Source organism: Erinaceus europaeus, chromosome 21 (assembly GCF_950295315.1).
Source record: "Erinaceus europaeus chromosome 21, mEriEur2.1, whole genome shotgun sequence".
NCBI lineage: Eukaryota > Metazoa > Chordata > Mammalia > Eulipotyphla > Erinaceidae > Erinaceus > Erinaceus europaeus.
Window position 1 is genome coordinate 30,790,937 of NC_080182.1, and position 70,456 is coordinate 30,861,392.

At 51.2% G+C, this 70,456-nt stretch overlaps 1 protein-coding gene across 2 annotated transcripts; it reads right to left on the minus strand.

Annotated features, from left to right (window-relative positions):
* Nucleotides 1-14,582: 14,582 nt before the first annotated feature.
* On the minus strand, nucleotides 14,583-54,938 carry LMCD1 (LIM and cysteine rich domains 1). 2 transcript variants are annotated; one of them, XM_007522259.3, is made up of 6 exons: nucleotides 54,674-54,938; nucleotides 24,161-24,249; nucleotides 22,693-22,948; nucleotides 20,423-20,773; nucleotides 16,923-17,138; nucleotides 14,583-15,067 (listed from the first exon to the last, which is right to left on the minus strand). In XM_007522259.3, the coding sequence occupies exons 1-6, from the start codon at nucleotides 54,713-54,715 to the stop codon at nucleotides 14,909-14,911; spliced, it is 1,113 nt and encodes a 370-aa protein (XP_007522321.2). In that variant the 5' UTR covers nucleotides 54,716-54,938; the 3' UTR covers nucleotides 14,583-14,908. The 2 variants fall into 2 exon arrangements, with proteins under 2 accessions (XP_007522321.2, XP_007522322.1); XM_007522260.3 differs by lacking the exons at nucleotides 22,693-22,948; nucleotides 54,674-54,938 and having other exon boundaries at nucleotides 24,161-24,211.
* Between the last annotated feature and the right edge of the window lie 15,518 nt (nucleotides 54,939-70,456).

The window sequence follows — 70,456 nt, forward strand, 5'->3', positions numbered from 1 at the left end:
TACCAGCCCTCTCCAGAGCCCGACCCCACTAGGGAAAGACAGAAGCAGGCTGGGGGTGTGGATCTGTTGAGGTTGGAAATGACAGGAAATATCTGGGGGAACACAGACAGGGCTGCACCATAGCGTAACACATACTCCCCATGCATACCTGTGTGCCTGGGGGAAATGACAGGAAGTATCTGGGGGAACACAGACAGGGCTGCACCATAGCATTACACATACTCCCCATGCACACCTGTGTGCTGGGGGGAAATGACAGGAAGTATCTGGGGGAACACAGACAGGGCTGCACCATAGCATAACATGTTCTCCCAGTGCACACCAGTGTGCCTGGGGGAGGAGATGGCTGCACAGGAAATGGGAGTGGTGACAGGTGTAGGTGTGGCCTAGCAAGGAAAGGAAGGCGCCTTGGGTGTTTATGAGCTACACCTGTGGGCCTGGCTCTCTGTCTGCCCAAATGAGCCTATCAGCGTGTAAGGGCCCTGAGTCTCTCTCCCTTTCCCTCTCCTTCTTCCTCTCCCTCTCCCTCTCCCTCTCCCTTTCTGCCTGATGTTCTTAATTTTCCTGAATAAAATTTAAAAATTCTGCAAGTCATGTTTCTCCTCAATTCTTTGTTGAGATTATGTGTAACAAATCTTTAAATATATGGAGACAAACTCAGCCTTATTTCCCCCAGTACAGATCCACCTGCCAATGCCCATGTCCAGCAGAGAAGCAATTACAGAAGCCAGAACTCCCACCTTCTGCACCCCATAAGGAATATAGATAGGTCCCTACTCCCAGAAGGGGAGAAATGTTGGGGGAAGATGACCAGAGGGCTCTGAACCCCAATTCCATCAGGAACCTGGAGGGAGGAGAGGAACTAGAGAGGGATATTTGGAAGTAGCAATAGGTGTGACTTAGGAAGAGAAGGCAGGGCCAGAGAAAAAAATGCTCAGAAATATAGACAGACAGACAGTTGTAGAAATAATAGTCATCTCATATCTGTGACCTTGGGAGAACCACTGCAATTTCCAGTGGAGGGAATGGGGGTGAAGAACTCTGGTGATAGAAATAGTGTGGAATTATACCCAACCATATATATATGTGTTCCCCTCCTCCCAGCACACACAGGGCTTCCTCCTGCTGTCACCTGAGTGGCCTGGTCAGTGGCCTGAGAATCTACTTCTGCCCCAGAGTCTGCTGACCACCCAGACAAGGTGTCCTCTCTGCACACACAGAAGAGACCATTCCCTGTGCAGCTGTGCACTTATGGCTGTGAGGGACTGTGGGAAGGCGGTCACTGTGTAAAAGGCCCCGTCTCCTGTGGACATGAGTCTGGCTGGGTCTGCTGGTAACATAGACATGGCTTCCTGTATCCCAGCCTGGGGGGCGTGTCTTGGCTCTGTGCCTGAGAGTCCAGTAAGAAAAAGGGAGAGAGAGGGAGAGAGGGAGAGAGGGAGAGAGAGTGAGAGAGAGAGAGAGAGAGAGAGAGAGAGAGAGAGACCAGAGCTCAGTCATAAGTATCTGTGGGTACCAGGGACTAAACTTGGGGCCTCTGGCAACTCCAGTGTACACGACGGTAGGAATAGAGCAGATGAAAGTCAAGTATGGACCTTAGCGTGGAAGGAAGCTAGGAAGTTTATTGTAGGAATGTTCCTAGGAGCCTCTGTCTTAATAATCTTCACTTGAGCACGATAGCTGACATTGGGGTGGGCCAGAAATATTGTCTGGGAAGATGGTGTCAGAGTTGGGAGCAGAACTAGGAAGCAGGATTAGGGCAGAGAGTTGTCCAAAAGCTTGAAGAAGATATAAATGCAATTAACTGTGTACCACAATGATCTAACTTGTCCAGGCCAAGAGTTCTCCATTCTTTCTTAGCCCCTGGAGCCACAGCCCACACCCCCGACCTGCACCCCCACCCCCATTTAGTGACCACTCACCAGTGCTCCCTCCCCCACAGACAGGGAGGCCTTCTGCCTGGACACCTTCCCAGCTGCTCTCCTGTGGGTCTGTCCCACCCCCACTTTGCTGGCTACTTGTGTGGGGGAGGTGGAGCTGTGGCCAGAACCCCCTCCAGTGCCCTTGACTGTGTGTCCCCTTTCTCTAGAACGGCCCGGTCTGTGTCCCCAAGCTCAGCTCTGTTTCCATCACCTGCTCCTTTGGCTCCATGGCCCTCAGGCCCTCAGGGGGGAAAAAAGGCCAAAACTGGCAACAAGATTGGCAGCTTGAGGACAGCTGGGCCCAGGCCCCTGGCTCCTGGTGGCTGAGCTTAGGCTGGAATTCCTGGCCTGGGGGGTGGGGTGAAACCCCACAGCCTAATTCAGGAGTGGGCGTCAGTGGATTGGAAGCTGTGGGGGCCCCAGCATCCCCCCACTTGGCTCGAATCAGAGAGCCACAGAGCAGTCTCTCAGATCAGAGACACCTGGCTGGGCAGACAGCACCCCTACGCCTCTAGGTTGAAACTGGGCTCCGAGACACAGAAGTCACCCAGTCAGCCTGGCCAGATGACACCCCCAAAAGTTAGAGGTTTTCCTCTTTGTACATGGTTCTCCCCATGATGAGCTCAGTATTTGCAGACCCCAGTTTCCTGTGGGGTGACTCTGACCTGTCCCCCTCTGGGCATCTCTCCAGCCCCCAGGGCCACCCTCCCAGCACCCAAGTCTCACCAGGTGGGGAACCTGCTGGAATCCCTCCCCTAGGAGTCGGCTCTCAGATGGATGACAGTGGCTCTGTGTTGCCAAGCTCGTCCCCTGCTAAACATAGCTCCTTCCGACACTCATGTGACAGGCCTCCTTGTCCTCCTGCCACATGCTTTCAGCTGTCCTCCCCACAGGGGCCATGACAGCTCGGACCCGGGCCAGGGAGGTGGACGTGGCCTCAGCTCTGGCAGGCCCTGCTGCCCCCACCCCTGCCCTGAGCCCCCCAGGTTCCCTTCCCGGTGCTGGAGTCCCCAGCGGGTGGGTATGTGTGTCCTCACCTGCCTTTGGGGGAGGGTCATTTTGCCCATTCCATGTGGCACTGCACCACCCTCACCATGTGCTTGTGCTTGTGCCTGTGGAGGCCGGGCTTAGTTTGTCTACACCTCTCACCACACTGGGATCCGGGGAGCTGGGTGAGGGGACCCGGGGTGAGTCCCGGACCCCTGGATCTCAGCAGGCAGCATTCAGGACACACACTGGGCACCACCTGCCGTGTCTGGCTCAGGGAAGAGACTCTACATGGTGCCCTTGGGGGCAGCCCCAGAGGCCCCTGTACCCCAAATAACAGGAAGGGGAAGGCTGACAAGAACCAGACAAACAAAGGAAAAGGAGAAAACAAAAGAGGCCCTCAACCCCAGAGACTGATTTACCATCAGGGGAAAAAAGAAGGCAGAACCAGCAGGCTGAGGGTTTATTTTATTTTATTTAATTTGAGGGTTTATTTAATTTTCATTAGTGATTTAATATTGATTTACAAAATTAAAAGACAACAGGGGTTTAATTCCACACTGTCCTCACCATCAGAGTTCTGTGTCCCCATCCCCTCCATTGGAGACTGCAGTGGTTCTCCCAAGGTCACGGATATGGCTGACTAGTATTTCTAGAACTGTCTATATTGATATATATTTGTCCCTTTTCCTATGGTTCTGCCTTCTCCTCCTTTCTAAGTCCCACCTACACTTATTACTACTTCTGAGTATCCCTCTTTATTTCCTCTTTTCTGGGTCCTGATGGAATTGGGGTTCAGAACCCTCTGGTCTTCCTCCCCCAGCCATCCTCCCCCCTCTGGGAATATGGGCCAAAATTTTTATTTTTTATTTTCACCAGGGCACAGCTCAGCTCTGGTTTATGGTGGTGCGGGGGATTGAACCTGGGACTTCAGAGCCTCAGGCATGAGTCTCTTTGCATAACCATTATGCTATCTACCCCTGCCCTGGACCCAAATTTTTTATTGGGGTTCAAAAGGCTCTGGCTTCTGTGGTTTTTTTTTTTCTCAAGTTTTTTATTTTCTGAGTTCTTATAAAAGACACAAAGTGCATAAAAGCTGTGGGAAGGACAGAGTCCTGGTGTGGGCTAGAGGTTGGGCAGGAAGGAGTCCAGGCTGGGTCCCCTGAGCCTGCAGGGCAGATTCTCACTGCCCCAGGCTTGAGTGTGTTGGGTCCAAGCAGGGAGACGCAGGTGACCTGAGGAAAAAAAAAAAAAAAAAAAAAAATATATATATATATATATATATATATATATATATATACCACTTTACTCCTGTGAGGATGTCATACTCACAAATAATAGCAACAACAAATGCTGGAAAGGTTGTGAGAGCAAAGGAACCGTCCTGCACTGCTGGTGGGAATGTAAATTGGTCCAACCCCTGTGGAGAGCAGTCTGGAGAACTCTCAGGAGGCTAGACATGGACCAGCCCTATGACCCTGCTAAGGAACCAGACACACCCATCCAAAGTAAAGGACTCTGGGGGCGGGGTGTTGGGGGTTGCTTTCTTTCAGGTCCTGGTGCCTGATGGTGGAGGAGGATCTAGGCTGGAGGTGAGAGTGTTTTGCAGAAAACTGAGAAATATTACACATGGACCAACTGCTGTATTTACTGTAAACCATTAATCCCCCAATAAAAATACATACACGTGTGTGTGTGTATTATTATTATTATTATTATTATTATTATTATTATTATTATTTTTGCCTCCAGCATTATCACTGGAGCTTTTTGCTGGCACTATGAATCCACTGCTCCTGGCAGCCATTTTTTTTTCTTTTCCATTTTATTGGGTAGGACAGAGAAATTGAGAGGGGAGTGGGAGATAAGAGAGGTAGAGAGAAAGAGCGACACCTGCAGACCTGCTGCACTGCTTGTGAAGCTTCCCCCTGCAGGTGGGGAGCAAGAAGCTTGAACCTGGACCCTTATGTGTGCCCATGTACTTAGCACTATGGTGTGCCACCCCCTGGCTCCCTACTACACAGCTATACAGAGAGCCCTGTGTCGGGGTGGAGGTCAGGGAGGCTCCCGGAAGCCAGCTTTGTCCTCCTTCTCCTCCAAGACTGGCTTCCCCATAGGGTTCCTGGGCTCCATGGATGGAGGAGGGGAGGCTCCACATGGAACCCCATTTCCTGGTGGAAAGATGGGAAGAAATCTATCTTGCAGGGCTGGGGAGATGGTGTAATGATTTTGCAAAAGACTCTCCTGCCTGAGGCTCTGAGGTCTCAGGTTCAATCCCCAGCACCACCATCAACCAGAGCTGAACTGGATTCTGGACTTTTCCTCTGTATCACTCTGTCTGTATCTCTCATTAAAATAAATAAATAAATAAATGACTTAACTCTTTTTCTATTATCTTCATTTACTTATTGGATAGTCAGAAATTGAGAGAAAGGGGAAGATAGAGAGGGAGAGAGACAGAGAGACACCTGCAGCCCTGCTTCACTACTCAGGAAGCTTTCCCCCTTGCAGGTGGGTCCTTGTGCATTGTAACATGTGTGCTCAACCAGGTGCGCCACCACCCAGGCCCCAAATACCTTTTCACACTTCTTCAGGCTCCAGTCAGCACTTGACTCTTGAGCCAGGGTGAGGTATAGCTCAGCCTGCAGGATGCAGACCTTACCATATGCCGGGTCCTGGGTTTGAACTCCCTCACTACCTCGGAGCACTATGGATGGCATGAAGGGAGCAATAAGGGAGGTGGAGTGGGCTGTTCTCTGCCCCCCCCCTCACTAAATAGAAGACACGAAAAATAAGTGGCCCTGGGGCTGGTGCAGTATTTTCCCAAGCACGGGCTCCTGGGTTTGACTCCCAGAGAAGCTCTGCTTCTCTCCATCTCCCACAAATAAATAAACTTTTCTTTCTTTTTAAAGTTAGACCCATTGTCATACATGGGCAAAGTCTCAAATTCATTCCCTAATACCATGTTATTAAAAAATTATTTATTTATTACTATATAAAGACAGAAATTGAGAGAGATGGGAGAGATAGAGGAGAGAGACAGAGAGACACCTGCAGCCCTGCTTCACCACTCTCGAAGTTTCCCCCGTTCCACCCACTTACCAGCATGTGTTACCTTCTTCTTCCTCTTCCTCCTCTTCCTGCCCTTCTCCTCCTCCTCCTTCACTGGTATTATTTAAGTACTTGTTCAGTCAGAGGCACTGCAGACTGCGGCATGGCGTTCTCCTCCTGGGATGGCAGAGTAAACCCCAAACAGGCTACAGTTCACAGATGTTTACTGGATAACACAAAACCAGTCTCTGGAGGCTTCACAGAGTGCAGGAAGTGAGTAGACTCTGGAGAAGGTCCAAATCTAAAAGAAGAACCAACATGGAGTAGCTCCCAGTCTTTGTGACTTTGGCACGAAGAGAATCTTGATAAAATAAACAGTAGCAGAAATTCTAGTAGAAATCCTGCATATCATATTCTCCCGATGTTATATATTTCTTATGTCAATTGTCAGGTGGGTCTCCATAGCTATTGAAGGGTGACTAGATGGCCCTGGACAGGGAAGCTGGAGAATGGAACCCTTCTCCCCAATTCCTTACATTCTCGGATTGAAAGGCACAAGAGGGCAGGTGTTACCCAACTAAGGACTGGCAGCAAACAGTTAAAAAACAGAAGCTTTACACATTACAGTGCCATCAAAACTAGAAGGCTTTTTCCCTTCCTTTTTCTTTGGACAGAGAGAATTTGAGAAGGAAGAGGGAGACAGAGAAGGAGAAAGACAGAAACACACCAGCAGCGCTTGCCTCACTGCTCGTGAAGTTTCCCTTCCGCAGGTGGGGACTGGGGGCTTGAACCCAGGTCCTCACACTTGACAACACTTAACCAGGTGCACCACAACCCAGCCCCCTTGCCCCCGCCCCAATGAGGGGACTTTTACAGTGAAAACTACTTGTGAGAAAGGAAAGAAGACTTAAAGGAGTGACATACCATGTTCATGGATTGAGAGTCGTTACTAAGATAACATTTTCCCCCATGTCAATAGATCCCAGCTGGAACTTTGTAGAAATTGATGAGTTGCTTTTAGACTGTATGAAGAACTACAGATGACCTGGAATCAACCTTGCATCAATGATTTGGGGAAAAGAAAAGTTGGTAGACTTATACTCACTGGTCTCAAGACTTGTTATAAAAGCAGAGCATTCAAGGCAGTGCGGGATTGAAAAGGACAGACCCACAGATGAGCGGGAAACAGAACAGAAGATCAGAAAGACCTGTGTATATATGGCCAGTTGGTTTTCAGCAACAAAGCCAAAGCGATTAGTCTTTGTTTTTCTATTGGTTGTGGGTCAGCAAAGTCACACTGTAGGAGGCGTGAAGGGATGAAATCATTTTGAAGGTTGCTACCTGGGGCAACCTGGCTGAGCCTGTGGGACTACTCGCCAAACCTGTGTAGTGTTTAACTCAGAGGCCACCTGCTCTGAGAGGCCTTCCCAGATGGCTCTGCCTCCAGGGCTCCCACAGTTACTGTCCATACACTGCCCTGTTCAGTATCTTCATCACTCTTTCTCCATCTTATCTACTCGTTCATTTTGGCTGTTGATATAGTTTAAGATGATGAGATCCAGGGGGCAGGTCATGAAGGCTTAGAATGCCTTAGATTTTGTGAGAAACCACCCAGCTCTGGAGAGTCAGAAAATGGCTGGAATTTTGCAGGAGGAGTGGAACAGAGAATCCAGAGGAGTTCCACACCCCACAGTCCTCTTCCTTTCTGGGAGTTTCCAAGCAGAGATGGTGTTGCAATGTCTCCTAAGATCTTTGAAAGGACTGGGCTTGTCTTCACACTTTGAAATAGTAAGAAGTGTCTTACAGGGGAGAGAATCCCATCCCCAAGGTGTCATTGTCTCCATGGTTTTGTCGCTGCTATTGTTAAGCTGTATGATGGTATATATATATATATATTTTAATTTTTTAATATTTATTTATTTCCTTTTTGTTGCCCTTGCTTTTATTGTTATTGTAGTTATTATTGTTGTTGCTGTCATTGTTGTTGGATAGGACAGAGAGAAATGGAGAGAGGAGGGGAAGATAGAGAGGGAGAGAGAAAGATAGACACCTGCAGACCTGCTTCACCGCCTGTGAAGCGAACCCTCTACAAGTGGGGAGGAGGGGGCTGGAACCGGGATCCTTATACCGGTCCTTGTGCTTTGCGCCACGTGTGCTTAACCTGCTGCGCTGCCGCCCGACTCCCGATGTTATATATTTCTTATGTCAATTGTCAGGTGGGTGCTATGCAATTCAGCTTCTCCCAGTTACTGGGAGAAGGCTTGCCTGTTTATCCTCATGTAGTTTTCTCTCAATGTGTAGAAGCTTTTCGGTTTGGTGTAGACCCACTTATTTAACCTTATTTTAGTTTCTCAAGCCTATGGGGTTGAATCTTCAATCTCTGATGTTAAAGTTCAGAAGTGTTTCACTGAGGTTTTTTGCTTTATACTGTATAGTTTTATTAATTAATTTTTTACTAGAGCAATGATTAGCTCTGGCTTACGGTGGTGTGGGGAAGGGGGATTGAACCTGGAACTTTGGAGCTTCAGGCATGCGAGTCTTTTTGCATAATCATTATGCTACCTACCCTCCCCCCTATGGCATAGCTTTCAATCTAATATCTAGTTTTGATCTATTTTGAATTACAGATTTGAAGGCGTGGGTGGTGGTGGCACAGCTGGTTGAATGCACACATTCAACCTGAGGACCCAGGTTCAAGCCCCTGGTCCCTAGCTACAGGGGGGAAACTTCACAGGTGGTGAAGCAGTGCCACAGATGTCTCTCTTCAAGTCTCTCCCCCTACAATTTATCTGTCTCTATTCTCAATGAATAATAAATACAAATTTAAAAAGTATTAGATTTGGCATATGGTGCTACGGAGAACCTAACAGTCTTGTTCTACACGGGACCATCCATCTTCCCAGCATTTATTGGAGAGCTCTTCCTCCCATGTTGGATGGCTATGGCTCCTTGGGCATCTATTCAGTGCTGCTTCAGATTTTGAAAAATGGAACTCGAGGCCTTGGGGGATGGCTCAGTGGGTAGAACAAATGCCTTCCATGCTGGTGGCCCCGGATTCAATCCTCAGCACCCTATGAAGCACCAAAAACAGCAGGTGGAGCTCTGAGAGGGTGGTGGGGTGGTGTTTTTATTGCCAGAAGACCCAGCGGCCGGGGTCTGAGGAGGGTCTCCAAGGCCAGTATTCTCCCGAGAAGATTTGGTCATGGCATCCTTTGGAAAGGACCATAAGGGACTTTATCAGGTGTGCGAAATTTGAACTTGATCACAAAGATGAAGGGTAGAAGTTGTGCAAAGGTGATATTAGGACACAAAGACAGCTGGTGGGGAAGGATCCCTGCGGGGCCAAGGCAGGTGGCCTGACTGCATCTTCCCTTCTCTTAAATCCTTCATTTGTGTCACACCTGGGCTTGCTTACTGCTCATCACTGTGCTCACCTGTCTTTCTTATTGTATTAGTTTCCCAGGTGTTTACTTTCTGAAACTCCTCCCACAATGTTCAGAGGGTTTCTTTTGTGTTCTCCAAAAGCTGTCCCACTCTTTCCCTAGTGCTACCTTTAGATTCTTCCCCACCAATATGGGGGAACTTGTGATAGCATGAAACAGAGTGCCCATGCCCTAGCTATTTGGGGTTCCAAATAGCTCAGAACTTCCCCTAACACTTGGACACCTCAGAACTTTCCCTCAGAACTTCCCCTAACACTTTGACACCTCTCTCTTCCTTCCCCACTCCCTTTCTCAAGTAAAAAATGAAAGGGGGGGGGAGCAAAAATGGCCAACAGGAGCAGTGGGTTCATTGTGCAGGCACCGAGTGCCAGGGATTACCCTGGTGGCAATAAATAATAATAATATGCCCAGCAGTGGTACGCCCAATTGAGTGCACACATTGTTATGTGCAAGGACCCACCCAGGTTCCAGCCCCCATCTCTCCCATCTCCACCTGCAGAAGGAACGCTTCACACATGGGGGAGTAGGTCTGAAGGTGTCTCTGTCTCTGTCTATCTCCCTCTCTATCTCCCCCTCCTCTCTCAATTTCCTTCTATCCTGTCCTGTCAAATAAACAAAGGGAGATGAAAGGAAAGACATGAGTAGCTGTGTCCTCGAACCTGCTCCAGCCTGGCTGGAGATGATGTTGGTTTTTTACTCAGTTCCAGGTAGTGAACTGAAGGCCTCAGGCGTGCACAGTACTTCTGAGTCCCCAGCCCAGTTTTTCTTTCCTCTAAATACCGAGGGGGAGAAGCAAAGAGGAGAGGGAGAAAGACCACAGCACCATTGCACCATCCATGGAGCTCCCCTGGTGATCCTGAGTGGGGCTAAGGCTCAAGCCCAGGGCCTGCTGCGGGGCAAGGCGTTTGGTCTACCCACTGAGCTGTATGCAGGCCCCTTCTGTCTCCTGAGAAGCTTCCACGGTGTGCGTTCACTGGCAGTTCCCTGTCTTTGCTTCGTTACCATCTTGGTGGGATGGGCTGAGGACCTGACTGTCCCTGGCCTGTGTTGCTTCAGTACAGTGCTGGGCACAGAGTAGGGCCGTTTGTCCCAGTTGATGCTGGTCAGTGACCCCAGTCCCTGACTCAGCAGCATGGAGCATGCTGGGTAGGGGGTAGGTGCAGCTGGCTCCTGATTCAGCAGTGGCCCCCGGGCTTCCTTCTCCTGGGCCCACAGATTCCCTCGGAATGTGGAAGAGCTGCTTCCAATGTGTGGGGGGGGGCGGGAGAGGTCCAGGGGCACCTCAGGGTCTCACGTCTCAGAGCCCGCCGCCCACTTACCCAATGGCTGTTGGGGGGGGGCGGGGGAGAGATGCCACCTCCTCCAGTGACATCAGACCAGCTGGGAGAGAACCCCACTTGTAGCCCTGCTCCTTTTAAACGTGTACGTGGCTGAGGAGATGACCCCCCAAACACACACACTCCTGGGGTCCACAGCCTCACAGATGTCAGGCTTTGCTGGCTCTGGAGGAGGCTGCTGCATTCTTGAATGTGGCTTTGTGTGGCAGAGTTTGTATAAACAGAGAACAGGGCACTGGTCCAAACCCCAGGTCTGTGTAATCAGCTGAGGCAGGGCTGGGGGACCCCATGGCTGCCTGACTGTGGAAATAAAGCTTGATGGGCCCTCGGCCAGGCCTGGGGTTGATTACACCATCTGGGGGTGTGTTCCCATGACAGCTGCCCCCCACAATCCCCCCAGGAGCCCCTAACAGTCCCCCACTAGACTCTGTGGTGTAAGGCCACCTCCTCCCCCTCTCAGTTTTGCTGGCTGAGTTCTGCTGTGAGCTTTTGGGTCACCCCCCAGGTATGCTCTGCTCAGGAAGCAACCAGAGCCCTGCCCAGCTGCCTGTGACACTGCAGTCTCCTCAGGGATCACCGGGTGCAGAGGGTGGTGGCCGACATGGCCCTGGGGTTGGTCCTGTGCTTGGCTGGACTCCAGCTTGCTGTGTGCCTGTAGTCATCCCACTTCTGCTCCCACCCAGCCTGGGGTCCCAGACCTGCCTTTCCATGCCTCACCACCCCACCCCTCCCTTCTTCCTGTCTCCTTCCTTCTCTCCTTCTTTCTTCACTCCTTGCTTTCACCTTCCTCCATTTCTTCCTCCCTTCCTTCATCTTTCCTCCCTCCCTCTTGCCTCCCTTCTCCCTTCTTTCTTCCTCTCACTCCTTCTCTGCTTTTCTCCTTCCTTTCTTTCCTCCTTCCCTCTCTCCTTCTTCCTCCTTCCCTTCCTTCTTCCCTCCCTCCCTCCCTCCCTTCCTTCTTCATGCCAGAGCCTCACAGGGGCTTTGCCCAATCCCCCCATGGTTGGTGGACTCATCTCTGTTCTTGACAGAAGGTGAGAGACAGAGAGCAAAGACAAGGAGGAGAGACGTCATGGACAGCACCAGCCTAGTGCTCAGTGGCTCTCCTTGTGTGTGGTGCTCCCCAGGGCCTGGGGCTCAGCACGGGTCCTCCCTCTGGGCAAAGTGTACGCCCTGCGGGGCCCAGGGCTGAGCTGCTCTTCTCAGGAAGGAATCATCTCCAGCTGGTCCTTCCAGATCTGCCCATGCCCTCCCCACTGAGCTCCCACCCCAGGAGATAAATCAGCAGGGAGCCTGTACACCTTACTAGGTGTGAGGCTCTGGGTTTGAGCCCTAGCCGCTCACAGGAGCTCCTGTGATAGTGGAGTGGTTCTCTCTCTCTCTCATAAACAAAGAAAAAGCCATCCTGGGAGTTTTCCCTTGCTGGGGAAAGAGGAGTCTGAGGAAACTCACTCACACAGCTAGAAGTCTCCCCTTCCTTCCGTGGGTGCAATGGGATCCCCCAAGTGCTCAGAGGGTGTGGGGGCTTTGGGTGGGAGCTAGTGTCTGCCCCCACATGCTGTGTGGGGTCTCGGGATCATGGCAGTCTGTCCAGGGGATGTCCAGGGCATAATGTGTCCCCAGGAAGGAGGGGACAAGGCACAGGAGAGAAAGGGGTGGTGGGGTGACCCTCCAGGAGGGTGCAGTGCTGGAGGACCCTGAATTTAGGTACAAGGTTGGGGTGATGTGATTCATGGGCAGGGACCACATGAAGACATCACTGCCACCCCCGTAGTATGGACAGAGCCAGGAGGCCCAGCCCCCTCAGAGGGGACCCCAAATTCGAGGTTGTGTCTCTGCATCACCACAAACTCTCATGGGCTCTTCCTGCCTCCTGGGACAGACTCTGGGCTCTAACCTTACCCCCAAAATGGGGACAGGCTCCTGTCCTTTTTCCCTGCTGTCCCCCAGTCACTGTCACCACAACAGTGGAGGTAGGGGGTGGAACCCGCACTGCAGCAACCACAGGACCTTTGCACCTGCCGTCTTCGCCTTCACAGCTGGCTTCAGCAGGTGTCACCCACCTCCTGGCCCTTCAGTGCCCAGCCAGCCTGTCCACTGCAGCGGCATCTCTATTCCAGGAGGGGGACCTCACCCCATGTTTCTCCAGCCAGGTTCACATCTCATCTAGAAACTTCCCTTCTCAGGCTGGGGGCACGGATCCACCTGCCAATACCCGTGTCCAGTGGAGAAGCAATTATACAAGCCAGACCTCCCACCTTCTGTACCCCCAAAATAATTTTGATCCACAGAGGACTCTGAACTCCATCAGGACCCGCAGAGAGAAGAGGGAAAAAAGGACGGACATTTGGATGTAGCAGTAATAGGTGTAGGTGTGACTCGGAAAGGAAGAGAAAATGGGATCACAGGGGAAAAAAAAAGAGGCAAATGTTTCCAAATATAGACAGATAGTTGTAGAAATAATAGTTAACTCAGGAGAACTGCTGTAGCTTCCAGTTGAGGGACTGGGGTGGTGGGAACGGAGCGGAATTGTATCCCTGTTATACTGTAGTTTTGCAAATCAATAGTAAATCACTGAAAGAAACTCCCCTCCCTCTTAGGGCATCTGTGGTAGATGCCGCTGGCATAACTGGAGTGAGGGGCTCTGACACTCCCCCGGTGCTCCGTCCTCAGTGTGGGAACCGGAGTTCTGGCCTCAGCAAGTATTTGTGGAATGAATGCGGGAAGGAAGGAATGAGTGAGGATTCCACAGACCTTTCTGGGGAGGCGCAGGCTGATTCCTGGGCAGGAGGGGGGGTTCTGTGAGCCAGTAGGCAGAGCTCAGAAACAGGCAGAGCCAGAGCAGGGCCTGGGGGCCTCAAACAAGGGGGCTGAGTGTTTAGGGCAAGGAACCAGGAGGAATTGGAGACATTCGGGGCCCTGGAGCCAGAGGGACAAGGAAGGCATGCTTTGTTGGAGCACATGGAGGGGTGTGTGGGGAGAGGACCACCATAGCTGCTCCCCGAGAGGGAACATGTTGGGGACAGGCAGGGAGGATGAGAGACTGGAGGCAGAGAAGCAGCACAGGGTGGTGTCCTCTTTACTCGAACAGGCCAGGAATAGGGTGTCCTGGGAGAGAGGGGAACCTGGGGACAGTGGGGGAACAGAGGAGCCTTGGTGACAGGGATCCAATCCTCTGAAGCCCACGTCTTTGTCCTGAGATTCCCAGCACCACAAGGGGACTCCATGGAGGGTGGGCAGGGCTGTGGGGTCTCTCCTCTCTCAGCACCATGCACAGCATCCAGGGAGCCCCATGGAGGGTGGGCAGGGCTGTGGGGTCTCTCCTCTCTCAGCACCATGCACAGCATCCAGGGAGCCCCATGGAGGGTGGGGCAGGGCTGTGGAGTCTCTCCTTTCTCAGCACCATGCACAGCACCCAGGGAGCCCCATGGAGTGTGGGCAGGGCTGTGGAGTCTCTCCTCTCTCAGCACCATGCACAGCACCCAGGGAGCCCCATGGAGGGTGGGCAGGGCTGTGGGGTCTCTCCTCTCTCAGCACCATGCACAGCACCCAGGGAGCCCCATGGAGGGTGGGGCAGGGCTGTGAAGTCTCTCCTCTCCTCAGCACCATGCACAGCACCCAGGGAGCCCCATGGAGGTGGGCAGGGCTGTGAGGTCTCTCCTCTCTCATCACCATGCACAGCACCCAGGGAGCCCCATGGAGGGTGGGCAAGGTGGGTTTCTCATCTTTCTGTCTTCTCTCCCACTTTTCTCTCTTGAAAAGATGTAAAGAATGGGTCCCAGGGGCTGCTCAGGAGGGGGTCACAGAAGGCCCCGGGGTTCTCTGAAGAATAGGGCCGAGGCTGGGCTTCTCGAGACTTTATTGCTATGCTTCTCGCATCATGGGGGGATTTCTATGGAGACCTGTATTGGCAGAAGAGGCGCTGACCCCACCGCGGGCTATGGGGTGGCAGGAGCTGGTGTCTGGGACCCCAGCGGGGAACAGTGAACTCAGTGGGTGAGCACCCAGAGGTCCTGGAAGCAGGACAGCAGGAGGACTCCGTCCCGGGGCTCAGACTCGCCTGTGGGCAGGAGGGGTGTCCAGTCGCCCAGGGAGCCTGGCTGCCTCCTGGCTGAGGGACCCATGTCTGCTCCTCCTGGTGGCTCTGGGACCCTGTCCAGGGCTGCCCTCAGGACCGGCCCGTCTTGCTGCAGGTAGGACACAGGAGGTGGCCCTTGGTGACGATGTAGGCCCGGCCGCTCAGTGCCTGCTCACAGCCCTCGCACACGAAGTGTCTGCGGTGCCAGGCCAGCTCGTCCACGCGCTGGAAGTCCTCTGCGAAGATGATCTGGAGGGGCGACGGGTGCAAGGCTCAGGAGCTGCCAGGCCCCGTGCTTCCCTCCTTTCCCTCACTGTGGTAAACTGAGGCATGGGGCAAAGTCTGTTTCCCTCCACTACACGCTGGTCCACATCTGACTGGAAAAGAACACTTAAAAGAAAACAGGACTGGGGGCAGGGCAGTAGCGCACTGGGTTAAGCACACATACTACAAAGCACAAGGACCCACACAAGGATCCCGGTTTGAGCCCCCAGCTCCCTACCTGCAGGTGGGCATCATTTCATAAACGGTGAAGAAGGTCTGCAGGGGTCTATTTTTCTCTCTCCCTCTCTATCTTTTCCTCCTCTCTCAATTTCTCTCTGCCCTATCCTATAAAAAAAATGGAAAAAATGTCCACAGGATCAGTGGATTCATAGTGACAGCCCCGAGCCCCAGTGATAACCCTGGAGGCAAAAAATAAAAAAAAAACAAAGAAAACGGGGCTCAACCTCACTGGGGAAAGACAGAAACAGGCTGGGGTGTGGATCCACCTGCCAACACCCGTGTCCAGTGGAGAAGCAATTACAGAAGCCAGAACTCCCATCTTCTGCACCGCATAAAGAATATTGGTCCATCCTCCCAGAGGGGGAGAGGTGTTAGGGGAAGATGACCAGAGGGCTCTGAACTCCGACTCCATCAAGACCGGGAGAGAGAAAAGAAATAAAGGAAAGACACTCAGAAGTAGTGATAGGCACAGCTGTGAGTTAGAAAGGAAGAGAATATATAACCATAGAAAAATGGGAAAATATCTATATCTATATCTATATATCATCATCACTATAGAAATAATAGGGCCAGGCAGTGGCACACCTGGTTGAGTGCACACGTTATATTCTGAAGGCACCCGGGTTCAAGCCCTTGGTTTTTACCTGCATTGGGAAAGCTTCACAAGTGGTGAAGCAGGGCTGCATGTGTCTCTCTGTCTCTTTCCCTCTCTATGTCCCCCTCTCCTCTCAATTTCTCTCTGTCTCTATCTAATAATAAAAAGAAAAGAAAAAGAAAAAAAAGGAAAGACTTCAAATTAAAATTAAAAAAAAGAAATAATAGTCAGTTGTTATGTGTGACCTTGGGAGAAACAGTGCAGTTTCTAGTGGAGGGAATGGGGACACAGAACTCTGGTGGTTGGAATGATGTGATACCTTGTAATTTTGCAAATCACGATTAGATCAATAATAAAAATACAATTAAAAAACGGGGTAGGGAGTCGGGTGGTAGTGCAGTGGGTTAAGCTCATGTGGCACAAAGCACAAGGACCGGCATAAGGATCTTGGTTTGAGCCCCTGGCTCCCCACCTGCAGGGGAGTCGCTTCACAGGTGGTGAAGCAGGTCTGCAGGTGTCTGTCTTTCTTTCCCCGTCTTCTCCTCTTCTCTCCATTTCTCTCTGTCCTATCTAACAACAACGGATCAATACCAACAACAATAAAAAAGGGCAACAAAAAGGAAAATAAATAAATATATTTTAAAAAAACGGGATAAAATAAAAAGGGGTTTAAAGGATGGCTCAGTGGATAGAACACAAGCCTTCCATAACTGTGGTCCTCGGTTCAATACTCAGCACCACAGGAAGCATGGAAGACAGAGTGCCAAGTGACTCTCAGGGGAGCCCAGGACAAGCTGGAGGGTAGGTATTCTGACCAGACCCCGTGATCCCAGCCCCCATCCTCACATGTTGCAGATGGGAGAGGAGGCAGAGGTGGGAGGCTTGAAGGGAGGGAGGCCTGTGCCTCAGTTTCCCCCTGTTCACCGTGCCCCAGAGGTGCACATCCTGGCCTGGGTCTCCCCATCGCCTCCCACCCCAGTGGGGCCCCTCCCCTGGGGCTGTCACCTCATCACAGCCTGCACAGCGGGGCCGCAGGCTCTGGCAGTAGTGGCGGCCGCACCATGGTGCTCCGTCTTTCCAGAAGTAGATTAGGTCCACCAGCGGCTCGGAGCACTGGGCACACAGGAAGCAGCCTGGGTGCCACTGCTTCCCATATCCGGCATGCTCGGCATACACCACCGGGCTGTCGGCTGGCACCGCGCCCCTGCACAGCTCGCAGACCTGGGGGGCAAGCCGGGAGAGGGGGCGTCAGGGGGGGCACAGGGACCTTAGCCTCCTTCCCGGAAACCCTGTGGGCTGCACAGCACCAGCTGGGCACAGGTGCTTAGTCTCAGCACCCTCTGTACTCTGAAATAGTACCCGGAAGAAGCCTGCCAAGCCCTGCGCTAGTCAGTGGAGTACTGTGAAGCCTGCTTGAGAAAAGAAAATCAAAACAAGAACAAAAATGAAAGAAAGAGAGGCCGGGAGGTGGCGCACCTGGCGGAGTGCACATGTTACCAGGCACAAGGACCCTGGGGTTGAGCCCCAGTCTCCACCTGCAGGGGTGAAGCAGGACTGCAGGTGTCTCTCTCCTTTCTCTATCTCTCCCGTCCCTCTCAATTTATCTCTGTCTTGTTAAAAAAAAAAAGAAGAAGAAGAAGAAGTTTGGGTGAGCCATTCAGCAACATGTAAAAAGTATTTATAGGCCCAAAAGTGGGGTAGAGGGAATTTCCTGTGGGAATGGAAAAGTTTCCCCATGCCATGAGTGCTTGGTAACCACGGTGATGGGGGGGGGGGTGTTTCCAGAAGGCTGGCAGGAGGGTGGGGAGGCTGGGTGTCCCCTTCTCTGGCCCCAGCTCTGATGAGGTGAGGCGGTGGTTTCAAGTTCTGCGAGACTGGGCCTTGGGGCCTTGGGAGGTGAGGGGTGGGGGGCACAGCCGTCCCAGCCAGACGTCTGCTCCTGGCCAGACTTGAAAGTCCCTTGCCCACAAATATGTCCTTTGCTGGGGCTGCTGGCGGCTGGAAGTTTCCATCGGAAAGGTGGAGCCTGGCAGAAGTGGGGCCCCTGGCACCCCTCCTCCCTCCTGCATTCTTGTGGGGACAGGGGTCAGGGGTCACTGGGTCACGGGGGACCTGTTAGCCAAGCTCCTGGGCTTGAGATATCTAGTTCCCTTGGCTCTTCCTCCTCCTCCTCCTGGGGGCTGGGGATGTGGGTGCTGGGAAGAGGGTGGGGGTGGGGAGTGGGCAGAGGGTCTCCGTGCTTTAGAAATGCCAGACCCTGGGCTCCCCCTGCCCTGGCTTCCCTCAGACTTTGGGGCTCAGGGAGCCCTGGGCAGAGGACCTGAGAGGAGACCTGGGGAGAGATCTCCAGAAAGCAGGCACAGGGCATGGTGACCCTGGGAACAGTGGCCAGGCCATCATGGGCCTCAGCCACTGGCCCAGGTACCCACAGAGGCCACCCCAGGGGGCTAGGGACACAGTGTGGGGGTAGGAGAGGGACCCTGCTTCTCTCTGCGGCTGTGCTTGGTGTCCTGGTCTTGGCACACAGAACAGACTCTCACCCTCAAACAGCCCCTGGGCTGGGCTTGGTCCCTCACTCAAATGTGAACATAGGGACCCACCCTCGTGAGCTTGTGCCCCTACTGTCTGTCAGTCTGCCCCACCTGTGGGGCTGGGTGAGGGTGTCAATTACTGAACCAGGCCTGGGGGGGGTCTGCTGTTATGGGGGGGGCTATTCTAGCTGCCTGTCCTGGTTTTGCATCCCAAGTTCAGGAGAGAGATCACCCACTTTTCCTGGACCCCTTCCTTCATGTGTGGGTTTCTCCCTTATGCCCTCATTCACCCAGAGGAGAAAGAGGTCACTCGATCTCTCTCTCTCTAACTCCTCACATGTGACACTGCGTGGGGATGTGGACTCCAGGGCACCAGCCTGGCTCCAAAGTCAGACCTCCAAAGAGGTACAAATATTTGACAGCCTTCTGATATGATTTCCTTGACTATTGCCTTCTCTTTTCATTTTGAACTTAAACTTCTAAGGTTGCAGTGTACAGGAACTACATTTTCAAACGAAGATTTGTAAAGAATTAAACTATCATCCAGATGTATGGCTATGGAGTTGGAGCCATTTCAGATCTCACTCCTGAGAAATTAGAGAAAAAGAAAAATCACCTGAAAACTCAACAAAATACAACCAGAATTTCTCTAGAAAGTCACTAAGCCACAGCCACCAAGTTGCAGATGCTACCAGTTGCTTCTCCACTGGACATGGGTGTTGGCAAGTGGATCCCTATCCCCAGTCTGCTTCTATCTTTCCCTAGTGGGGCAGGGCTCTGGAGAGGAGAGGTTCTAGGACACATTGGTGAGGTCCTCTGCCCAGGGAAGTCAACCCATATGTGTGACCTTGGGAGAACTACTTGCGTTTCCAGTGGAGGGACTGGGGACACAGAACTCTGGTGGTGGGAATGGTGTGGAATTATACCCCTGTTATCTCATAATTTTATAAATCAATATTAAGTTACTAATAAAATGTATTATGATTATTATTACCAGAGCACTGCCCAGCTCTGGTTTATGGTGGTATGGGGGATTGAACCTGGGACTTCAGAGCCTCAGGCATGAGAGTCTGTTTGCATAACCATTATGCTATCTACCCCCACCCCTAATAAAAAAAATTTTAATGAATAAAAAAGTGATGCTGGGCAGGGAGCAGAGTTTGCTGGAGCAAGCTTGGATTGGGGGGGCTCTCCCTGCCCCCCAGCCAAAGGCCACCCACCTACCCCCTCATCCCCACCTCTCAAGGCTCATCTGTCTTTCAGCCACAGATTTCATTACACCTACTGTGTGCACTTAGCCTCAGCTTGGGGGGGGGGTTGGGAGCAGGCTGGCCTGCTACCCACTGCCCTGCCACTTACTGTTCATCAGACAGCTGCATGTGGGGGGGGCAGGGTTGGGGAGGACACTGGGGGACACTCATGGGGAAAATGAGGTGACAGGCCTCATTTTCTAAGTCTCCACAGGCCACATTCCCCGGGAGTGGTCTTATGCACAGGAGCCAGATGGAGGCTTTGATGTCAGTCAGCATGTGGGAAGGAACTTCCTGGACCAGTATGTAGCATTCCTGCCTCACTCCTGGGGGGGGGGGGAGGGGGGGGCTCATGACCACTGTCCCCAGCCAGCCAGGGCTGTGCTTTTGGGCTTATTTGTCTCCCAGAGTCACTGAGGCTGCTGGCTGGTGGGAAGGAACTGGGCAGGGACTCTTCTTCTGATGTCTGTCTGTCTGTCCCTGGGGTTTGCTCTGCTCACAGGAGCCCCCAGAGCCAGCACCTCCAATGTCCCCACTGGAGAACCCTCTGGGGGACCCAGCTGGGACCCTGAAATCCAGTCAGCACCACCGCCCACAAGCATCTTGGTCCACAGTGATGAAGGCAGGGGCAGCTGCAGTGACTCGTGGAGGAAGTGTGAGCACAGTTTCACCCCCGGCCCTGGCTGGGGGGAGGGTCAGGGTCAGCAGGCACAGGGAGACTCACATATTCCCCCTCCTTGGTGGGGTCCCCAAGGCTGCCGTTGGTGGTGGGCGGGGCGGCTGCCTCCCCAGCCTTAGGCTTGTCCTCAGGCTTGTCGTGGGGCCTGCCCTCCTCCTTGGGCTGCCCGCCTTGGCCAGGCAGGGCCACCTCCCCGACGCCCAGGGCCTCGCTCTTGTAGCGCCGAACAAAGTCCTCCATCAGTGGCAGCTCGGCCTCCACCAGCCCGCGGCAGCGTGCAGGGTCCAGGTCGTGGACCGGCAGCTGGTGCAGCAGCTGGCGGCGGCGGTAGAGGGCGCCCTCAGTGCCCGTGACTGGCTGCCTCTCCTTGGGGATCAGCTCCATGTACTGCAGGCCCTGGGGACGAGAGCAGGGGCAATGTGCTGACTCTCTGGCTTTGCACATATGGATTTGGTTACATGTGGTACCGGGGATAGAACCAGAGCCTCAGGCGTGCCATTCCTGTGCTCCACCAGCTGCTCAATCCTCCCCCCCCCAAAAAAAAAAAAGGAAGTCAGCCGGTAGCTCAGCGGGTTAAACGCACGTGGTTAAGCGCATGGATTAAGTGCACAAGGATCGGCATAAGGATCCCGGTTCCAGCCCCCGGCTCCCCACCTGCAGGGGAGTCGCTTCCCAGGCGGTGAAGCAGGTCTGCAGGTGTCTGTCTTTCTCTTCCCCATCTCTCTCCATTTCTCTCTGTCCTATCCAACAACAACAGCAATAAAAACGATAATAATAACTACAACAACGATAAAACAACCAGGGCAACAAACAGGGAAAAAATTAATAAATAAAATTTTAAAAAGTCGTGGGCAGGTGTTGGCACATCTCGCTGAGCCAACTACCATTCAGAAGGCCCTGGGTCTGAGGACACAGCTGTTTCTCAGGTCTTTTCTTTCTTCTCCCTTTGTTTATTTGACAGGACAGAAAGAAACTGAGAGAGGAGGGGGTGACACAGAGGGAGAGACAGAGACACCTGCAGACCTGCTTCACCACTTGTGAAGCGTCCCCTGCAGGTGGGGAGTGGATAGCTGGACCTGGATGGGTCTTTGCACATGGCAACCTGTGAGTTCGACCAGGTGTACTACTGCCAGGCCCCTCTATCATTTTTATCAATTTATTTATTTTAATTTTTGTATTTATTTATTCCCTTTTGTTGCCCTTGTTGTTTTATTGTTGTAGTTATTATTGCTGTTGTTACTGATGTCGTTGTTGTTGGATAGAAATGGAGAGAGGAGGGGAAGTAAGAGAGGGGGAGAGAAAGACAGACACCTGCAGACCTGCTTCACTGCCTGTGAAGCGACTCCCCTGCAGGTGGGCGGCTGGGGGCTGGAACCAGGATCCTTCCACAGGTCCTTGCGCTTTGCGCCACCTGCACTTAACCCGCTGCAATACCTCCCGACTCCCTCAATTTATTTTTTATTGCCATCAGCGTTATTGCTGACATTTAGTCCCTGCATGATGAGCTCACTCACTGCTCCTAGTGGCTATTTTTGCTTTATTAAATTTTTTTATTTTATTTTACAGAGAGAAATGGAGAGAGGAGGGGAAGACAGAGAAGGGGAGAGAAAGATAGACACCTGCAGACCTGCTTCTCCGCCTGTGAAGCGACTCCCCTGCAGGTGGGGAACTGGGGGCTCGAACCGGGATCCTTACACAGGTCCTTGTGCTTTGCATCACCTGCGCTTAACCCACTGTGCTACTGCCTGCCCCCACTAGTTTTGCTTTTTATCCCCCCCCTTTTTTATTTGCTAAGACAGAGAGAAACTGAGGAAGAGGGGGGGGGGACACCCTGCAGCGGGGCTGGAACCTGGGTCCTTGCACTTGGTAAACTGTGAGCTCAACTGGGTGCACTGTCTGGTTCCCTGAGGTGTTTGCATTACCTACCCTCCCCCTGTTTCTCCTCCAGTTTCTGCTCCTTCACCCCCTGCCTCCTGTTCCCAAGGCTGGGGTCAGGGGGCAGGGCAAAAGGAAGGGACTGGAGACAGAGGACAGGAGACTAGGGGCAGCTGATATGGGAGTAGGGGACTGGGGACAGGGGGCAGAGGACTGTGGACTGTGCACAGGGGTCAGGGAACTGGGTACGGGCGACTGGGTACAGAGGACTTGGGGCATCAGGCAGGGGTCAGGGAAGAGTGGACAGAGGACTGTGGACAGGGCACTGGGGACTGGGAACTGGGAACAGGGGGCTGGGTACAAGGGATTGAGGACAGAGGACTAGGGACAGGGGACTTGGGGCAGCAGACAGGGCACAGGGGACGGGGCACTGGCCTCACCAGCTTCTGGGTGACGCCGGGCGGCGCCCACTCGTAGGTGATGGTGTCGAAGGTGGGGTCCTTGCCGGTGGCGATGGGGTTGGTCATGATCATGCGGTTTCTCTTGTAGATGCGCACCCCGTCGCCCCCCTTGACGCGCGCGGTCAGGGAGACATACTTGGAGTCGCTCAGCAGGCGCCCGATGCGACGGTCGTCCTCCAGCTCGGAGCCCAGGCAGTGTTCCTCCTGGCTGCACCGGCAGGCCTTGCAGATTTTCCTGGGGAAGGAGGGGGAGGCGTCACCTGGGGAGGGGCATGGGGTCACCCTAGGGGGCGGGGAGGAGGAGGCGTGAGGTCCACCCACCGAGTGGGGAGAGGTATTGGGTTACCCTAGGGAAGTGGGGAGGGGCGTGAGGTCCAGCCATGGGGAAGAAGGGGGTGTGAGCCCCCTCCCTCAGGGGAGGCGGGGTGAGGGCAGGAGATCCACCCCACCCCGGGGAGGGGAGGGGCTAAGCTCTTGTGCAGGGAGGAGGGGGGGCGGTCTCTGATGGCAGCAAGACACCTGCTGAGAGCAAGCCGCCCTGCCCCCCTTCTGACTTGAGCAAGTGGGAAGGGTTGGCTGGTGGTGGCTCTCTACAGGCTTGGCAGCCAGGATTGCATCTGAGGGACTCTGTTGTTTCTGCCAGTCTGTGAGCTGGTGGATAGGCAAGCAGAGGTGGCTGGACAGCTGAGGGAGCTACTGTGTTCCATGTGGCGCTTTGTGTCTTTAATGAGAGAGGTTCTAAAGCAAAGGTCTGCTTCCCTCCTCTGGCCTGAACCTGGCCCCCAACTGGGGGTATGTATGGGATCTCAGGGTTTTCAGAGATGGAAACTGTCCTGGGGGGGGTCCCTCTACTCTATGCTTTTAGCCTGCTTGTGGGAGAGAACTACAATCTCTCCTGTCCCAGCCTTGGGAAATGGGGGGTGGGGGTGGGTTCAGGGCCAGGCCTGGGCTCAGCACTGTGGGGTGATGGTTTTTGTTTATTTCAGTCCTGAGCTCTTCAGTGGAAACCCACTAAATGGGGTGATGAGGTTGGAGGGAGAGGCTTTAGCAGCCAGGAGGCAAACCCAGGGCTGAAGGTTATCCTACGAGGGAACAGGGACCAGGCCACAGCTGCTCAGGGCTGCCCCACGTCTGCCCCTGTTTGTCTGCCCTGCCTGCCCGTGCCTGCCTGAGTGCCCTCAGTTACCTGCGTCTGTCTGTGTCTGCCTTTGCCTGTCTGTCTGCCCACAGCTCCACTTGTCTGCTTCTGGTTGCCTGTGTCTGTCTGTCTCTCTGTGTCTGCCCACGTTTCCCCGTCTGCCCAGGACTGTCCCTAAATGCCAAGCCACAGCTCCCCTTCCCAACTGCCTTGCCAGGAGGACCCTGTGCTGTGAAAGCCAGGCTGGCAGAGTGATCCTAGGGTGCCCTCCCCACAGGCAGCCATGCCCCCCCCCCAGCCTCTCCTTACCTCCACGAGTGTGGCTCGAAGCCTCCACAGCCCCCCTGGCATCGCAGGCATGGTGGGCCCCTGGCTGAGGGCACCTGGCCCAGGGACATCTGTGGAAGGGGACAGAGAGTGGTTCCCTACTCAGCTCCAGCTGGGCACAGGGTGGGGAGGTGACCCCCCAAATGTTGGGCTGGCCAGGCGATAGTGGAAACCCTTGAGTGTTTACCAGGAAGGGTGGGGACCCACTGGAAGGCGGCCTGGCCCAGGATAGCCATGAGGGAGGGGCCCCGCCCAGCCAGACACAGGCTCACTCAGGCTGCCAGCCTCCAGCCTCCTCTGGCCTTGTGGTCACCCAGCTGGGAGGGGAGGGCTCGGCTCTGGACCCCACCCACACCCTCTCCCCTGTGGATGTGTCCCTGTGGGGAGTCCTGGCCCCTGGTCCCTCTGTCCTGGTGATCAGCTCAAACAGGACTCCATAGCACCAGACATCGTTTTGCCCAAACACAGAGGAGTCTGAGAGCCCCTGGGGTAGGAGGACTTCCTGTTGGACACTGGGCAGAGGGGACCAGCAGGCACCAGTAACCAGGCGTCCACTAGCAGAATCTGGCCAGAGACTCGAACTCCAGACCCCCAACCCTCAGAGTTGCACCCTAAGAGTTCCCTGGGAGTCCTGAACCCGCACTTACAATCTCCCATGCCCCATCTGCACCGCCAGCCCTGGGTGCTGGCATTTTGTATCTCCTGGAGCTGGTGGAAATGTCAGATTTTCTGCCCTGAACCTCACATCATGTCATTCTCTCTCACATCCCCAAGCCAGGGCTGTGACCTCCCACCTTGGAGCCCTGGCTGAGGTCCCAGGAAGGTCAGGCTGGGGTCACAGGGCGGGGTCACCATGACCTGCACCCGCCTGTTCTGGCTGGGCAGGGCTGCCGACTCCAAGGGCTGCAGACTCCATTGGTCACTGCTCAGGGGTCTGCTGACCATGCACCCAGCTGGTGGCCTAGGAGGACTGGGCCCTGGTGACGGGTGACAGGAGCCTGGCTGGGCCCACAGGGGACCCGGCTGTGGCTCTGAAGACCCTACACCGAAGCTGCCATTATTCAGCAAAAAGAACAGCAAAGCCCAAGGCCTGCCAGGAGCAAGTCCCCTCTGTCCTCAGCTCTTAACGAGTTTCCGCAGAGCTGGCGCCTCACATATGGGAGATCCTACCACTGAGAGAACATGGCACTCTTCCCACTCATCTCTTTTGTTTTATTCTATTTTATTTTAATTCAGTGCTTTTATTGCTTTAATTAATTAATTAATTAATTCCCTTTTGTTGCCCTTGTTGTTTTACTGTTGTAGTTATTATTGCTGTTGTTATTGATATCATTGTTGGATAGGACAGAAAGAAATGGAGAGAGGAGGGGAAGACAGAGAGGGGGAGAGAAAGATAGACACCTGCAGACCTGTTTCACCGCTTGTGAAGTGACTCCCCTGCAGGTGGGGAGCTGGGGGCTCAAATTGGGATCCTTATGCCGGTCCTGTCCTTGTGCTTTGCGCCACTTGCGCTTAACCTGCTGCGATACTGCCCAACTCCCTATTTTACTTTTTTTTTTAACCAAAGCCCTTATCAGCTTTGGCTCATGGTGGACTCTGGAGCTTCAGGCATGACAGTCTCTTTGCATAACCATTATGCTATCTATCCCTGCCCTCTTTTATTATAATATATGCATTTATTTATTTATTTTGTTGCCAGGGTTATTGTTGGGGCAACCTGACGCTGTTGACTGGCTACGGAAGAAGGGCAAACGCTAGAAGAAGAAGAAGAAGAAGAAGAAGAAGAAGAAGAAGAAGAAGAAGAAGAAGAAGAAGAAGAAGGAGAAGAAGAAGAAGAAGAAGAAGAAGAAGAAGAAGAAGAAGAAGAAGAAGAAGAAGTGCCAGCACTACAAATCCACTGCACCCAGTGGCCACTTTTTCTTTCTTTTCTTTTTTCTTTCTTTCTTTCTTTCTCTCTATTTTCACTTGATGGCACAGAGAGAAACTGAGAGTGGAGAGGGAGACAGAGATAGATAGATAGATAGATAGATAGATAGATAGATAGATAAGGACACCTACAGACCTGCTTCAACTCTCTGAAGCTTTCCCCCCCTGCAGGTGGGGAGTGTGGACTTGAACCCAGTTCCTTGCACATGCTAGTGTATTATTCAACCAGGTGCACCACCACCTGGCCCCCTCGCTTATCTCTTTTAGAATGAGAGAATGACAGAGGGGAGGGAGAGAGAGAGAGGGAGAGGGAGGGAGAGGGAGAGGAAGAAAGAGAGAAGGAAAAAAGAGACTGGGGAGACAGTATAATGCTTCTGCAGAAAGACTTTCCTGCCTGAGATTCTGAGGGCCCAGGTTCAATGCCCAGGACCACCATGAGGCAGAGCTGAGTAGGGTTCTTGTCAGCTGCAGGCTCACTCTGGGTCTGCCCATCTCCTGAGCCGTTGGGAGGTTAAAAGCAGCCCCTGGGGTTCCTGGGGCAGCTCAGCATGTCGAGGGTCAAGTGCACAGGGAGACATGCAGTCAGCCTTGGGAAAAGTCTCAGAGGGCAATTCGTTTACTGAGAGAGAAAGCAAGTACATATACCTGTTGCCCAGGTAGAAGGTCAAGGTCATCATTAACCCGAGCACAGAGCAACATGATGCATAGCCGCATGTTGATGTATAAACTATTTGATCACAAATGAAGAATTACCATACAAGGTTTGGTCACAAGCTTCACAATGCATATTTCCCTGGGGGTAAATTACAGGCACTTCAGAGGAAGGGGGAGGAGGAGGGGTAGTTGAGCAAGAACATATGTGGTGGCTTTCAAGTTTGGCCAAACAATGTACAGTAATTCATGGCCTTTGTTTTAAGGGGAGAGGAGGGGCATGTGCAGATAGGTAGCCCCCATTGCAGAGAAGCCGTCCATCATTAGTTCAGGAGGTCAGGGGGGACCTGCCCTCCTCTTGACCTGAAGGGAAAGTTGGGGGTCAACCCACTTGAACCTCATGGAAACAATGACCTGGACAGTGGGCCCCATCCTCCAATAGTCAACAAAACAGTGGCAAAGCCATATGGCCCTGCATAGCACTCAGACAGTCCCCAAGGGACACAGGAGACACAGACTGAAGGACTTGAAAGGACAGCTGCACCCCTGTGTTTACAACAGCCCAAACATAGCATCAACCTAAATGCTCACCTGCAGATGCCTGGGTAGACACTCAGTGGAGTATTACACAACTATTAAAATGGAGCAGTTGTGTCCTTTGGTTTGTGTGCTTGTGGGTGTAGCCGGGGCTTCCTGTGTGTGCTCTTAGGAAAAGGGCGGGGGAAACAGAGAGCTTCAGAACTGCTCCTGACACCTTTACACCCCCTTGTGCACCCCCTGTGAGCTCTCTCCCTCACCCCAACACTCTGTCCTTTGGGAACAAAGTGTTTGGAACTGGAGGTGACAGACACTGCTGAGTGAAATCAGCCAGGGAGTCGCAGACGCTGGCTGGATGCTCTCACTCCTACCTGGACCACAAATAACTAAAGCAGACATCAGAAGTGGTAATAACAGTTCCAGGAGACTGTGAAAACCAGGATGGTTCTGGAGAGATCGGGGGGGGGGGGCAGGGCAGGGTCTCGGGGGGGGGTGATGGTCCATAGATATGAATAGATGTGAATCTTGTGCTTCCGAACTCGGGAAACTGAGGACACTTCTAGAGCAATAAAAATCAGAAAAAATAATAAGTAAATTAAACGGGCCAGGTGGTGGCACACCTGGTTGAGAGCACCTGTTACCAATGCATGAGGATCCAGGTTCAAGCCCCCATTCTCCACCTGCAGGGAGAAGCTTCCTGAGTGAAGCAGGGCTACAGGTGTTCTCTTCCTCTCTATCTCCTCCTTTCCTCTCAATTTCTCTCTGTCAAAAAAACAAACAAACAAAACTAAGTCATGAGAGATGGATCATCCAGCCTCTCTCCCCAGTTCCTGGGGTGCCGGCACTGCCTGTAGTGACTGTGAGGAGACCCTAAAAGGTAAGAGAGGGCTCCTGTCTCTGACCATACTACTATCACACAATCTCTCTTCTTCCTTCTCCTGCCCCACTTCTCTCTCTCTTTTAATTTTAATTTTATTTATTTGATATAGAGAAATTGAGAGGTAAGGGGACAATAGAGAAGGAGAGAGACTAAGAGATAACTGCCACCCTGCTTCACTGGTTGCAAAGCTTTCCCCCCAGCAGGATGGGACTGGGGGCTTGAAACCAGGTCCTTGTGCATTGTAACGTGTGTGCTCCACCAGCTGCACCACCATCCTGCCTCTCTCCTTCTCTTTCCTTCCCTCTCTCCCGCCCCCCCTTCTCTGAGTGTTGTTCATCTTTGCTTCTTGGTGGGTGGTGCCGGGGATCGAACCTTGGGCATCTGGAGTGGCAGTCCCACTGCGACCATAGCACCCTCTCCCCCGTCCAGTGCTCTTTCTCAGTCCAGTTTCTCTTTCTCTCTAGGAAGTGTCCTACCAGCCTGGAGGAAGATGTAAGTAAAACCACTTTGCACCCAAAGTTGTCAGGCCCCTTCCCCAACAAAAACAGAAACAGAAGCAGCAGCAAACCCCTGGTGTAGAGATTTACCCAAAGGCCGAGAAGCTGAGAGAAAGCTGCTTCTCTTAGGGAGGGGACCCACCCCACCCCAGCCCACCCACCCCACCCCAGCCCACCCACCCCACCCCAGCCCAGCCCAGCCCAGCCCTCAGATGCTCAGGTTTCTCTTGGAAATTAAAATTGACTTGGCTTCAGGCTTCTTAGGTTTCTGAGATTCCTTCTCCAGTTGGAAACTTTGAGCGCCAGGGGTGGGTTCTCTCAGTGTTGGGGGCTGCTGGCAGGAGGGTCCCTGTGAAGCTGTGGGCTTGTGTGTGGTGTGAGTGTGTGTATTTCTCTCTGTGTGTGTTTCTGTGTGTGTCTCTGTGTGTGTTTTTCTCTGTGTGTGTCTGTGTGTGCCTCTCTCTGTGTGTTTCTCTCTCTGTGTGTGTTTCTCTCTGTGTGTATCTGTGGGTGTTTCTGTGTGTGTCTCTGTGTGTGTTTTTCTCTGTGTGTGTCTGTGTACACTTGTGTGCTTGGATTCACAGTTTGCTGCAGGACTGGTCCTCCCAAAGATAACACCTCAGGTTGGGATTAATTCAGGGAGTGGAGTGATGTGGCAAACCCTGTAGATCCCTCTGCTTCTCCTCTCTGAGCATCACAAGGAAGCCGCACATACACAAGCAGGCTCCTGCTCAAAGACCACTTATGTTGTAGTGTGCAGCCTTTAAGAAGAAGTTGAGAGGGAGTCGGGCTGTAGTGCAGCGGGCTAAGCGCAGGTGGTGCAAAGCACAAAGACCGGCATAAGGATCCCGGTTCGAACCCCGGCTCCCCACCTGCAGGGGAGTCACTTCACAGGCGGTGAAGCAGGTCTGCAGGTGTCTATCTTTCTCTCCTCCTCTCTGTCTTCCCCTCCCTCTCTCCATTTCTCTCTGTCCTATCCAACAATGACAACAACAACAATAATAACTACAACAATAAAAAAAGAACAAGGGCAACAAAAAGGGAAAAAATAAATAAAATAAATATATAAAAAAAAGAAGAAGAAGTTGAGAATCAAGAACAGAAAGGGAAACACAAAGCAGAACTGGGACTGGGTTTGCTGTATGGCACCAAAGTAAAGGAGCAGGGTAGTGGAGGACCTAGGTTGGGGTTGAAAGTGTTGCAGAAAACTGAGAAATTCTAGGCATGGACCAACAACTGTATTTACTATAAACCATTAATCTTACCAATAAAAAAAATAAAAAGATGATGTTTTCATGAGGTCAGACAGTGGTGCACCAGGTTGAACGCACATGTTCCTCAGCATAAGCACCCGGGTTCAAGCCCCCTGCTCCCCACCTACAGGGGGAAGCTTCACAAGTGGTGAAGCAGGGCTGCAGGTGTCTCTGTCTCTCTATCCCCCTTCCTTTTCAATGTCAGTTCTATCAAATAAAAAATTAATTATAGTTTTAAAAAGACGTTTTCCACAAGCCTCCCTCTGATCAAGGATTCCTCCCCTCTCCACCCCCAGTCCCGTCTGTCTCTCTTCCTGGCTTCCTATCTTTCTTTCTTTCTAATTTTTTATTTTTCACCACTCCTGTCACCAAAGGCCTGTGTCCCTGTCCCCACCCCATAGATAACCACTATAGTTCTGCTACAGCCTTAAATATAGGTGGACATTTTGTCGGTCAGCCCCCCTGCTCCATCCTCCATTGCTGACACTATGGCCTATTTACATAATCATTGTTTTGCCTGAAAGATTCCCCATCCATTCCTTTGATCTATCTTCTTTCTACCTCGAGATCTGCCCTGCCTGCAGGGTAACATCAATCCCACCAGTTAAAACCATCACAACAGTTGCAAAGGAAGTTCCCAGCGTGCCTTGTTCCTTTCTCCACTCCCTTTTCCTAGCCATTTCATTTCCGACTTTCCACTTATGGTCTTATCCTATAAAAGTCACCTCTGTTTCTGGATTCTCTCTCTTCCCCTCTTCCACATCCTGACCTAGAGGAGGGCAGGCCTACAGGGGGAGGCAGACTCTGGCCATTGCGGTTTTTGGTCCCACTTGGCCTAAACCGCTGCACTCACGCCCGACTCTGGGGCTTCTGCATGAGTAAAGATTTGTATTGCTACTGCCACGAGCTTGGTTCCTGGATCTTCTCTCTCTCCTGCCCACGACACTAGCCCGGTATTTTGGAGCCCAACATCTGTTCACATTCATATACTCAATTCTCTATATTCCACATCTGAGTGACACCATTCTGTATTGTCCTTCACCTTCTGACTTGCTTCACTGAGCATCATCTTCTCCACTTCCATCCACTTTATCCACAATATCATCCCATTTTCATTGCTGCATAATACTCTGATTGTATGCCCCATGATGTTTTTATCTAGTCATATGTCAAAGATTGTTTCTAGGTCTTTGCTATTGTGAATAAAGCCGCTATCAACATGGGGGGGTGCATATATCCCTCCCTTCAAATCAGTGCTATTACAGCTTTGGGGTGTAAGCCTAGGAGTGGAATTGTTGGGTCATATGGCATTTCCATTCCTGTCTGTCTAAGGATTCTCCATACTGTTCTCCAGAGTGGTTGTACCAGTCTCCTGTGTTTCCAAAGCTGACATCAGACAGGCTCGCACAGCCTTCCCCCTTCCCTGCAAGACTCCCCTCTCGGAACGTGCTGGGTTCACATGCTTAATATGACCCAGATCTGTGTGTAAGACAAGCTGGTACTAGTAGACCACTGAGCTGTAGATCTGAGACTGAGGTGAGCCAAGGTTAACTCTGACAGAGCAAAGCAGGGTTCGCTTCTTAGTGAAAGAAAAACGCAGTTGGCAGCCGCCTCCCACTCCTCCCAGCACACACAGGGCTTCCTCCCCCGTCACCCAAGTGGCCTGGTCGGTGGCCTGAGAATCTGCTTCTTCCGCCCCAGAGTCTGCTGACCACCCAGACAAGGTGTCCTCTCTGCACACACAGAAGAGACTGTCCCCTGTGCAGCTGGTGGCTGTGAGTGACTGTGGGAAGGTGGTCAGTGTATAAAGGGCAGCGCCATGGTGCCAGTTTCCTGTGGACACAAGTCCAGCTGGGTCTGCTGGTGGCACAGACACTGCTTCCAGCTTCCTGCATCCCAGTCTGGGTGGGGGGGTGTCTCAGCTCCTTACCTGGGAACCTCATAATAAGAGGGCTTTCTAGAGCCATGGGGTCCAGAAATAGGCTTTTGCTTTGCAAACAGTCCTCTCTGAAGGTCTCCCATTGGTAGCTGCCCCACCAACACTGAGCCCAAAACCAGAGTGACAGCAGCCATGCCGCCTTCTCCAGAACCTTCTCTGAGGCCCTCTGAGCAACTTCTCTCACCACAGGCCCCAGGACGGGAGCCAAACTCCTGTCCATGTCCGAGGCCACCCAGGAGGGTCTGAGGGCTTGGGACCCAGCCCTGTCTCCCCTGCCCAGCTCCCCCCACCCCCGGCCCTGTGGGCATCAGCAGAGCCGGGACTGACCCTGTGCACACACCCCACCTGGCAGCGCAGAGCCCCATGCAGGCCCCTCTCCCATGGGGCTGCGGGCTCCCTGGGTGTCCCTCTGTCCTCAGCTTCTGAAATAACAGCTGGCATGGGGCCACTCCTCATAAACATCTGCTGGAGTGCTGCTTCCACACCCACTTCTGGCCCTTGAAAATGCTCACAGAGTTCAGACAGCAGAAACCCCCTCCTGGCTGGAGTCCTGGGTTCGACAGTGCCTCCTGCTAGTACTCCTAGCTCTCCTGTCAGTCTTTCTCTGTCCCCTTCAAGGGCTCCCTCCAGCCCCCAAGGCTGTAGGTCAAGTCTCTCATCTCTGCTGTCCACAACCGCCTTCACCCCTAGGCCTTTCTCTGCCACTCTCTCTGGGACTCAGCTCTGTGGGGACATACAGGATTTGCCCACGGGGTGTCTTCAGTTTGATCTCCTTCTCCAGGAGCCAAGAGGTCAGCTGAACCCTGGGACCTTCCCTGCCAGGCTCCTGGGGCTCAGGAAGGGCAGAGACTGGAACCACCCCCCTTCCCGCCCCCACCCCCGCAAGTCCCTGCTTCCTGGACCCGGGCCTGTCACAGGCCACCTGTGTGGTCACAGACTCCTTCTCAGAGTCTAAACACATCACCTTCTCCACACTCACTGCTTGGGGAAAGGACTGTCTATGTCTATAAACAAACATATTAAATATCACAGCAGGCAGCCAGCTGGGGCAGCAGTGATCTGGACTTTTTGGAAACCAGTGAGGTTTTTTTTTTTCTTCCCTTTTCAGTCCTTGGAGCTTAGTGCCAGCACTACAAATCCACTGCTTTTGGCGGCCTTCCCCCACCCCCTCCCTTTTCCTTTTTCATTTGATAGGAAAGAAATTGAGAGAGGAGAGAGAAAGAGAAATGTCCCTGCCTCCATGAGGTTTCTCCAGATACTTCAACTGTATGGAGAGTCCTTCAACAACAATGAAATTACCTATGACCCAGCAATCCCACCCTGAGGCATTTATCCAGTGAACAATCAAATACTAATTAGAAGGGACACAGGCACCCCTGTGTTCACAGCTGCGTTATTCAGAATAGCCAGAGAGTGGACACAGCCTAGATGCCCATCAGCAGATGACTGGCTAAAGAAGCTCTGGGATTTATCTTCAATGGAATGCTACTCTGCTATCAAAAAGGTGATGTTGTGTTCTTTGGGACAAAATGGTGGATGACACAGGAGGTGATGATGCTTATTGAATTTATTATTAAAAACATGAAAGACTACTACCAGGAGGTTTCACTATATGTGGAATCTAGAGATCGGACACATATGAACTTGCAAAGAAAGAAAAAAACACATACACACAGAAGTAAGCAAACTGTAAGACTTGTGGGAAGTCTGGTAGTTTCTTTGGGAGGTGGGAGGGTGGGGACACAGAGCTCTGGTGGTGGGTGTGGTGTGGAGCTAGACCCTGTCATCTTACAACCTTGTAACCCACTTAATAACAGATTAAAAAAATGAAAAAAAATTGTTTCACTCTGACTTACCATGGGCCAAAGAGACACGCAGGAATTCAATAGGTATCTATCTGCACATACCTGAATTTTCTTAGTGCTATTCCAACAACAGTCAAGATATGAAAACAACCCAGGTACCCATGGGCAGGTGAGTGGGTGTGGAAGCTGTGGTCTGGGGGAATACTACTCAGCTGTGAAAAAGGTAAAAACCCTGCCATTTGCAGCTAGCTTGGTGGATGCAGAAGTGGGAGGGAGGGAATGCTAAGTGAAATAAGACAGAAAGAGAAAGAGTGGTTGAGCTCAATCCTGTGTAGGATGGAAAAAGACACAGATAGGGGCCAGAGAAAACAAACCAAACCGCAAAGCAATAACACAAGCCTATGCAGGGACCAACATGCTCAAGGCCCAAGCTTCTGCATCCTGTAAACACGCCAGGTGCAGATGAGACGCGGTGGAGTGGCCAGAGCCACTGTGCACAGAGTCACTCCTTGAGCTCATGGGCAGCAAACAGCGACGACACCAGGGGACTTCATGGCATCTCTCCTTGCCTCAGTTTACCCATATGTCAAATGGGCTGGGCATCGAGATTAGCTAAGAACAACACAGCATGAGGGTGTGGATCCACCTGCCAATGACCATGTCCATCGGAGAAGCAATTACAGAAGCCAGAACTCCCACATTCTGCACCCCAAAAAGAATTTTGGTCTATATTCCCAGAGGGGGAGAAATGTTAGGGGAAGATGACCAGAGGGCTCTGAACCCCAATTCCACCAGGACCTGAAGCCTTTGTCACCAGGAATCTTTTTTATTTCATCACTGAAAGGGAAATGAATTTGGAAAACAGCAAAGGAAGCCAGGTACTGTTTCTCTTATCAGAAAGAAAAGAGGGAAAAGGAAGAACACTTGAAAGTAGTAACAGGTGTAGATGTGGCTTAGAAAGGAAAGGGGTGGGGGGAGTCGGCGGTGGCGCAGCGGGTTAAGCGCATGTGGCGCAAAGTGCAAGGATCCACATAAGGATCCCAGTTGGAGCCCTCGGCTCCCCACCTGCAGGGAAGTCGCTTCACAGGCAGTGAAGCAGGTCTGCAGGTGTCTATCTGTCTCTCCCCCTCTCTGTCTTCCCCTCCTCTCTCCATTTCTCTCTGTCCTATCCAACAACAACGACATCAGTAATAACTACAACAATAAAAAAAAAAAAAAGAAAGGAAGGGGGGGCGGGCAGTGACCTACCCAGTTTAGTGCACATAGGACAAAGCACAAGGGCCTGTGCAAGGATCTGGACTCAAGCCTCCAGCTCCCCCTCCTGCAGGGTGGGATGCTTCACAAGCAGCAAAGCAGGTCTGTAGATGTGTATCTTCATCTCCCTCTCTATCTCCCCCTCCCCTCTCAATTTCTCTCTGTCCTGTCCACCGGGAGCAGAGGATTCGTAATGCCAGCACTGAGCCCCAGCGATAACCCTGAAGGCAAAAAAAAAAAAAAAAAAAAAAGGGAAGAGAAGGCAAGACCATAGGAAAAATGGGCAAATATATTTAAATATAGGTAGATAGATAGTTATAGAAATACTAGTCAGCCCATATCTGTGACCTTGGGAGAACCACTTTAGTTTCCAATGGAGGGAATGGGGACAGAGAACTCTGGTGGCGGGAACAGTGTGGAATTATATCCCTGTTGCCTTGTAATTTTGTAAACCAGTATTAAATCACCAATAATTCATTGCTGGATGAAAAGAAAGACACACAGCAGCATGTCTCCCAGGTTCCAGACCAAGGCCTCCATCCATCCCCCTCAACCTCCTGGGGTCACGGGCAGGACCTGGTGGGTGTTTCTGCTGGCTTGGTGCTGGGGAGGAATGACTAATAAAACTGAGGTTGGGGAGGGTGTGGTTTGGGGGTGGAGTCACCTCTCAGTGCGCCTGATCAAGAGGAGAAAATTCAAGGATTGGTGGGATCCTTCAGACCATTTCCTGCCAAAGTGACCTCCCCAGCTGACCTCTGAGTGGACAGAGAGAGCCCTTCCTCCAAAAACACATCTGTAGCCAGCATGCTGCACTGTCAGGGGCTCAGAGCCAGGCCTCTGGCCCCTGGCCCCCACAGGGTGCAGACAGGAAGCCTTTTCAGAGGTGAGGAGCACCCAATCGAGTCTAGTCTTCAGAGGGACGGCAGGGGTGGGCCCGGGGTCTTCTGGGAACTCCTCGCCCTTCAAAGCAAGTGCGGGGGCTTGGCAGACTCTGGGAGCTGGGCAGTGCTGTTCCCAGTCCCCCTGGTTGGCCAGGAAGAGAGAGGGAGGACTCAACCTCCGCGTGGATGGACGGCCGCCACCAGCCCTATTTGGGTATAAATACTTATCAAGGGCTCAGCCATTAAAGTAGGTCCTGGTCTGAGCACTGAGTGCTTTGGACTCAACTCCAGCCAAGCCTTAATCATCCTCCCTCAGGCCCTTGTCTGTCTGTCTGTTGGAGATGGAACTGCTGTTACCCAGAAAGTCCAGCCAGTCACCCCTTCCCCAGTGCACTCCCCACTCCAGGGACACTTCCAGCAGGCGCAGTGAATCTCAGGGTTCAGACAAAGGGTTCTGGCAGCTGTTTGAAGGCAGGAGGGGAAAGAAGTCTGGGCCTCCCAGACTTTGAAAGCCAGTCCTGTTCCAGACATGACTGAACCTGGGACCAACTCCAAACCCTCAAGCCCTGTTGCAAGGCGGGGTCTCCCCCACCTCTCACCTCAGGTCATGTTTACACCCCAAGGTGCTTCCTAAATCCTGCTATGGGGCCAGCCTCCAGGTCAGCAGGAGGCCTGTGGAGCTCAGGCAGAAGTGACCAGATGACCAGAAGTGACCGCCTCATCTCTCTGCCCCAGATCTGTCTCCTGTCCTCGACCCTCCTTTCTCTCTCCTTCCTTCCACCCCTCAGAGGTACTGCTCTTCACTGATAGAAACCTGGGGTTTGGGGCCAGGTGGTCGTGCACCTGTCTGAGCACACACATTACAGTGCACAAAGGACCCAGGTTCAAGCCCCTGGTCCCCACTTGCAGTGGGAAAGCTTCATGAGTAGTGAAACAGGGCTTCAGGTGTTTCTCTGTCTCCCCCTCCTCTCTAAATTTCTCTCTGTCTCTATCCAATAATATATCAATAAAGATGAAAATTATTTAAAAAATAAAGGAACACAGGTTTTAGGTGTGAATTTCTTATAGAATTAAAAGCAAGGGCTGGGGTCAGGAGAGGTCTCAAATGAATTTAGGGATGGGGCCAGTGAATTTAAGTGAATTCTCAAGTGAATTTAGGGGTTTTGGTACTAGACAGTCACACCAAGAAGAGAAGATTTGGCAAGAGAGGGACCGGGGAGGCTGGGTGGGTAGCAGGGCAGGAGCTGAGAGGGCTCCAAAGCCTGGACAGGGCTGTCCCTGACACTGTCCCTCCCCAGGATGCTGCAAAAACACAGCCCTCAACCCCCTGCACCCCACCCCCATGCACAGCTTCCCCCCTTCCCAGTGAGACAGATCCAATGGCATCTTTCTCTTCTACCACTGCTTCAAGGCAAAACGACTGTCCCTCATAAACCTCCAGTAGGACTTGACGCCATATATGGAGATCCTATGTAACCACCACCCAGAGAAAGACTGTAGGAACTTCTAGAGCCTCATTCCAGTCCAGGAATCCACTGTTTTGAGTTTGGCCCCTGTAGACTGATCTTTTTTTTGCATCTCACAGCATCAAGAGTTCACAGAATATGATCTTCTCACTTATTCTACTCGAGATGACACAGTGCTGCTCCTTCTGGGAGGTTTTCTGCTCTCTCAGTAGGAGGTGAATTCTTGATTCGCCTACTGATGCAGATTTCAACCATTTCCACCACACTCATCTGGTAGAGTGTGTGTCTTGCCATGCCTGAGGCCCTGGGTTCGAGCCCTGGCACTACATGGAAGCACATGGAACTGAGGGAGCTCTATGGATGGTGGAGCAGTGCTGTGGTGTCTCTCCCTCCCTCTCTCCCTCGCCTTTCGCCACGACAAAAGGAATGAGAGAGAGCCGAGCCGGGCGGTGGTGCACCCAGTTAAGCACACAGTGCTATGTGCAAAGACCAGTGCAAGGATCTGCGTTCAAGTCCCTGACTCCCCACCTCTAAGAGGGACACTTTACAAGCAGTGAAGCAGGTCTACAGGTGCCTGTCTTTTTGTCCCTCTCTTGGTCTCCTCTTCCCTCTCAATTTCTCTCTGTCCTATCCAATAAAATGGAAAAAGTGGTGGCTAGGAGCAAGTGGATTCATAGTGCTGGTGCCTAGCTTCAGTAATAACCTGGGAGCAAAAAATCAAACAAACAACAACAAAAAAACAGGAAGTTCCTCAGCAGTGAAATTATGTATGTGTGAGGCCCTGGACTCATTTCCTGGTGCCTCCAAACAAAACCAAATAAAGCTAACTGTTGCTGGAGATATTGTAGCCCATTTTGCTGGCGGACTTCTCTGCTCCTCTCTCTTTGGTCTAGACATAGAAGTGAAATTCCTGGACCTTCAGAGAGGCACAGGCACTAACAGTGCCCAAGCATCTTCTCCAACGTGCGAGTCCAGTGGCTCCAACAGCTTGACCAACACTTTTCTTCTGTTGGATTTAGCTTCTAATTCTACAGAGCACATGCTGCTATCTAACTGTGACCTGATTTTCAATATTTCTCAGATGACTAAGGATCCTGGGCACCTTTTCCTCAATTTCTTGGCCATTTTAGTAATCCATCAACAGGGTAAAGCAAAAGAAAACTGTGACAACAGAAGTCCTATTTTTAAAAACGTTCACAAGTAATTTGCAAGTTTCTTTTGAATTATTGTGTAGTATGCCAGAGCCCTGAGAGAGCTATCTAGATTTCACATTCTTGTACTTTTTCCATCTGGAGGAAGTGGCCAATATATATATTTGAAAGGTAGTCATTGAGGTTAACTTGCTTTCATTAAAAGACATTGTTAATCAGAGTCAGATAGTCGCACACCCGGGTGAGTGCACGTTACTGTAAACTAGGACCCGGCCCTCCCCTTTTAAGAATTAAGAGTTTTGTGGGTGGAACAATGCTGAGTGTCAGTGAACACCTGTAACATGGATTTTTGGAGTTCCTAGTGCTTGCCCCTCCCCCTCAGAGCACTGCTTAGTTCTGGTTTATGGTGGTATGGGGGATTGAACCTGTGAACCTGGGACTTTGGAGCCTCAGGCATGGGAGTCTCTTTGCATATCCACGATGCTATCTACTCCCGCCCTCTGAGTGCTTTCAAGCTGTCTGTCCTAGTCTCTCTCGACTTATTCCCTATGTGCTTGTCCAAGAACCAGGTGAGCTTTGTGGATAGAACTGACCTTCTTACTCTGCACTGCTGGTGGGAATGCAAACTGGTACAGTCCCTTTGGAAGACGGTATGGACAGTTCTCGAACAAGTAAACATGGAATTACCTTATGATCCAGCAATACTGGTCTTAGGCATTTATCCAAAGGACATACAGAGCTAGAAAGATAGCATAATGTTTATATAAAAGACTTCTCTAAATTCAGTCCCCAGCACCACCAGAAGGCCAGAGCTGCGTTCTGGAAAAAGCAAACAGACAAAAACAGTGGACTCTGAAACACTAATGTGAAGGGACACACACACCCCTGTGTTCACAGCTGCATTTTTCACAACAGCTAAAGAATGGAAGCAGCCTAAATGCCCATCCACAGAGGACTGGCTAAAGAAGTGATGGGATGGGGCTGGCTTAGTGCACCATGCACAAGGATCTGGGTTCAAGCCCCCAGCTCCCTTCCTGCAGGGAGGAAGCTTCACAATGGTGAGGTAGAGCCTCGGGTATCTCTCTACCTCCATCCTTTTCCTCTCAATTTCTGTATTTATCCAAGATAAATAAATACAAACACACTTTAAAAAGAAGTTATGGACTATATATTTCTTTTGGGGGGAAAGTGGGAAGAATTGGAGGTGATGATGTTTAGTGAAATAAGAGATGAAAGACAGCTACCAGATGGCTCCACTCATACGTGGAACCTAGGGATCTGATTCACATGAGCGTGCAAAAAAACAAAAAAAGAGAGAAATAAAGAGAGGGAGAGAGGAAGGAAGGGAGGGAGGGACGGAGGGAAAAAAAACAGAAGCAAGCAAACTAAGACTTATGAACACTCTGGTGGTGACTTTGGGGCGGTGGGAGGTGGGGACAGAGAACTGTGGTGGTGGGTGTGCTGTGGAGCTAGACCCCTTCATCCTACAGTCTTGTAGCTGGCTGTCAACCATGAGCTCAACACAGGGAGGGGTGGGGGAGTGACATTCCCAGCAGGATGCGGAAGGGATGGGCAGGAAGCGTCCCTCCTGGCACAGAGCCAAGGTCACTCACTGGAGTCTTCAGTCTCCCTCAGAAGTCAGGAGCAAAAGCACAGGTACAAGGGGCAGAAACTGGGACCTGAGTGCTGACCTGTGAACAGTGTTTGGTTGGTGAACCAGAAGTGGAATGCTGGTAAAAATAATAATAATTATTATGGCTGTGCCATCTGGTGCTATGGAAATAGAACAGCAGTGGGAAGAAGCCCACAGAGAAGTTCTGCTCCAAGTCAGGAAGAGTCGCTATGTAGTCAGTGGAGGAATCTGCAGAGCAAAGGTCCTGTGGGGTGGGCAAGGGCTTGAAGGTGACAACCCCAGATTCTGGAAGGGCTTCTCCGGCAAAACAGGCCAGGACCCTCATTCTGCCCCTGAAGTGCTGTAACAGTCCACCTTCCACCCCCAGCTCTGCAGCCTGACCGGCTAGTGCACCTGTTAGAGAATTTCAGCCTCTTAAAAATGGATTTGGCGGGGTGGGGGGTGGGGCGGGAGGTGGCACACCTGGTTGAGTGCACATGTCACAGTGCACAAGGACTCAGGTTCAAGCCCCCGCTCTCCACCTGCAAGCGGGGGAAGCTTTGCGAGTGGTGAAGCAGGGCTGCAGATGTCTCTGTTTCTCTTCCTCCCCTCCCCTCTCCCTCTTATCCCCATTTCTGATTGTCTCTGCCCACTAAATAAATAAAGATAATAAAAAATTTAAAAAGAATCTGGGTTTCACCCTGTGTTCTCCCTTTGAAACTCTGTCTCCCTGTATTCATCCCTTTCTTCCTGATTCATTCCTCCCAGCACCTATCCTTCTGCTTCCAGCCAAGGTGAGTCAAAGGTGGACATCTTAGAGTCTCTATTCTCATGTCTGGGTCGTTGATGATTGGCCTTGGTTCTCTAACTTTATCCTTTCTTCCCTCCCTTTTCCTCTACATTCACTCCTTTTGTTGCTGTTGTTTGAATTCCCATTTCTTTCTTTTCCTTCTCTCTCTCTCTCTTTCTTTCATTTGCCTCCAAGGTTATTGCTGGGGCTCTGTGCCTGCACTATGAATCCACTGCTCCTGGAAGCCATTTTTTCTTCATTTCTATTGTTGTTATTGTTGTTATTGCTGTTGTTGTTGGATAGCACAGAGAGAAATGGAGAGAGCAGGGGGAAGACAGAGAAGGGTAGAGAAAGACACCAGCAGACCTGCTTCACCACTTGTGAAGCGACCCCCACTGTAGGTGGGAAGCCGGGGGCTCGAACTGGGATCCTTATGCCGGTTCTTGTGCTTTGCACCACGTGCGCTTAACCCGTTGTGCTACTGCCCAGCCCCGAGTCCCCATTTCTATATGACCTCATTTTTGAGTTTCTTTACTTCTTTTCTTGTACTGTAGGACTCCTTTCAGTATATATATATATATATTTTTAACCAGAGCATTACTCAGCTCTGGCTTATGGTAGTGTGGGGAATTGAACCTGGAACTTTGGAGCATTAGTATGAGAACCATTATGCTATCTATCCTTATCCTCAGTAATTCTTAAAAAGAAAGAAAGAGAAAGAGGAGAAAAGAAGTAACTGCTAAAATTCCAATGTCTAACTTACACAGGCTCATCCACACATCCAGAGACTGGGTGTGCACATAGTTGAATTATCTGAAAACTAGTGTGATTTCTGGGAGAGTAACTCCCCCCCCCCCAATCTACTAACTGAGACCATTGTAACAAACATGGTATAAAGTTAATCTGACAAAAAGCCTGCATTGCAGAAGTGGACCAAACAAGCCCCACTCCCAGAAGAAGCGATGTTCCCTGCAATGGCCTCAGAGTTTCCCAGGTCCCAGGATCCCTGCAGGGTCCTGAGGAAGCCCCTAGTCACCCACCACCACCGCTGCTCCCAATACAGAGCCTGCCCTCCTGGGGCTGTGTGGACCATGAGATCTGAGCAAGCCAAGTTGTTCCATCAAGTGCTGCCTCTTCTCTGGGTAATAGCTCCCTAACTCCACGTGCCGGGAAGCAGCAGGCCATCACCTGGGCTCATGGACTATTTTATCTTATTCTTTTCTATTTCATACGCAAAAGACAAAGACATGCAAACCTAGGACCCTGGTGGCATTTTAACACCAGTCAAGTGCTGCAACTGCTCTGGTTTCTGGGGCACAGGCCGCATTCTTAGACCAAGTCAGAAATTGTAATGGAGGGGGCCGGGCAGTGGTGCACCTGATTACGTGCATATAATGTCACGTTCAAGGACGTAGGTTCAAGCCCCCAGTCCCCTCTGCAGGGAGAAAAATTCATGAGCAGTGGAGCTGGGCTACAGGTGTCTCGCTCTCTCTCTCTCTCCCTATCTGTGTCTCTATCCAGTAAGAAAAAAAGGTGTAGGGGCCAAGTGGTGGTACACCTGATTGATTGCACATGTTACATGTGCAATGTGCAAGGAACCGGGTTCAAACCCCCGGTCCCCACCTGTAATGGTGGAAGTTTCAAAAGTGGTGAAGCAGTGCTGCGGGTCTCTCTCTTTTTCCTTCTCCCTCTCTATCTCCCCCTTTGGTCTCTATTTATCTCTGCTTCTATCTCTGGGAAGCACCTCCTCTCTGGCTTTTAAGTGCCAGGGGTGTCAGGCTATGCTTCCTGGGGTCCTGTACTGGGGGAGCCCCCAACCCCTTGTTCTGAAACCTTTCACTCTCTGCTTCCTGGCTTGGTCTCTGGTATGACTGCTGTCCTGTCTGTCTTCACAGAGAGCTGACCCAGGCTGGCCACAGCCAAGGTGGAAAGGCCTCTTTCAATGCCAGTGCCGGACACTCACCTTCATTGCATGACAGATGCTGGGACAGGACTGAGCTGGTGACTTTGTGAGGGAAGCTTCCTGACCCACTTTCCTTCCTTCCTTCCTTCCTTCCTTCCTTCCTTCCTTCCTTCCTTCCTTCCTTCCTTCCCTCCTTCCCTCCTTCCTTCCCTCCTTCCCTCCTTCCCTCTTTCTTTCTTTTGCCTCTAGGGTTATTGGTGCCAGCACTACAAATTCACCGCCCCGGCGGCCATTTTTTTTTCTTTTTTCCCCATTTTATTGGGTAGGACAGAAAGAAATTGAGAGGGGGCAGAGAGACAGAGAGGGAGAGAGAAACAGAGACAGCTGCAGCCTTGCTTCACCACTTGTGAAGCTGCCCCCCCCGCAGGTGGGGAGCAGGGGCTCGAACCTGGATCCTTGCATGGGTCCTTGCACCTTGTACAGTGTTCACTTAACTGGGTGCACATTGCCTGGCTCCCTAACACATATTCTTACTTTTCTTTTTTTTTTTCTTTTATTTATAGTTTTCTTCTTTTCCCTTTTAAAAAAATATATTAATTTATTAATAAGTCCATTGCTCCTAACAACTATTTTTTCTTCTTTCTTTTCTTTTTTCTCTTCTTTTTATAGGACAGAGAGAAATTGAGAGGGGAGGGGAAATATAAAGAGAGAGAGACACACACACAAAGAGACACCTTCAGCTCTGCTTCACCACTCGTGAAGTTTTCCCCCCGCAAATGGGAGCCACAGGCTTGAACCTGGGTCCTTGTGCACTGTGATGTGTGCGCTTAACCAGGGGCACCACCACCTAAGCCTGTTTTCCTCTTTTCTTTTTCCTTTTTTCCTTTTTCTTTTTAGAGATTTTTATTTATATATTAATGAGAAATATATGAGAAAAGAAAGAAAGAAAGAAAGAAAGAAAGAAGGAAAGAAAAAGACATCATCCTGGTACATGTGCTGCTGGGAATTGAACTTGGGACCTCATGCTTGAGAGTACAATGCTTTATCCACTGCACCACCTCTTGGACCACTGTTTTTTTCTTCTTTTTACTGTCACCAGGGTTGCCGCCAGACTCAGTGCTGGTACTATGCATCTCTTGTTCCTGACACTACAAGTCTACTGCTCCTAGCAGCCATCTTTTTTTTCCTTTCTTTTTTCTTCCTTCCTTCCTTCTTTCCTTCCTTTCGTTCTTTTTCTTACTATTTATATTTGCCAGGATAGTGAGAATTGAAATAGGAGGGGGACATAGAAAGGGAGAGAGATAGAGACACCTGCAGACCTGCATCACCACTCGTGAAGGGAGGGGGAGGCTCAAACCCGGATCCTGGCAGATGACCTGTGTGCTCTACCAGGCGCACCACCACCGGCCCCCATTTCTTTTTCTCTCTTATAAAAATAAAATCATAAACCCATCTAAGAAAGAGAATAAATGAGTAATAAAAGTGTAGCAGCCAGACACCCCAAGGCAAACTGCTGCAGGTGAAGTGGTCACAGTGTGTCTGTCTGTGGCCTAAGATTAGCCACAAAGACAAGGTCCTGAAATCTGATCTGGAAGCAGACACACGTGACGGATGGAAGCTAGGCTTGGCCTCTTGCGGGGGGGGGGGGGGGGGTGTGACCCCTGAGAGACCTCTGTGAGGTGAGGGCTTCAGTAGTAGTAGGAGAACCCCCTCATCTGAGTGCCAGGGTGGTCGAGAGCACTGTATCTCACTGAATTGTCTCATGGGAGAATGGTGGCTCATTCCCTCTCTGCCTCCAGGATCATCACTGGGGCTCGGTGTCAGCACTCCAAATCCACTGCTCCTGGTGGCCATTTTTTCCATTTTTTAAATCTTTTTTTTTAATTTATTTATTCCCTTTTGTTGCCCTTGTTGTTTTATTGTTGTAGTTATTACTGTTGTTGTTATTGATGTCGTCCTTGTTAGGACAGAGAGAAATGGAGAGAGGAGGGGAAGACAGAGAGGGGGAGAGAAAGATAGACACCTGCAAACCTGCTTCACTGCCTGTGAAGCGACTCCCCTGCAGGTGGGGAGCCGGGGGCTCGAACCGGGATCCTTACACCAGTCCTTGCACTTTGCGCCACATGCTCTTAACCCGCTGTGCTACCGCCCGACTCCCCATTTTTTCCATTTTATTGGACAGGGCAGAGAGAAATTGAGAGGGGAGGGAAAATAGAGAGGGAGAGAGAGACAGAGTAACACCTGCAGACCTACTTTACCACTCGTGAAACGTCTCCCCTGAAGATGGGGAGCCGGGGGCTCGAATCTGGATCTTTGCACTTGCCATTGTACTATGTGTGCTTAACTGGGTGCACCACCTCCAGGCCCCTGAGTTCTCATTCTGAAAGGAGGAGAAACCAGGTCCAGAGAGGAGAAGCTGCCTGGCCAGGGCTGCCCCTCTAGGACAAGTGACACTGAGACCAAAGTGAGGCTCAGGGTCAAGATATGTCCCCAACCTTCGGACCTTCAGAAGCTTGAAGGAGACATGAAGCCAGGGTGTTCAGGATGGGCTGGTGACAGTCGGTCACCTTCATGCATGTAAAAGATGCTCTGGGTCTGTGCACTGCTCCCTCACGTCCCAGGTACTGGGGACAGGCTGTCTCCGTGTCCATTCTGTCGCACCCAGGGCTGACCAAGCCGGCTGCTTGATGCAGTGACTCATTCACAGTTCTCGCCAAAGATTACTTTTTACAGTGAAGCCAGTGTCACCTTTCTCTCTTTCTCCCCTTCCTTCCTTCCTTCATTCCTTCTTTCCTTCCTTCCTTCCTTCCTTCCTTCCTTCCCTCCCTCCCTTCCTTCATTCCTTCTTTCTGCCTCTAGGGTTATCTCTGGGGCTCAGTGCCAGCACTATGAATCTACTGCTCCTCATAGCCATTTCCCTCCCATCTTATTGGACAGGACAGAGAGAAATTGAGAGAGGAGGGGGAGATAGAGAGGGAGACAGACAGACACCTACAGATGCTTGTGAAGTGACCCCTCCTGCAGGTGGGGAACTGGGGCTTGAACCCAGTTCCTTGTGTGGATCCTTGTGCCTAGTACTATATGCACTTAACCAGGTGTGCCACCACCTGGCACCCTCTCTCCCTCCCTCTCCCTTCCTTCTTTTTGCCAGGGCACATCTGGTTCAGGTTGTTGGTGGTACCGGGGATCAAACCCAGGACCTCTGCACTGTCTGCCTGGCCCTGGATCTGCTCTTTGAAAAAAGGAGGGGGCAGTCGACCCCCAGCAGAGCATGTGGATTTGGAGCAGCTATCTGGAGGCTGAACCCCAGTGCTGTGCAGTTCTTCCAAAGGGGGACTTGGCAGAGGCGGCTCTGGGCTTGGCCCACCTTGCCTGTCTCATTTCACGGCAGGGCTTGGTCTGTGTTTGCTTTGGTCCTGGGCCATGTGACTGGGGAGCCCACAAGTTGGGCCGGACAGGCCAGGCGATTGGGAGGGTGATCCACACTCTGGAAGCTGTGCTTCTCCCATGGTATAAGTTCTGACACTAGGATGGCTAGGATTTTAATTTTGATTGATTTATTACTTTTTTTTCTATGGTGTCACTGCTTCCTTAGTCACTTCAGGACTAGAGTCTTGGGGTTCCCGACATGGTCTGTGTAGCAGCCCTTCTCTAGAGAGCACTGCTAGTCTTCTAGAAGGCCAGGAGACATGGATAAAAGCCTTTTTGTATGTGTGGCACATGGCTTCTTGGACTTGATGGGGGTGAGAGTTCACATCTGGTGGTGGTCAAGGGAAGCTTAGGGGCATTTGGTCAGAGCTGGGCACTTTCTGAGTCACATTATCATCAGTAAAGAGACCTCGAGGTCTGTGGGTGACTCTTGTAACAATAACCATAGTCCCTTCCTATCCATGTCTGTGTCTTGTAGTAGAAAGAACTTAACTTTTCAGAGAGTCTGTGTTAGAGTGCCTTTGTTTTTTTAATAAAATGCTGGGATTGAACTCAGGGCTGAAGGCATGCACCACTATGCCACTGAGATACTAGTCTGGCTCACTTTTTATTTATTGTTTTTGAGAAGTAGACAGTGAGGAAGAGGACCCCCCCCCCCACACACACACACATAACCCTGCTCCACCCTCCATTGGGCTCTCCAGGTGCTGTGCATGGTGCTAAGAGAGGAGAGAGCCCACAGTCCTGCCCACCCTCCATGGGGCTCCCTGGGTGCTGTGCATGGTGCTGAGAGAGGAGAGACCCCACAGCCCTGCCCACCCCCCCATGGGGCTCCCCCTGGTGCTGTGCATGGTGCTCCCATGTAGTACCAGCACTTGAACGCAGGGCCTCATGCACAGTCTTTTGCTCACTGAGCTATCTCAGGACTCTTGATTGGAAATGTCTTTTCTGAGGAAGAAACAGAGGGGGCTGTATCTCATGTGAAAGAGCAGCCCTTGAGGCAGAAAGTGGGTCTGGTGGCTTTACCCAGCCCTGTCCTGTCCAGTGAAAACACTTCAATCTCCCCATTGGACCCTCAGGCCTAGACAGCAAATGTGTGTTTGGGCCAGTGAGGAGTTTCAGTGCACCTAGGTTGTGATCTTTTATAAGAGGCTTGCAGGAAAGCTTTAGAGAAAGCCTTTCTCGGGAGTCGGGTGGTAGCACAGCGGGTTAAATGCATGTAGCACGAAGTGCAAGGATTGGCATAAGGATCCTGTTTGAGCACCCGGCTCCCCACCTGCAGGGGAATCGCCTCACAGGCGGTGAAGCAGGTTTGCAGGTGTCTATCTTTCTCTCCCCCTCTCTGTCTTCCCCTCCTCTCTCCATTTCTCTCTGTCCTATCCAACAGCAATGACAACAATAAAAACAATAATAATAACTACAACAACTATAAAACAACCAGGGCAACAAAAGGGGAAAAAAAATAGCCTCTAGGAGCAGTGGATTCATGGTGCAGGCACCAAGCCCCAGCAATAACCCTGGAGGCAAAAAAAAAAAAAAAAAGGAAGAAGAAAAAAAGAAAAAAAAGAAAGCCTTTCTGGTTGACTGGGTGGTGGCATACCTAGTTAAGCACATATGTTACAATGCACAAGGACCCAGGTTTGAGCCCTTCTGTTCCCACCTGCAGGGGGAAAGCTTTGTGAGTGGTAAAGCAAGGCTGCAGGTATCTCTCTTTCTCCCTTTCTCTCTATCTTCCCTTCCCTCTTGATTTCTGGGTGTCTCCATCAAATAAATAAATAAATAAAGATAAGAAAAAAAGTAAAAAAAAAAAAAAGAAAGAAAGCCTTTCTGGAGCCACTGACATGCATGTGATTGAAAGACGTGTGTGTGTGGGGGGGGGGGGGAGGAGACTTGAGTGTCAAGTCACCATGCCCAAGGACCTGGGTTTGAGTCCCCCTCCCCATCTGCAGGGGTCGGGGGATCTTCACAAGCAGTGAAGCAATGCTGCAGGTGTCTCTTTGTCTCTCTCCCTCTCTGTCTCCCCCTTCTCCATTTCTCTCTGTCCTGTCAAAAAAAAATTGCAGAGCTCCAGTTGGGGGGTTCAAGATGTTTCTGACCACTGTGTGGGAGTGTCACTCTGTGGAGGGGCTCAGGGTGGCCCTTCCCCTGGGGAGCTTGGAGCAGCTGCCAGCCTAACCCTCAGGGTTAGGGGGGGCAGGGGCGGGGTGGTGGGGAGCATTCCACAGGGTGGTGGCTGGAGCCGCAGCTGTCCCTCTCTCACTGCCTCCTATGGGCCTGTGTCTTCTGCAGAGCTGAGTCTTGGGCCTGTCTGTCCCTGGACTGGCTGCTACCTGGGTGCAGCTGGAGTGGGGGCAGGATAGGGCAGGGGCTGGAGGCAGGAGGAAGGTGGGTCTGAGGCCAAGCCCTAGCCTTCCTAGGAAGAGGTGCCTGGGAGAGAGAGGGAGAGATCTGTCTGTAGTTGCAGTTGTGACGACCCAGCCCCTGCCTGGAAACGGACTCTGACAGCCCAAGGCTGTAAGTGGCGCTGGTGCAGTGGGGAGGTAAGTCTTCTGGGCTCTAGCACTTTTCCACGGAGGGTCAGAATCACCTCCCTGCATGTGCAGTGAGCAAGCCAGGAGAGAGTTGATTCTCTGTCCCAAACTCCACTCGGGGGCCAGGGGTGGGTAGATCACCTGATAGATCACACATTTTACCGCAAACCGAGGACCCAGGTTCCAGGCCCCGGGCACCACATGGGAGAGCTCTGCAATGCAAGGGGTAAGCTCCCCGAGCAGTGGAGCAGTGCTCTGCTATCTTTCCTTCTCTCTCTCTCTCAATCTCTCTCTCTCTCTCTCTCTCTGAGATTGAAAAGAAAAATAGTGTCCCCTAGGAGGGATGGAATCACAAGGCAAAAAGCTCTCATGCCGAGAGTCAAAAGCCCCCTGGGTCTCAGGGACTCTCTTTCTCTTCTGGGAAGCTGGGATGCAGAGGCTGGAGAGGGAGGCTCCCAGGAAAGGCTGCACTGGGCCTGTCACTCTTTCTCTTCTGGGAAGCTGGGATGCAGAGGCTGGAGAGGGAGGCTCCCAGGAAAGGCTGCACTGGGCCTGTCACTGAGGGGGCCCCTCCCTGCCAGCCACCTCTGGATGAAGGATGAGCCCCTCTTGGGAATGAAGGTGGGTGGGAATCTTTGCAGAGGGTACTGCTTTGGACCTCTAATTCTCTCCTCTCTCTCTCTCTCTCCCTCTTTCTCTTTTATTTATTTTTTTATTATCGTTACTTATTTATTGGATAGGAACTAACAGAAATCAAGAGTGGAAAGGGAGAAAGAGAGGGAGAAAGACAAAGAGACATCTGCAGACCTGATTTGTGGAAGCTCGCACAGCTTTCCCCCTGCACGTGGTGACCATGGGTTTGAACCAGGGTCCTTGCGCATTGTAACGTGTGTGCTCAACCAGGTGCGCCAGAAACTGGCCCCCCACCCCTCTCTCTTTCTTCTTTCTCTCCCCCTCCATACCTTTCTCCTCCTCTTTCTTCCTTCTCTCCCCCTCTCTTCTCTCTCTCCCCTTCTCTTTCTTTTCTCTCTTCCCCTCACTCCTCCCTCCCCCTCCACCCTCTCCCGCTGTCTCTCCACACCTACAGGCTCTCATCCAGCACCCTGGCGCTTAGTCCTGGGGTGACAGCTGAGCTTATTTCCAGACAGGGGGCCGCCAGAGGCAGTGCTGGGAGGGGTGTTTGCCTTGGCTCTGGAGCCAGGCTGGGCGCCAGCAGGGCAGGAACTGAAGGTGAAGGCCGGAAGGGTTGAGGACACGTGGTGGGGGTAATGGTGGGGGGTGGACCAGGCCAGGACAGGAACTCAGGGGGGCAGCGTGCAGGGCGATGCCCACCCGGGTCTGGCTGAGACCAGCTGGCATCCTGCCCACGACAGACAAACAGAACCAGGGGGCTCAGGACGAGATCTGGGGTCTCAGTCCTCCCTGCCTGAGGCTCCTGGGCCCACAGGCACACTGAACCCAAGGGGTCCCCTTCTCAGAATCCCGGGGGGGTATGGTGTCCAGGGGCTCTGTGGTGTCCAGGGGGAGGCGCCATTTCACAGAAACAGCTCTGGCATTGACTGAGTGGGAATAAAGATGAGAGTCACTGTCACAGCTGGTCCAGGCCCAGTAGCTGGCTCAGCAGAGGGACAGCACTTAGCTGGGATAGTCCCCAAGAACTCCTTCCCCCCATCGGCCACCAGAAGACACCATCCAGTGCTCCCTTGACCATAGTCACTAGGAACATTGAGGACAGCCTGGCCAACACACCCTCCCAAAGACTCAGCCAGACTCCCAGGGAGGGGGTGCTGCCGCCCCCAGTTCCCACAGGGGCCCAGAGGCGCCTGGCCTGGGGGGAGTGGAATATTCTAGAGGCCGGAATCCCAGCCTCCAGATCTAGAGCCCTAGCTGCCTGGAGGAATGTTAGTTGCTGCCACTATTGTTACTTAAAAATTTACTGGTGTATGAGAATAAGAGAGGGAGGGAGAGAGAGGAAAAAAGACAGACAGACAGACAGACAGACAGAGAGAGAGACAGAGAGAGAGCCAGGACATCACTTTGGCGCATGCTGAGGGCCTCCTGCTGGCAAGTCCTTTGCTTCTGCTGCTGTGCCACCTCCCAGGCCACCAGTTGCTAGTATTCATTTATTAAGAAAAAAAACACTTTTTTTTTTAATTTGGGAGGTTAACAGTTTACAGGACAGTTATTGGCACAGGGGACGTGATTTCCCATTGCACCAAGGCAGGCGTCTGCAAAACACTCACCCCAAATGAGGTCCACACACTCAGCTGTCACCCCAGGACTAAGCACCAGGGTGCTGGATGGGTGCCTGTAGGTGCGGAGAGACAGAGAGGGAGAGACCGGGTGGTGGCACACCTGCCTGGCTGAGCACACAATTCACAGTGTTCAAGGCTCCAGGTTCAAGGCCCCAGTCCCGCCCTGCAGGGGGAAAGCTTCAGGAGTGGTGACCTAGTGCAGCAGGTGTCTCTCTGTCTCTCCCTTCCTCTTTATTTTTGGCTGTCTATATCAAATAAAGATAATAAAAAAATTTAAGATAAAAATTTAAGATAAAAAAAAAATTTAACCTGAAAGCACCCCCCCACCCCACAACACACACTCACACACACACACACACACACACACACACTCCATGTCATTCTTCTCCAGAGTCCGAAAGCATCCCAGGTGTCCAACAGCAGATGAGTGTCTGAGGAAGTTGTGGTCTATATACATAATGGAATACTACTCAGCTCTTAAGAATAATAAAGTCACCTGTTTTACCTCACCGTGGATGCAGCTTAAAGGGATTATGTTAAGTGTGACAAGCCAGAAAGGGATGAATGAATATGGGATGATCTCACTCATAGAAGTAGAGAAACAAGGACAGAATAGAGGAAACACAAAGCAGAACTTGGTCACCAGTTTTCTTAGTTACACTGAGGGAGCTGTCTGGGGGGTCACCCTCCAGAGTGGGAGAGCTCACTCAAGGGCGATAGATGGCATTTGGCCTTGAAGGTTCTCTGTGGCCAAGGAAAGGTGGTGACTTCACTGAACCCAGGAACTGGGTCTGCACTCAGCAGGCCTTCTGTCCCCCAAAAGGACACAAGTGACACCCCTACCCCCACCCCCATGGCCAGGAGGAGCATTCAGCCAGGAGATACGTGTGGGGTTGGGTCTGAACTGTGTCACCACCATGCATGTGACAGGTGGGAGCTCTCTTTCTCTTTCTGGGATTGGCTCTGTGACCTCAGGCCACTCCACTTTGGGGACTTTCTGCTCTCTCCTGAAGACCTTCTTTTGACTTCTGCCAGGGTTCTCTGCACCCTCCTTTTCCCTGGGGGAGGAGGGCAGGACAGATGGAGAGCCCCCACTGTCATTTCAAGCCCTTTATCACCTTGTGATACGCTTCATCGCAATTTTAAGAGTCTGTAAAGTTGTTTCAGAGAGCCTGAGCATGATTCTGTGTCCCGGAGCCAAATGGCATCAACACCCCCCGCACTGCTGCAGACTGAAAGGAGAAATGGACATAAGAGGTCTTGTGGGGGGGGGGGGGTTTGTATGGCCACCACCTTCCTCCTGTGCCTAGGCTGCCCTGGAGCTGAAGACCTGAGTCTGATCACTAAGAGGTGACCTTCCTCAATAGGATAAACAGTGAATTGTATTTGTATATTTTTCAGTCACCAAGTTGCAGATACTATAATGACTCCATCCTGACTTCCCTGGGCAGACAACCTCACCAATATGCCCTCTAACCTCACTTCTCCAGAGCCCTGCCCCTCAGGGGAAAGACAGAAACAGGTTGGGTGATATGGATCCACCTGCCAACACCCATGACCGGTGTAGAAGCAATTACAGAAGTCAGACCTTCCACCTTCTGCACCCCAAAAAAGAATTTTGGTCCATACTCCCGGATGGGGAAAAATGTTAGGGGAAGATGACAACAGGGCTCTAAATTCCAATTCTTCAGGACCCAGAGAGAAGAGGAAAGAAAGGAAGGACACTTGGAAGTAGTAATAGGTGTAGGTGTGACTTAGAAAGGAAGAGAAGGCAGGACAATAAAAAAAAAAGGAATATATATATATCTCAACCATATCTGTGACCTTGGGAGGAGAACCACTGCAGTTTCCAATGAAGGGAATGGGGACACAGAACTCTGGTGGTGGAACTGTGTGGAATTATATCTGTTATCTCATAATTTTATAAATCAATATTAAATCACTAATAAAATAAAAAAAGAAAAACTGAAGCATGAGAGAGAGAGAGAAAGAGATATGACCTTCCTCTGAATTGCTACTGTCCCTTAGAGGTGAAGCCCACTGGCCCTTTGATCTCGGTCCACAACATTCCTGCTCTAAGCCCGTAACTGGATCTCATGGAAAACCAGTCCTTGGTGGCCAGGAGGCTGGTGTGGGAGGGTGACAAGGAGGAGGCCAGGTTCTGCCTGTGACCCCTAATGGCACAGCTAGGCCTAGGCAGAGGGGACAAGGAACAGGAGGGCTTCCTGACAGGTGTGTCCATGCACCTCCAGATTCACACATGAACATCCCCAGCCTGAGCACCTGCTCTCCTTGAGGTGGGGGGGGGGGGTGAGGGCGTCTCTGAACCCTGAATCCTGTCATTATGCTTGAGCTTGGGTTGTGGAGTGGTGGTGCAGCTCATACATACAGACACCCGGGCACTTCCAGCTCAATAGCAGCAGTGAACACAGTCTGCTGGTCAAACACCAGAGCTCGGGTGTTTGGGCACTTCTGCAGCTCTGCTCATGGGCCAGCGTGTGCCTGCAGAGAGGCCCAGGATGCAGATGGGGGGGTTGTTTAGAGGGGACCAGCAGGGAACTCACTAGCATGTTCAGAGACCCCCTAAAGGGGGCTGATCCAAATGCTGAGGGGGCCAGACAACCACAGAGGGACATGGAACATTCCAGAGACAACTCACCCCCCATATGCAGAAAGTCAGAAGGTTCCCCTAGATTCCCCATGAGGGGGATGTTTGGGGCTGGGCTACTGCAGTGCCGCAGGGAATGGGGGGGGTTATGGAAAGGGGACACGGGTGCTGTGCCTTAAAGAGGTTTGAGTTTTGTTTAGGTTTGGTTTGGGGGGGTCTCTCCTTTCATTCTACCCACCCCACAGCAGAGGCAGATACCATGAGTGTGTGCGTGGGTAGTTGTGGGGTGACTTGCAAGACTAAGTCCCCTGAACCCACTCTTGAGAACTAACTATTTGGGGCAGGGACACACAGCAGCCTGACATGGTCACAGATGCCGTGAGAAAAGCCCATCACGCCTACCCACCTGGGAACCGGGGAAACTGAGGCTCCCACATATGGCCTCTTTCCAGGTCAGAGGTGCGGCTGCAGACGGCAGGGTTAGAGCCCGGATGCCCAAGGCTTCTCTGTGGCCACTGTCTCCACACCTCTGCTCCAAGCCTGCTCTGGGGCCTCTGAGACCCAGGGGCCCTGCGTCCAGGTAGGTAACCAGTGATCCTGGGAGCTGCAGGGCTCACCCCTGACTGCCTGGGCTCTGGGCCAGACTTCTTGAAATGAGCAGAGCGTGGGGACAGGCCTTTGTTCGCTGGTGTTGGAACTGCCATGCCATCCCAACTGAAAAAAAACAACCATGTGTGTGTGTTTGGGGATACCAGCAAAAGGGAGATTCTTAGTAGCTGTGACAGGACACCCCCAGCCTTCCCTTAATCGGATGAGGGTGGAGGGAGAGGGCAGGATAGGTCTTTCTCCAGACACCATGATTGCCATTAATTACAAAAAAAACAAAAAACAAACAAGCAACAACAAAAACACAATGCTGATATCATTAGCATTTCCTAAGAGCTAGGACTCCTTGCAAAAACTTTTACACAAAGGTTTTCTAGAGTCAGTTTAGGAAGGTCTTGCAATGCCACAACTTTGCTTCTCATGACAAAGTCTTCAGGTGATGTCCCCAGCCCCTCCCAGGAGAGGGGACAGTGGGACAGGGGGACAGGCAGACCCTGGGGGAAGACAGAAGCTCAGCTCACCTTCTGGACTCCCGGGTTGAGGTCCCTGGCTACTTTGGCCATGCTTGCGCCGGGCAGGAGGGCGGCTGGTCCAGGCAGAGGTGCCGGGGAGCGCGGGCGGCTACAGGGGTAGCTCAGGTTGTCACCACCGCTTGTCTGCGGAGAGCTATGCGCGCCGCCGCCCGCGGAGCCGCTTTTAAGAGTGAGACGAAAAGCGCGCCAGCCAATCGACACCGGCGCAGGGCCCACGCCAGCCAATAGCCACGTGGGGGGCGTTCCGTGGTCCTGATGTCATTGCATCCGGCCCCGCCCCGCCAGCCCGCGCTCACATCTGTCCCCCCCGCCCTTCTCCATTAAAGGACAAGGGACAGAGGGGGGTGGGGGGGGTACCGTCCATTCAGGTCAGCAGGCAGCCGGAGCCAGCGGGAAGCCGAAGTATTTTTAGGGACCTGGGTCCAAAAATAAAAGCTGAGCTGTGTTCCCCACCCACGCTTTCTGCGCTGTGCTAAGGGTGCCAGGAAGAAGGGGTGGGGGCGGAGGGGGGGGGGGCACTGTTTGCAGCCTCCTTGGCTGACTGTCTCCAAACCTTCAGGCACTGGAGCCTCCAGCCAGGAGGTTAACGACAGTCCATTTGGAATGGAACAGTGGGAACATATTAACCTCTCTCTCTCTCTCTCTCTCTCCTTTCTGTCCAACCCAGGAGAAGGCTCTCGGTGCCCAGGTGAATGTCACCCTCCGGCTGATTTTCTCACTGTGGCTTCCTCAGGGCCAGCGGGGTTGGCACCAAGCTGCTGCTGCTGCTGATAACGAAGACGATGCCTCGATGGGTGATGAGGGAGGATCGGAGAGTGTAACCGGTCTACCGTGGACACCTCTGCAAAGCTCCAGTCTGAGATAGTGAGAGCTTCCTGGGCAGAAGGGACAGAGGGACAAAAGCCTAACCCAGGAAAAGCATATTTATCTGTCACCCATCCATCCATCATCCATCCATCATCCATTCATCCATCCATCCATCCATCCATCCTCCATGCATCCATCCTCCGTCCATCCACCCACCCACCCACCACCTATCTATCCATCAATCTATTCATGATCCACCTTCCGTCCATCTATCCATCCACCCACCACACATCTATCCATCAATCTATTCATGATCCATCCTCCGTCCATCTATCCATCCACCCACCACACATCTATCCATCAATCTATCCTCCATCCATCTATCCATCCACTCACCACCCATCTATCCATTCATCCATGATCCATCCATCCATCCCATCCCATCCTTCCATCCATATATCATTCATCCACCTAGCCACCCATATATATCCATCTATCCATCATCCATCCATCATCCATGATTCATCCATCCATTACCTATCCATCCATACATCCATAATCCAGCCACCCGTGTGTGTGGTGTTTGACGCTGGGCCTTCAGTACTCCTGGCTGGCGTTTCAGATAGACAGAGACAGAGGGAAAGAAGAAGAGACGCCATACCCAGGAAGCATCCTCAAATGCCTTAGGGACCTGGCTCAAGCCTGAGCCTCCTATGGCAAAGCAAGCACACTATTCAGGTGAGCTATTTTTCCAACCTGGAACTTCACACTCTTTTAAGGTGAGCTCATGCAGGCCTAAGGTTCCGTCTGTGAACTTCTAGTATCTTTGGGACACAGGGTCCTCACAGCATCTACCAGAGTGCACCCTAAGACACAGCCGGCCGTGCTCCTCTGTGCCCTGTTCCCTGTACCTAAAATCCACATTGTTCCAGCAACCTGGGTTTCCAGAATCATCTCCCCTGCCCACTCGAGGATTAATCACAAGCCCTGTCACCCTGGGAGAGAGAACACGATTCTGCAAGGCATGCTCCAGTGCCTCTGTCAGGAGCAGGACTCACATAAAACCTCGTCACAGGGAGAAGGAAGGGTCCCAAATACATCTTCGAGGACTGTGGGGGTAGGGGTTTTGACAGGAGGACTGCAGGCCACATTCTAGGACTTTCTCTCAGTGCAGAACCAGAGCACGAACCCAGGGCCTCACTCACGTTTTTATTTCAGAGGGACGGAGAGACAGAAAGAGGAGAGACAATACATGACCTCTCCACCATCCATGTGTCCCCACGTGCTGGGGCTGGGACCCAGGGCCTTGTATGTGCTAGGGTGTGCGCTCTACTGAGTGAACTACTTTCCCTTCCTAGAGCTTTCTCTCATGTTGCTGCCTCTCTTTTCCTTCAAACTGCCCACCATTTTGGATTTCACACCTCCTCTCCAATTCTGCAGCTTAGGGAGAGCAGCACCCTCCTCCCACCTGCAGGCAGCCAGGAGAAGCCTCAGAGACAGGCCCAGAAGCCCAGTGTGTCTGCATGTCCTGCCCCAGCTCCCTCCCTCCCTGGCTGCAAAGGCCACAACATGCAGATGGAGGCAGATGTGACCCCTGGAGACAAAGGCTGAAGCTCCTCCCCTGAGGGTCCTGCCTTCCAAGAAGGGACTGGAAAGCTGGGGAGACCAGGGGACTTGGGGGCTTTCTCTCCCTCTCTCTCTCTCTCTCTCTCTCTCTCTCTCTCATCTATAGGCCTACATGGCTTATACTTTCTCCTCCTTTCCTGTCCTTACTTTCTCCCAATCAATGCTCATCTTCTCTTTGTGACTCTTCCATGCAGGAGTCAGTCTAGAACTGGGGAATGGCCCCAGTTAGCTGCTCCCTGCCCCTCACCACCCCAGACTCCAAACTGTGACTCCTTTTTCACATTCCTGCAATGGCTCTCTGTTTCCCCCACCACCACCCTGTTATGAATCCAGAGGTAGCCTTTCTCTCCTTCTGTGGGGAGAACATCAGAACAGGCTTCCTCTTGCTGTCACCCCATCACCTGGCTCCAGGACTAGTTGCTTTAGAGGCAGGCATGGAAAGCTGGAGCTTTCTGGCAGCGGCAGCCAACAGGCGAACTGGCCTGGGAAGAGATGTCCCAGGCGGCTCCTGGTCTGGCCCATGCAGGCCTCCAGGTGTCTGCCTGCAACTCTGTGTAAACAGACCTGCTGACAGAAAGCAGCCTGGGAACACTCCTGTGAATAGGCCTTTCAGGAACAGCTTAGGCAGGGGTGCCTGCCCAGCAGCTTTTGTAGCTGGGATTCCTGACCCAGAAGCCAGGGGGTAACAAAGACAGGCTTTGTCCCTGGGCAGAAGCATCCTGAGTTAGGTCACCCTGCTCCCTTCCACACCCCTTCCTTGCCCCATCTTGAAAACACCTCACTTTATGGGATCAGTCTAATTTGATCAGCTCTAGCACACCAGGCTTACCTTCTCCTCTCCCCATTTCTACCTTAGAAACTTCTCTTCTGCTCTGGTTTCCATGAAGGAGAAAGTTTCTTTTTTTTTTCTTTATTATATTTTTAATTAATTTTTTTTCTACCACTCTCATTACGAAAGGTCTGTGTCCCCATCCCCACCCCCATAAGTAACTACTATAGTTCTCCCACAGTCTTGAAAATAGGTTGACTTTTTCCCCCCATTTTTGTTCAATTCTTTATATTCTGCATCTGAGTGACACCATTCTGCATTGTCCTTCACCTCCTGACTTGCTTCACTGAGCAACATCTTCTCCAGTTCCATCCACCTGATCCCAAAGGACACAATAGCATCCCTTTTTATTGCTGCATACTACTCTGTCGAGGATATATGAAGGAAGTATGCTGAGACCTAACTCCCTAATCTCACGGTAAAAAGATTATCTTGCTGGAAAAGGGGAAAGTGACTCCTTCACCCACACAGGAATTCACCCCCACCTACATCGAGCATCTTCAACTAGAATTGCAAAAATACTGATGCACAGGCTGGAAGGACTATACTGGACGTTTCCAACTAGAATTGAGCCATAAAACTTGGACCAACATCGACTTCCAGGGACCTCCAGGATGAAAGCATACAAGTCCTGGACATATAAAATGCCCACAGCCTCCCCTGGGGTGCCTCTCCACTCTAGACCGACTGCTCTCCCGACTCCACCTGACTTACTTTACGCCTCGTAACTCTTAGCACTTTACTGTCACAGAAGCCTAACAATATGCCCCACAATTTTTTTTCTTTTATCCAGTCATCTGCTGAAGGGCATTTTGGTTGTTTCCATTTTGCTCTTGTGAATAAAGCCGCTATGAACATGAGGCTGCATATGTCCCTTCGAACCAGTGTTATTCTATCTTTTGGGTTTCTGCCTAGGAGTGGAATTGCTGGGCCATATGACATTTCCATCCATAGTGTTCTCCATAACAGCTACACCAATTTGCAATCCCATCTTCCCTTGTTTTATTGGTGGAGCCTGTTCTCACAGGCATGAGGTGCAATCTCAAGGTGGTTTTGATTTGCATTTCTCTGGTGAATTGGAGCATTTCCTCATGTCTGTAGGCCATGTGTAGCTCTTCTTCAGAGAACCATCTCTTTATATCTTCTGCCCACTTTATAACTGGGCTGTTCTTTTTCCTTTTCGTTGAGCTTTATGAGTTCCTTATAAATGTGTGATATCAGCCATTTGTCTGAAGTGTGGTGTGCAGATATCTTTTCCCATTGGCTAGGTTTCCTGTTTATCCTTATGGGCTTTTCTTTTGATGTGTAAAAGCCTTTTAATTTGATAGAGCCCCATTTGTTCAGTTTTGCTTTTGTTTCCCTTGCCAAGGAAGAAGTTTCTGTGGCTGGTTCTGAGTCTGAGGGTCAGGAGCTGGGTGGCTAGGGTCCCCATTCCTGTTCTTTCCTTTTTGGAAAAGACTTTCTCATAGCTGGAAGGCTGACTCTGACTCTCACTGGTCTCTCTCTACTGCTTCCTCTCCAGCCATTTGTTCCAGGGGCTCTGCACTCAGTCGTAGCTGGACACCTGAACTGATTTCTAGGGTTTGGGATCATTCTACATGGAGACATGGAGTCATGGACACTTTGGCCTCACTTCAGACTAGGGGTGCTTGGCTTCACTTTGGAAAAGAATGGGGTCTTTCCCCTGTTGGGTTAGTATAGAAATCTGAGTTTCCTTGGGCTCATGGCTTTGTGGTGCTGGGGCTCAGGAGAAGTGTCATTCCCCATGGGACCATTTGGGGACACTGGCTGCAGCTGGCCCTGTGCTCTGTGCTGGGCATGCCTGGGTAAATAAGAATCCCTCTGCTCTAAGATAGGTTGTGTCTGGCCAAGGTCACTGGTGGTCTCTGGTTGACAAAGGTCTTATCTTCCTTAGATGTGCAGATACCAACTCTGGGGAGCTATTTGGGATAGTCACAGAGTCTAGCAAAGTTATGGAACAGGGAGGGGCAGAGCTGGAATTCAAAGTAAGCCCTGCTGACTCCAGGATGTGTTCCTGCCCTTTCTGCCTGCTCCACCACGCCCAGGCTGGGTCTGGGAGATAGTGGGAGTGGGAGGGAGTTGTGTCCTCCTCCCCCTCACTAAGATTGTCTCTGAGCCTTATCTCTTTTCACTATTCATTCATTGGTTCATTTGCTTCTTCAGTCATCCATTCAACCATCCATTCATCCACTCACCCAAACACTCATTTACCTATCCGTCCACCCATTCACCCATTCATCCATCCATCCATCTTCCATCTATCCAATCATCAATCCATCCACACACCCACCCATCCATCTACCAACCCATCCATTCATCCATTCATCTATCTTCCATCCACATATCCATCCATCCACCTACCCATCTATTCATCCATCCATCATCCATCCATCCATCCATCCATCCATCCATCCAACCATACTTCATCCATTTACCCATCCATCTATTCATCCACCCACCCCTCCCTCCATCCACCTGACTACCCTGGACTGAAAGTATCAGTGTGTTGAGCCCTGGGATGAGAGTATAACTGCTCATGTAGGAAGGGCTCCAGCCCTCACACAGTGTCTGTCCCTGGAGCTGGGCAGACAACTAGGCAAGGAAATGGACTAGCAGCTAGAGCTCATGGGAGATGAACAGGAATAGTCTCATGGGCTGTGTGGCCCTTTCAGGTGGTGGCCCTGGGAGACGTGACAGGGAGTGGCACAGTGACATGTGAGCTGAGATCTATAGAAGGAGAATGAGTCAGCAGTGAGGAACATTACTGAGAAAGAACATTCCAGAAGGATGGAGTCATGGGTGTAAAGACCCTGGGTGAAGGAGTTCTTAGGTCACCAAGACTGGAGAGTGACAGGGACAGAGAGACTGCAAGGGGCACATGATTGAGGGAGGCAGGGCTGGAGCACAGCTCTTCCTGTAGTCCCTGCTGCAAACTCAAGAGCTTGGAATCTTTTCTGAGAACCTTGGCGTCTGCCAGCTGAGACATGCATGTGTCATAGAGGCCCTGGAAGACATCCCAAGAGTGGCTGTGTAAGGCTTCTGTGCTAAATATGAACATGTATGGGCCCTGGGTCAAGTTAGTTGGACAACTACTCTCTGCTCAACTCACTTTTCTAGTCCTCTTCTCACCTCTAACTCCATCTACTCAGACATTATTTTTGTCCACCTAAATGTTAACTATCAGGTTCAGGAAAAAATTACTAAAGTCATGGGCCCCTTGGAACATACCTAAAATAGACTTTCTAGCTTCCTTTTACTCTAAGATCCTTATTCTCATCTGCTCTGTTCCTACTGTGGGGCTCCTGTTTATTAATAATTTTGTCCTGATTTATGCCTTTTAAACATTTTTTATTAGTGACTTAATAATGATTAACAATATTGTAAGATAACAGGGGTTCAATTCCACTGAGTTCCCACCACCAGAGTTCCATCTGGTCTCATCCCCTCCAGTGGAAACTTCTCTATTCTTTATCCCTCTGGGAGTATGGACCAAAATTCTTTTTGGGATGCATAATGTGGAAAGTCTGGCATCTGTACTTGCTTCTCTGCTAGACATGAACATTGGGAAGTTGATCCAGACTCCCAGCATGTTTCTGTCTTTCCATAGTAGGTCAGGGCTCTAGAGAGGGAATGTTCCAGGACACATTGGTGAGGTTGTCTGTCCAGGGAGGTCAGGATGAAATCACAGTATCGTCTGCAACTTGTTGGCTGAAAGGTGGTAAGATATAAAGCAGGATAAATTGTTTAATAAACAGGAACCCAAAGGTAGGACTAGAACAGATGAAACTAGGGGGTCTTTGTGTGGGAAGAAGCTACAAAGTCTAAATTAGGTATGTTCCAAGAGGCCAATGACTTTAGTAATTTTTGCCTGATCCTGATAGCTGGTATGCAGGTGTACTGAGAGTATTGTTGGGAAGACGGTGTCAGAGTTGAAAACAGGACTAGAACAACTACCTTTCAGCCACCAAGTTGCAGATGCTAGTATGATTCCAACTTGACTTCCATGGGCAAAAGACCTCGCCAATGTGCCCTGAAACCAAACCTCTCCAGAGCCCTGCCCCACTAGGGAAAGATAGAAACAGGCTGGGAATATGGATCCACCTGTCAGCATCTGTGTCCATTGGAGATGCAATTAAAGAAGCCAGAACTCCCACCTTCTGCTCCCCATAAAGAATTTTGGTCCATACTCCTAGAGGGGGAGAAATGTTAGGGGAAGATGACCAGAGGGCTATGAACCCAAATTCATTCAGGACTCTGAGAGAGAAGAGGAAAAATGGAAGGACACCCAGAAGTAGTAATAGGTGTAGGTGTGGCTTAGAAAGGATGACAAGGCAAGGCCACAAAAAGGGGAAAATAAGTAAAGATAGATATTTATGGAAATAGGAGTTAACCTGTACCTGTGACCTTGGGAGAAGTACTGATGTTTCCAATGGAGGGAATGGGGACTCAGAACTCTGCTGGTGGGCACGGTGCAGTCCTAGGCCTCTGTTGGCACATAGTTTTGTAAATCAATATTAAGTCACTAACAAAGTTGAGGAAAGAAAGAGGGCTGGGTGGTGGCACACTTGGTTGAACACACATGTTATGGTGCACAAGGACCCAGTTTTGAGTCCCCAGTCCCCACCTGCAGGGGGAAAGCTTTGCAAGTGGTGAAGCAGTGCTATAGGTGTCTGTCTTTCTCTCTCTCTCTCTCTTTCTCTCTCCCCCCCTTCCCTCTTAATTTCTGGCTGTCTCTACTCAATAAATAAATAAATAAATAAACAGTAATAGTAATAATAATAATTATGATGATGATGATGAGGGGCTGTGTAGGTTACCCACTGGGAAGAGCACAGGACTAGCATATACAAGGCCTCGGGTTTGTTCCCCGGTATCTCATATGCCTGAGGGGTACTCTGCTTCCCTCTCTCCCCCTTTTCTCTCTCTTTCTGTCATAAGGTGAACACATCAGTCTTTTAAAAAAATATATAGGAGAATTTGAATATATATTAGCCATGGAAAGAAACAGATGAATTAGCACTCAATACCTTTTCTTTAACCTCTTAGATCCTAAATGTTGTGGTTGGCATCACAGAAACATTTCATACTCTTTCCTTTGTGCTCTGTCTTTGAAGAGAGAGGTCAAACCTTGAGCTCAGATTTTTCAGTTTGATGCCAGGCATGTTAGGTTGAAACCCAGGTAATTATGGCTGGTGAAGGGGTGCTCTGATTGTCACAGTGTAGCAAATGTGACCCAAATGACTTCAGTATGCAGACCTGAGTGGTGGCTTCTACTTGACTGACATTTCTTTTAAAAATGCATTGTGTTTATTATAAGCACCACTTTCTGTCTTCTGACTTGTAGCTAGATCATCAGCCAGCATTGTCACTTAGGGAGACCAGGTAGAGGTGCGCTCCTCACCTGCAAGAAGGCAGCTTCACAAGTGGTGAAGCGTAAAAAGAAAAACTGGAAAAGATGGCTGCTGGAAGGAGTGGTTTCTTAGGGTGGGCACCGAACCCCAGCACTACAAAAAAAAAAAAAAAAGGACCATGAAGGGCTGTGTGGTGGCACACATGGTTGAGCACACACATTACTATCACAAAGACCTGGCTTCGGGCCTCCAGGCCCCACCTGCAAGAAGAAAGTTTCACAAGCGGTGAAGCAGGTGTCTTTCTGTCTCTCCTTCTCTATCTCCCCATTCCATCTTGGTTTCTCTCTGTCTCTATCTAATAAACAGATCAATAAATAAAATTGTTCTTTTTTTTTCTTTTACTGTCACCAGGGTTATCACTGCAGCTTGTGGCCAGTACTATGAATCCACCACTCCCTGTGGCCATTTCTTTTTCTTTCTATTTTATTTGATAAGACAGAGAGGAGAGGGGGAGGTAGAGTCAGAGATAGAAAAAGAAAAACCTGCAGCCCTGCTTCACTGCTCATGAAGCTTTCCCCTTGCAGGTAGGGAGCGGGGCCTCAAACCCTGTACTTTGTGCATGATGATATGTGTGCTTAACCAGATGCACTAAAACCTGGCCCCCAATAAAATGTATACTTATTTTTAAACAAGATTTTTAAAATGTTTAAATTGTCTTTATTTGTTTATTGAATAGAGACAGCTAGAACTTGAGAGACAATGGGTGATAGAGAGGGAGAGAGAGAGAGAGAGACACCTGCAGTCCTGCTTTGTCACTTGCAAAGATTTACTACTGAAGGTGGGGACCAGGGGCTTGAACCTGGGTCCTTGTGCACTATAACATGTGTGCTCAACCAGGTGCTCCAATATCCTGCCCCCCAATAAAATATTTTTAAGGCATGTGCTCTTGTGGCCATGGGGGCTGGGTTTGGAAGCTATCCCCATGCTTGGTGGGAAGGGGGCCTTTGAGAACTGTTGGGCTTTTTCTCTCACACCCCAGACTCTGAAGGACGAAGAGTGGAGGCCCCATTCCTGGCATGGGGAGACTCAGTGTACGTGTGCTGTCAACCCCTGCCGCTGACCCTGATCATCCAGAACAGGTGTCCAGAGCTCCTGATAGTGGCATAGGTCTAGACTGATGCCCAGGCTGGGTGTGGGGGATACCAGATCCCCCCTCCTCCACCTGGTCAGTCTTGCTTCTGGAAGGAGCTTTGAGTTCACCCAGAAGGAGGGTGGGTTCTTGTCAGGAAAGGGTCTTGGTGAGCAGCTCTGAGCAGGGAGATCCAGGGCTTCTGCCCCGCCCTCCCCAGCCCCACCCCAGCTGTTTCAGTGTGCATCCGTCCAGGATGCATGACTGGGCCATGATGTCATGGGCAGGGATAGCTGAGGCCAGGAGCCTGGGGTGGCAGGTCGTCGGGAAGGATGGGGGGGGGGGCGTTGAGTGGATGGCAAAGCCATGGGGGTGGGAATGAGTAATGCTTTCCAGTAGGGTGCTGTCACCCAGCCCAGCCTGGGGGATGAGGGAGACTTGGGGTCTGAAGATAGCTCACCTGGTAGGGTGCGCGTCTTACTCTGCACACCATCCAGGCTTGAGCCCTGGTACCACATGAGAGGTGCTAAAAAACCACCTGGAGAAGCTCTAGTGCTGTGGTGCCTCTTCCTCCCTCCCCTCTCCGTGTCTGAAATAAAAAGAACTTAAAACATTATTTTATTTCATTTTACTTTTGCCTCCAGGGTTATCACTGGGGATTGGTGCTGGTACTATGAATACACTGCTCCTGGTGGCTATTTTTCACTTTTCATTTTTTCTTTCTATGTTATTTGACAGGACAGAGAGAAACTGAGAGCATGGAAGGAGATAGAGAGGGAGGGAGGGAGGGAGACAGAGATATATATAGAGAGAGAGATAGAGAGAGAGTCCCCTTCATGTTGTAATTTTAACTTAAAAAGGGTTATTGGGGAGCTCTGTGGCACATAAAAGGATTCACAGTGGGGAGCTAGGAATGGATTTAAACAATGCAAGTTTTATTAGGGCATTACAAAAGCATGGGACATAAATTTAGATACACAAAATAAGCAGTTATCATCAGGGATTAAGAGTACGCTAGGTCCATAAAGTCTGAATATAGTTATCAAAAGTTTATTCCCATAAGGTAAACAATTATCAGCTGAGGTAGAGGTTGCTCATGCTGGAAGAATCACAAAGAGTTCACCAGCTAGCAGAGTCACATGTGTTCAGTTCCCAGGAGAAGTAGCCATGGCGGATGGATGCCTGGAGCACCTCTGCCGAGATGCTTCTGACCGGAAGAAGCAGCCGCAGCCAAAGGGCCCGACCTGCTTCAAATCCATGCCTTTTATACATTCCCTTCTCTGTCGCACCTCCTTTGGCTGATGCCCTTTGTATGCTGATAGTCCCAGACTCCTGTTAGAGGCCACAACACCTTCAGACCTGCTTTGCTGTTCCTGAAGCTTCCTCCATGCAGATGGGGAGTGGGGGCTTGAACCCAGGTCCTTGTGCATGGTGATAACTGGGTGTGCCACCATCAGACCCCCATAAAGAACTTTTAAGATGTTGACCTGGGGCTGAGTAGTGAAATGGTGACAGACTGAGGCCCCAATCAGCTGAGAGGAAAAACTACAGCTGTGCAGCACCCCCTACACACACACACACACACACACACACACACACACACACACACACACACACACAGCCATCCACCAAGCTTCTACTTCTCTAAATCCTCTGACAACTGTTCCAGCATGAAGCATCCAGGTAAAGGCTGGTGACTAGTGTCATCACTGACCCACTCCCTGTCTCTCTGCCCTCTGTTTTGTCCCCTGATCTGTGGGTCAGTCTGTCTGTCACCCCCCCCCCCCAAGTCTTCTGCAGGGTCTGTCTCTCTCTGGGCCCAGACCTCTGCCAGGTGTGAGGAGCTCAGCCGTGAGGAAGGGGCCACAGAAAAAACCACACTGGAGGGGGCCTTAGGGTGGCAGCCAAGTTCCAAGAGGAAAGAAGAAATGGGTGTGGTCTGGAGAGACAGCTTAGTGCTTCTGCACAAAGATTTTCCTGCCTGCGGCTCCAAGGGTTCCAGGTCCAATCCCCAGCAACACCTGAAGCCAGAGGTGAGCAGGGCTCTGTTAAGGAAAGAAAAGAAAAGAAAAGAAGAGAAAAGAAAAGAAAAGAAAAGAAGAGAAAAGAAAGACAAGCAGAGCATTACCAGAAACAAGGACCAGGGTTCAAGCCCCTGGTCCCTAGCTGCATGGGAGAAGCTCCAAGAGTGTTGAAGTGAGGCTGTAGGTGTCTCTCTTTCTCCTTCTCTACCTCTCCCTTCCCTCTCAGTTTCTCGCTGTCTTATCAAATAAAATACAAAAGAAAAGAAAATATATGGTTAGAACCTTCCCATGTCTCTTCCTTGGCCCATCTGATTCCACTGACTTGACTTGCAGGCTCTTAATCACACCAACTGATCTTCCAACAGACAGGATCAGACAGGACAAGAAGAGACCAGAAGAATCATGACGGCAGAGGAGGACCTAATGGGGGTTGAATTGTGATATTTATGTGGAAAGCTAGGAAATGTTGTGCGTGTGTGAACTGTCGTATTTTATTGTCAACTGTAAACAATTAATCCTCCAATAAAGAAATTTTAAAAAGGCAGAAGACAAGAAGGGGGTTTACAATCAACAATATTTATGCCCCCTTTCCATATTAGGGAGCTACTCTCTTCCCTGATCCAGCTTTCTGGTCCTTTTTCCAGCCATGACATCATCTCCCCAGACAATAATTAGGATCTACCTACATATCACATTTCAGGCTCAGGCAAAAAACAACAAAAACAAACACAAACAAACAAACAAACAAAAAACCCACTAGTATAGCCACAGGCCCTTTGGAATATAACTAAAATATGCTTGTGAACTATCTACAAAACGGAGACCCCCCAACTCTTCACCTGCACTATTCCAGCCTTTAGGTCCACGATTGTTCAACAATTTGTTTGGCTTTGTATGTTAACTCTCTTTTCAACCACCAGGTTCCAGATGCGAGCAGGATGCGACCAGACTTCCCTGGACAGACAACCCCACCAATGTTTCCTGGAGCTCTGATTCCCTAGAGTCCTTCCCCACTAGGGAAAGAGAGAGACAGGCTGGGAGTATGGATCGACCTGTCAATGCCCTTGTTCAGCAGGGAAGCAATTACAGAAGTCAGACCTTCCACCCTCTGCATCCCACAATGACCTTGGGTCCATACTGCCAGAGAGTTAAAGAATAGGAAAGCTATCAGGGGAGGGGATGCGATACGGAGTTCTGGTGGTGGGAATTGTGTGGAGTTGTACCCCTCTTATCCTATGGTTTAGTCAATGTTTCCTTTCTATAAATAAAAAATTAAAAAAAAAAAAGAAGACAAGAAGGGGAAGAAGGAGGAGGAAGAGGAAGAGGAGGAGGAGAGACCAGACAGGACCAGAAATCATAAGAGACCAGAATTGACAGAGCCCCCGTCCTTGGAACTTGTCCTTTATTGTGAACCCAAGGCTCTCAACTGCAGGCTGGGGCTCTAAGTCCTCCCTCCCCCACTTCGCAAATGAAGACACTCAGGTGCACAGTTGGGGGTGTCCCCATCTTCCCCTCTCTCCTCCTGAGGTGGGGGTGGGGAGACAGACACCCCAGGACTGAAATCCAACACAAACTAGGCTGACAATCCAGGCCAGAGGCATCTCTGGATTGCTTGAGCCATCTCCCAGGCTGCCTTGCTCTCCTGGGAACCCAGAGCCAGAACTTGGGGTGGGGAGCGGAGATCAGCAGGGGTGCTGGAGAGCTCTGGGGAAGGGGTGTTCTCAGTTGTGGGCTGGGAAGCTGTTTGTCACTGCAAGGCCTTAGGCGTCGCCCCTGGGCTCCCATGTTCAATTCAAACATCACCCCAGGGAACATAAACCCCAGCACCAGCCAGAGAACCACATGACAACTTTATTTGGTTGTAAAACAAATTCATTCCACACACCCGCGCTCCTTCTCAATGATCGGGGGAGGGAAAAGGAGTGAGTCAGGCAGTTCCCACTAAAACAGTTTCTGGGATCAAAGGGGGACACAGTCATTCTCTTCTTGGGGGACATAGTCTTCCATCTCTCTTTCTCTCTCTCTCCCCACTCCCTTGCCTCCAGCCCAGGGGTGAGTGTCTCCGTCTTGATGGCAGATGACCCTGAGTGAATTTGAAGCGCTTCCTGCTTAATTTAGAAATGATTCATCTGTTGGCTGCAGGGGGTGGTGACTCAGATGAGGAGGGCCAGGAGCCTCCTCTGTCCCCTGGGCTGTCACCCAGGCACTGGGGATCCAGCCGAGGACTGTGCCAGCCATGGTGCCTGCTCCCTGGCCCCACCTTCTGTTGGCACCCTGTGTCTTCATGAAGGCCCCTAGGACAGGTGTCCTTGTTTCCCTGCCACCCACCATGCTGTGTGTGCCCTATCTGTCATCTCCCTCCTCCAGGTGCGACTTCCCACCCTTGTGGTGATGCCCAGCTGAACAGTGTGTGACTGTCTTCACCTTCACTGTCATTCTGTTCACAGTCACCACCGTGGTGCTACTGGATTCCCAGGCAGAGAAAGATGGGACCCTCCAAGGCTGGGATGCAGAAAGCCGTGTCTGTGCTGCCAGCAGACCCAGTTGGACAGGTGACGGGGCCCCGGGCACCATGGCGCTGCCCTTTATACAGTGACCATCTTCCCACAGTCCCTCACAGCCACCAGCTGCACAGGGGACGGTCTCTTCTGTGTGTGCAGAGAGGACACCTTGTCTGGGTGGTCAGCAGACTCTGGGGCAGAAGGAGCAGATTCTCAGGCCACCGACCAGGCCACTTGGGTGACGGGGGAGGAAGCCCTGTGTGTGCTGGGAGGAGGGAGAGGTGGCTGCCAACTGTGTTTTTCTTTCACTAAGAAGTGAACCCTGCTTTGCTCTGTCAGAGTTAACCTGGCTGGCCTTACTAGGACTGCTGTCATCACTGCCATCACTGTGCCACTCTCAGCACTATTCTCTTTGTTGCCCCTTCACTACCACCAGGAAGGAAGGAAAGAAAGAAGGGAAGGAAAGGGAGCCTTTTTTTCTTCCCCAGACAGAGAAAGAAATGCAAGGACATTCTGGTTTTAACTAAACATGTTATAATGCACAAAGATCTGTTTTCAAGGCCCCAGGTTTCACCTGTACTGGGGAAGCTTCATGACCAGCAAATCAGTGCTGCAGGTGTTTCTCACTCTTCTCTCTCTCCCCCTTCTCTCCTTCCTTCTCCCCCCACCCCTGCCTTTTTTTTTTTTTTTTACTGGAGCACTATTTAGCTCTGGCTTATGGCGGTGCAAGGGATTGAACATGGGACTTCGTAGCCTCAGGCATGAGAGTCTGTTTGCATAACCATTATGCTGTCTACCCCCTATCCCTCTTTTTTTTTTCTCTCTCTCTCTGCCACCAGGGATATTGCTGGGACTTGGTGCCTATACTACAAATTCATTGCTCCTAGTGGCCATTTTTCCCTTTTTTTAGTTCTATTTTTTTTAATTGAATAAGACAGAGAGAAATTGAGAGGAAAGGGGGAGATGGAGAAGCAGAGAGGGAGAGAGACATCTGCAGAACTGCCTCACCACTTGTAGAATCCCCCGCTGCAGGTGGGGAGCAGGACCTCAAACCAGGGTTCTTGTATTTGGTAATGTGCTCTTAACCAGAATGGACTCAAGCACCTGCTTCCACCTGCAAGGGGAAAAGCTCCTGAGCAGTGAATCTGGGCAGCAGATGACTCTATCTCCTCCTCCCCTCTCAATTTCTCTCAGTCCTATCCAATTAAGAAAATAGAAAGGAAAACAAGAAAAGAAAGAAAGAAAGAAAGGAGGAAAGAAAGAAAGGAAGGAAGGAAGAAAAAGAAAAATGACCACCAGGAGCAGTGGGTTCATAGTGCAGGCACAGAGCCCCAGTGATAACCCTGGTGACAGAAGGGAAAAAAAGAGAAAGAAAGAAAAGAAAAGAAAAAACCTTAGGTGAGGTCAGCGTGGTGGTGCACCTGGTTACGTACACACGTTACAGCCCACAAGGGCCCTGGTTCAAGCCCCTGATCCCCACCTG

What these genes read in the sequence shown, in the direction of transcription:
- LMCD1 (XM_007522259.3), bottom strand. Translation starts at nt 54,715, where the DNA reads ATGGCCAAAGTAGCCAGGGACCTCAACCCGGGAGTCCAGAAG. An exon ending in TTCGAGCCACACTCGTGGAG is followed by an intron (nt 22,949 to 24,160) that starts GTAAGGAGAGGC and finishes CTCCTTCCCCAG; the next exon opens with GAAAATCTGCAAGGCCTGCC. An exon ending in GCTGTGCAGGCTGTGATGAG is followed by an intron (nt 15,068 to 16,922) that starts GTGACAGCCCCA and finishes TCGCCCCTCCAG; the next exon opens with ATCATCTTCGCAGAGGACTT.